The sequence below is a fragment of the Malus domestica genome, chromosome 03, assembly GCF_042453785.1.
Source record: "Malus domestica chromosome 03, GDT2T_hap1".
Lineage (NCBI taxonomy): Eukaryota > Viridiplantae > Streptophyta > Magnoliopsida > Rosales > Rosaceae > Malus > Malus domestica.
Window position 1 is genome coordinate 1,000,344 of NC_091663.1, and position 50,929 is coordinate 1,051,272.

The following is a 50,929-nucleotide window of genomic DNA, read 5'->3' on the forward strand; positions in this document are numbered from 1 at the left end:
GAGATCCTCCTACGAGGCAACGGAGTAGGCAGCCGCATGACGCACAGAGAAAAGCACGTGAGCAGTTCAGCTCAAGTTCCAATGGCAGCCACTACCCGATGCGATGACGAGCATCACAACATAGGTTTCGTGCACAGCAATCGCGACACAAACGAGTAGAATGAGCCAAAGAGCAACATGGATTGACAGGTCAACACTGGGGGCAGTTGGAGGCTTTGCTGCCCCACTAGGCCCAAATCTAGAAGGAAGTATAAAGGCTTGTAACAGAGCAGCTGCGCGGATTCCAGCTCATTGACACTACCGAAGATGCCCTATGCAGAGACATGGCCAACCTGAGCAGGTCACCATTTACATACGAGATTGAGCGAACAGAACCACGTTGGAAGTTCAACCTGCCACATTTCACCTAGTTTAGGGGAGATGAAGACCTGGACAGACACTTGATGCACTACCGAAGTGTCATGACCCTCTACACGAACAATGATGCTCTCATGTGCAAGACCTTTGCCACGACGCTACAAGGCGAGGTACAAGACTGGTTCCACACTCTACCGCCACGTTCATTCTAGAACTTCGACGAACTTTCCTTGGTTTTCACTAAGGAATATTCATCCTACCGCTCGATTAAGAATATATATGACCACCTTTTCAACATGAAGAATGACCCGAAGTAGTCACTCTGCACTTATGTCAAGAGATTCAAGGCGCCATCATCTTCATCATCTAAGCTTCATCTTTCTCTCCTTCAACTTCAATATCCATCTCTGCACTATGCACAATCACTATGCATGAGATCTCCAACAAAGTAAGTGCAGAGCACACCTAAATCTCCTTATATCATGCTTGTTATTATGTTAGATAGTGTTTAAGTTGTTGTGGTACAGTTTAAACACCAAAGTAACTCAAGAAATCATTTTCCAAATTTTCCTGTGAGGGACCCGTCCCTTTAAAGGCAATTTTTGGCCAAACCACGGCTATGTGGCCGGCGTGCAAGGTATCATTCTCTTCGTCTCGCTGTGTACTACAACTTTCCTTTTGTTTCACCCAATTTTGTTCAATATTGAAGAAGTTATATCCATATGAATCTTACCCAGTTTCCGGCAACCTCCGAGGCTTTCAGGGCGTTTTTCGGCCAAACCACGGCTAGTTAGACATCAAGCGAGGTACCATTCTCTTCATCTCTTCGAGAGCTACGATTTCCATTTTTGAATCACTTGATTTTGTTGAGTATTAACAAAGTTATGAATGTATAAATTTAGAGAACCTTCCGGCCGAATTCCGGCCTTCTTCTTCCTTGGGTCCGGTGACCCATCAAACATAGGCCCTTCGGGCCTTTCCTGCCGAGACCAACCCAAACCCATTTCTCTTTTTATTTTGTTTTAATTTAAGGCCTTTGGGCCATTGCTGTGAGGGCCTAAGGGCCGTGCACTTTAAACCCCAAACCCTTTTTTATTAGTTTAGGCCTTTGGGCCAAGAACCCTCAAACCTTTTTTATTTTCTGTTTTATTTATTTTTGGTTTTAAAGGCCATTGGGTCTTATATTTTAAAACCCTAAACCCTTTTAGTTTAAAAACCTAAACCCAACCCACCTAAAAGTCTAAGCCTAAACCCTTTAACCCTTCCAACCCTAAACCCTAGTCGGCTCAAACCTTTTTGTGGAATATTCCATCAAGAATATTCTATTGACGTTTACAAAATTATTCGAGACCCTTCTTAGGGTAATTCAACGTTTTGAATCCGTTTTCGACGTCTGTTTTCCCAAATTAAATCGTTGAGTATAGTTTTATTAATTGGACCCTTTATGTGCTTAGGGAATATTTGTTACGTTTTCGTGGTTGCTAGTTTGCGTGGCTCTTCAGCGGCTAAGTATCTGTGAGTGAACCCCTTCTAAAAATGCATGTTTTAATAGTAGAAATGCATACATGAAAAGCATGATTTGATGATTACATTTTATGAAACGTTTTGTGAGATAACATGCTTACTGAGGCTATTTTGAATTATTACTATTTTTCTTATAACCCGTGTTCTTATAGAATATCTGATGGATGACGATATGATATTTAGAACATGTTTAGAACACCTCTCTATAGTATAGATGATGGATGACTTTATGCTATTAAGTTGTTTTTCTATATATATATGTTCAATGGTTTTGTACTTACCTAGTGGTCCTTTCCGTTACGGGACGTAGGGATAGATTCTGGTCCGTCCCAGGCGACGGTTTGGTGTTGGCATAGGGCCTGTGTGTTTCCTCTGGCTATTTAGCACAGGGATGGGGAGCTGGCATGGGGCCTGAAGTGTATTTTCCTCTGACTGTCTGCTAAGAGACGGGGAGCCAGCATGAGGCCTGGGGGTTATCGGACATTCACTAGTGATTATTATATATAAAAGTTATGATTTGAGACAGTACACGACATGCTAGGTTTCGGAAAACCTATGTTTATCATTATATATGTGTTTTCATAAAACCTGGGGGTTAGTACGTTGATAGCTGTTTTACTATATATATTTTATATATATATATATATATATATATATATATATCAACTTGGTCCACTCATGTTTGTTTTGCTCCCCCTTCAGGACTTAGAATCGAGGCATACAATCCCGGCGTCCAGGCATTTCCGCATCAGCATCTTCAAGTTCTCTCGATGTAGGACCCATTCTTTTATTCTTTGAATTTTATATTATTTCTTTTAGTGTTCTAGTTAGTTGTATGTTCTAAACACGATCCTTAAATGCATATTCATTATTCTTTTATATTTCTAAGTCTTATCCATTCCTTATTCTTAGCATTTGCATTCAATAAATGGCTTTCGTCACCCTCGGGTGTCGGCTAGCATGTGCCTATCCTGGTATTCGAGAAATATCAGGATCAGAGCGTGTCATTGTATGTTTTTTTAGTTAAGATTTAGGGATTCAATTAAGCTAAGGCCGGTTGCTTCCTAGCTAGTTAATTAATATTAGATTAACTAGGGATAAAGGAATCCTAATGGATTAACCCTAAATATGGATGTGGTCAGTGGCATGGTAAAAAAATGAGTAACAGACAGACTGAGGTTGTGGACAGGTGGAAAAACCAGAAGCAGGGTGGTTAAAATGTAACTTTGACGGGGCTTGGAAGGAATAGGGAAAAAAAGGGGGGAATTGGAGTGGTGTTCAGAGATGACATGGGGCTGTTTGTGGCGGCGATGGCAATGAAAATGGAAGGCATATCATCTCCGATGTTAACAGAACTGGAGGCAGCCCGAGAATTAAGCACGGAACAGCTGGAACTGAAGGGAGGCGCAGCTTTGGTCCTTGCTGCTATAACTCTTCACACGGAAGATGATTTGTCTTTGTGGGGAAATAGAGTAAATGAGGCATGCTATTTCCTACACTCCATTCCGCAAACCAAAATCAATCATACTCGTAGAGACACAAACAAGGTTGCTCACAGATTGGTGCAGGTAAGTCTTACTTTAAATCAACGACGAGTTTGGTTCGAGTCACTGATCTCCTGACAGATTGATAGTTAATTTTTGTAATTTTGTTGGTCACCTAACGATTAAATAACAAACAAATTGTTCTCTCTCGTTTCTATCTTCTTCTTCTTCAGCTATCTTAACAAATATAAGAGGTCTTACATTTCTCTACTTCTCATTAAGTCGTCGCATTAGGAATATATGGCAGTGCAGAGGTTTTCTTGAGGTTCAAGCAATCGTGCTTAAGATTAATGGCTACTCTCCGAGTATTCTGTAGGTTTAGCTTTATTTGATTTAATTATATACAAGTTTAACATATGTATAGCTTGAGAAACTTGACCACGATGTAAAATAAGGCTGGTGCTAGAAAATAATATAGGTATAACTTGTTTTTTTATTGTACATCAACATTTGACAACATGGACCAACAAAAGTAAGAGAAATGCGGGAAAAGAAATAGGCTGCCTATAAAATGACAAAATACTTAAGCCTCAAGCTAACGGAGTGCCCTTATATATTTAGGGCACATGCATAATCTTAATCATCTTTTTCAAAATACTAATGACGAATTTTCAATTAATTAACCCTTCTGCAATCAGTCCTAATCTCTCCATTGGTGCCTGTCAAAACTCCTATATTCCCCATATTGATCATGGACTGACCAAAGCTATCAAAGAAGTCACTTTGGCTATATTCCCCAATAAGCTTGAACCTAAGACCATTCAGTGTATTTTGTTAGGATATGCTGCTCAATACAAGAGGTATATTTGTTATGCAGTTAAAGAGAACAAATTAATTGTCTCTAGGCATGTTTTATTTAATGAGACACATTTTCCTACCGTACATAGGCTGAGTGTTAATATGCCTAGTTCATCTGTGTCTTGTACTTCTACAACCTTTGTTGTTCATCCTAATACCTTTCGAAAAACTCTGATCATCCCTATTTCTTTACCACATGTGTTTGTACCACCATCAAATGCTCTTACACAATCTGTCACTCAGTCCACTCCTCTCAACAATGGTGATCTTGTCTCCACTACCTCTACCTCAACTTCAAGCTCAAAATCAATGTCCCACAGTCAGGGATGGAGCTAGAATTTTCTTCTAGTGGGGGCAACCTAAAAAACACTATGAAGACCTATTATAGTATGGTTTATAACCAAATGATAATGGGGATGATTTCAAATGACGATGTTGACAACTGCAATGTTACAGAAATATCAGTAATAGTGGAAAGTGGCAAATTGATGAGAAAAATATTAACACATGAGAGGCGGAGGAAGGGTTTTTCAGTTTGAATGACAGAACATGACCATTTTTGCTCATATTATATTTGATATGGAGTAGAAGTAGTATGAAGCTATGCTTGATATTAGACATATATATTTTATTTAAGGTTAACACATGTATATCTATAATTGTAGTATGCAGCTTAACCAACGAATTACTTAAGTGGGGGCATCTGCCCCCAGTGGGCCTTCATTGGCTCTGTCCATGCCCACATTGTCTCAGAGTTTCATCCAAATACTAAATTATCATGCTCCAGAATTACAGATTGTGCCCATTTCTTCTCAAAATTGTCATCTTAGGCAGACAAGGTCAAAGTCTGGTATTTTTAAGAAGAAAAAGGCTTTTAGTGTTGCAGTTCAGTCGGAGTCAAGTAAAGAACCATAGTCATTTAGTGCAGCTTCCAAGTCCATACAGTGGCCAAAGGCAATGATAGAGGAGATGGATGCTCTTATTCAGCAACATACATGGTCTCTTGTTCCTCTACCTCCCGATAAGAATTTAGTAGGCTGCAAATGGATAGACAAGATCAAGATTCTTATAATTCATACAAGACATTGAGAAGATGTCAACGGAACTCCGTTTTGGTCCGCCAAGATTTTTTTATTGATTCTATGTTTTCCAGCTTAAAGATTAGTAAGAAACACTTGACTTTAAGTAATGATAATTCCACTTGTGAATGGCTTATAAGTTTACCTTAATTTCCAGGCAAAAATACTCTCTCATTTTTGACAAAAATTGAGAACAATAAATCACGACTTTAATTATAAGGATCCAAGTGAAGACACAAGTGAAGGAAATAGCTATCCAAGTGAAGAGAAGATCAAGGGTCAAGTCAAGTGACACTTGTCAATAGATTAAAGGGATGAGCTGTTACAAGTTGTTAGAATATAGTTGGGATAAGGAGATGGAAGATTAGCAGCTAAGGAAAGGGAGATTATATAACAGCAATTGTAACCATAACTTGACAATCAAGAAATCAAAATATCTCTCTCACTCTCTTTCTCTCACTCTCTTTCTCTTCGTATACATTCTGTGCAAATTCTCAAGAACACATTCATTGAAGCTTTCATAATCTTCATATTAATTGGGTTTACGAAATTAAACTTATACGTCTATAACAGTTACTACACGTGGAAACTTCATTGTTCAAAACAAAATAAAAGGACTTGACTGTATTCATACCACATACAGTCTACATAAAAGCAATTAGGAGCCAGGATTGCAAAATGCAAGTACACTGCTAGCTAGACATATTTCACGCATTAACAGCCCTGCAGTTCTTTCTGATCTCTCCAGCAGACCCAGTAAGAGGACTAATATTCCCCATCTTGATCATAGAATTAGCAAAATCAGCAAAGAAACGATTAATATTTGAGTTATAGCTTTGGACCAAACTTTTGGTCCCTGTTGTCACAGCTGTATCACTTGAAAATAGAATTTGATCTGAACTAATGAGGCCCTTCCCGTTAATCAAGTTCTGAAAATAATGGTTGTCAAATAGATCAGCTGACTTCCGATCAAAAGGCGCGGTAATGCTTCCATCAGCGGTCAGCGGACATAAGTGCTGTAGATCAGTTAACATGCTTTGTTCCAATGTAATGTCAGGAGCACCTGTTCCTGCGAAGTTGAAGAGTCGATCTCTGAAAGTGCCACACCTTGCCAACCCAATTGTATGGGCGCCTACACATAATTAAACCCCTTTAACACTTTAATCAACTGGTAGATTATATCAACTAATGATATATATTCGCTCTTAATTAAACAGAGGTGAAGAACAAGAGTGAAGAACATGACAAAATCTGAAGAACCATCAACTTAATTTCCCATTAACATGGACTAAGTGTCTCAGATACTTGCCGACATATTAAAGCGAGAATTTTTTTTTTCTTCCCAAAGTTTTATTGGATATGTGTCCGACTCAGTCCGATCTTGTCTAGTTCCAGCCACAAAACGAGATTAAAGACTAACACTGCTAAAGATATTACTCTCTAGCATACATATTGATAAGGACGATAAATTTAACGCGTTCTTTGAATCACATGCTCTTAGAACTGAACATTTTATACTCTTCTCTCTGCATGCACAAGAGAATTGCACATGAGACTAAAATAGAGTGTTGAAATCACTATAGGAAGTATATATGTACCTGATAAGGACACAACGTCATTGACATTTAGGCCGACAGCGGCAAACTTGGAAATGATGCTGTCTAGGGCTTCAAATGGTGCAGGAAGTGCCCTATTTGCTCCTGTCTGATTTGCCACTAGACCATCTCTTCTTCCAAGTAGAACTTTCCATGAAGTTCCTCCACTCTGCAAAATGTGCAATATTATAGTAGAACATTACATAACATGTTTAATTTTGAAATAATTATCTAATTAATAATGGCATGCATGATATTATCTAATTTCTGATGGCACGAACCCCAATAGATAATAAACATAATTAGCAAAGTTAATTAACTTAGAGATCGCACTTGGTGCGATGGCAAGTGCCTTCGCCCATGAGCGGTAGGTCTCGGGTTCGAGACTTGGGAGCAGCCTCTCCATAAATGGGGGTAAGGTTAGCCGACATTCACCTCTCCCAGACCCTGCGTAAAGCGGGAGCCTTGTGCATTGGGTACGACCTTTTTTTTTTAGCAAAGTTAATTAACTTAATAAGAGCCTTTGCATGATGGCGGGTTCATACCCCGTTGGTGGCTAATCTAACAAAACCTATCGCTTGACAAGAAAAAAAAAAAAAAAAAACCTTACTAAGAGCACAGAATCTCTGGCAGCCATGGCTAGTATATCAGCACACGACACAACTCCACTACATAAGCTCTCCACAGAGCTCTTGATTCTGTCAACAACTTCAAATCCTCTTGCTGAATTCAAATTTGGTCCGGCATCCTTCTCACTGCCAGTTCCATCCAGTAGTAGTGACGCATCACAACCCTACACATGTACATGAAAGGGAGATCATTTAAAATTGGGAGGCCTATGAGCTGCAAATAAAAATTGTGATGCATGGATAAATAGAATTCGGTAATAATAAAACCAAAAACAAAATCATTATCAAATGGATCCTTAAGAACTCACATTCACAAAGCAGTCATGGAAGTGAAGCCGCAGCAAAGAAGCAGCCATTCGCATTTCAGACTTGACAGCATTCTGAACCTCTCTTCGGACAATTTTGAAAAGATCCGGACATGTTGCCTTGTAGAAATCTGTACTTAATTGGGCTTTCACAACAAAACAAAAGGCAAAGAACGTGATCAGTACCAAAGAGTAATGACGGCTAAAATTAATCGGTGACCTTGTCATGGTTACTTAAGGGATGACACACTTAATGCTAAACAAAATGGTTAAGGGCTACCTAAGTTGTATGGACATTCCTTGAACTCCATTTATAGCCACAATTAAGCGTAAAACAACAATCTTTTAATCAACTATAGAGTAGTGTATAATTTTCTTTATCTAGTTGAAAACTAGCTGGCTAGTGCTTATGATGTATGGTGGCAGCACCCAGTGCTTGACTGCTTAGTTGCCTCGTGAACTCAGAAGACTGCACTGAGAGGGTGAGACTGATATTAATTAGCATAATCTCAAGAGATTAGTGCATTTAATATTGCCGACAAAGTAGATAACTGAAAGAGTGGCCTAATTGCTCTCAGTTGTGCTTATAAATATAAGAATTTTGTATATGCAAGTTCATGAACCACAGAAGATGGGCAAAGCATTCTATATACGATATAGTGCATGCCAACAGAAAGCCAAATGCCTTTCTGCTACCACTTTGGCGCGCACATGATTAAATTATGCTTGCATTAAGAAATTTTTTAACAATCAAATTAAGCTTAGCATGCATTTTGACCAACTTGAAAATGAAAATTATTATTCACTTGATCATAGTGATTTCTCTAAGTAGGGTAGTGTTATCCACACACTTTTTTTTTACTTCTCACACACCCTTCTTAAATTTCAGCCGTCGGATTGAATGAATTAAGATCATTGACAAAAGATTAATAAGGACTTGTGAGAGGTAAAAATAAGTGTGTGAATAACATTATCCTTCTAAGTAAATGGTGTGTAAAAATGTTGAGTTGGAATTGAAAGCATCTTTATCCCTGTTGATATGTTGGTGAAACATGCAACTCACAGAGTGCCATTTTGTCTCTTCTTCTCTTTCCCCTATTTCCTCCAATGGATGCAAAAGACAAACATGTTAGAGACTACTAGCAACTTCACGAAATAAAACATTAATTGGTTGAGCACCAAATTTATTCAAACTTCATTATAATTATTGGTACATATTATCTTACATGACCAAATTTTTACACTAGTGATTATTTGGGTGGCGTGCATCTCGATACAAGATTTATAAGTCGTGGATGCATAACAACAATCTACAACATAAAAAAAGGACAGGGATTGTCTGCCCTCTTACTTTCCATGCCCTCCTGTTTTGTGTGGTCACGATTAAGCCACGTCAACATTTTATATTACTATTCATTTTTGTCTTATTATCTCTATAAAAAAAATAATATAAAATGTTGACGTGGCTTAACCGTGACTACACAAAACAGGAGAGCACGGGAAGTGGGAGGGCAGACAATCCTTGCCCATAAAAGAATTGGTTCACGAGCTATTAATAGTACTGATATCTTTAAAAGATAAAACTCAATACCAAGGTAGGATTAAAATAGGCCTAATGAACCCAATATTTGGACTTGGGTGATTGAACACAATATCAGTCCTAAATAGTCGGCTCACGCCGTTGCACAACAATTTGGGTACGTAGCCTCTTGCCTGGACGTGAACTCAGATATCTTGGGTGATAGCTGAGTATCCTTTCTTGTCATATATATTAAGTTAATTACTTCGAAAGGCAAGGCGATTGTATAGCAAGAGTAACAAATGCATGTTCATTCATACTCTAATTTATCAACAAGCAGAGGTCACATAGTACATTTATGGTGTGGAGAATTAGGAATAGGAATCATAGCTCTGGGAATCACTCAACTAGGCAAGAGACTTGAACTCGCTCAGTTGGAAAATAGAACGAACAAAGTATTTGCTGGAAGATTTTAATTAACATTCGAAGTCTAACTGAAAGTCCATTTAGTACAATACCTACAAGGTAATAGGCACTCTATTGCTTAGTACTATAAACTATAAAGATTTTAACACATTCTGTGCTGCATTTCGCATCAGTAATATTAACACATAGTCACAATTAATTGCTTAAATCTTAAAAATGAGTTGCTTAGTTAAGGAATATCCATAAATATATTTGTAGTGCAGGGAACTACATTTGTGCTACAAAAGAAAGCCGAACGTAGGAAAAGATTGCTGTCAACCATCTCCACAGACCACTGGCACTGGAGTTAAACTTAAAGAGGTTTTCTCAAGTTGCATGCCTAAGAAAATTTTGCCTTGTTTACATAGTCTCCTGCAACCCTGTTTCTTCTATCACAGGCAATCGATGAGTTTATCTCGTTAAATCAGAATATGGGTGATCCGCAACTCCAAGACGGAGAGTGGGAAATGATATGGAGTTCACAGGTAATCTCATGCTTATAAATTGGCCAGTGTGTTTTTTTGTTGCCTTTTACCGACATCCTAGTGGCGTGGGAAGTGGAAAAGGAACTGAGAGACTTAATTTGGTGTGAACTAAACCACTTAGAATTTTTTTGCATACAATTTTCACACGCCTGTCATATGTGGCAGGAAGAGACAGATGGTTAGAGAATGTAGCCAATGGTGTTATGGGAAAGCAAGCAAATGAAAATTTTATAGCTTCTATTTTCGACAGATTTCTTCATTTCTCTTTACTCTTTTCTTATTCTCAAAAAAATTTAATGCTGTGATTATAGATTGTCAAGAAAGATGGAGAAATAAATTTGTGGTTGACATCTTATTTGAACTCAAATTCTGCATAACTGGCACATTCGTGTAAGTTTCTCATTACTTGGAATTAATGGTAGTACTGCTGTATTGCGAATTACTGGTTTTTACATTCTCCATCACATTGACAGGAAAACCGGCAGCAGAACATACGATCTTACAATGGATGATGCGGCCATCATCGATGGTCAGTTTGGGTATCCTGTAGAGCTGGAGAGCAAGTTCGAACTTGGGATACTGTAAGATATCTCATTTTCATGTATTTTTTTTCTTCGAGATTTTGATTAGCTAGAAGTCCTTTTTTTAAAGGTTCTAAAAGATGTTAGGCGCTAGTCGGGTGGCAGGCTGCGGCCTAGCACCTAGACGGCTAGGTGGAGCCTATGAGGATTTAAGTACATCTATTATATTTCGTGTAAATAATTATCTGTTTATACCTTAAATATTTATAATTTCATCATAAATTACAAAATAGAGTGATATATATATTATGAATTATTGGAAAATAATAAAAACATGGGGAATAAGGATATAATGTGTGTTCATTGAAGTATGCAACAAATTTCTTACAATTTATGGAAAAAAAAATAAAATGCAAAATGAAAGTTATCTATTTTTTGTCTAAGTGAGTCTCAACCTAGGTGGGCCTGGGTGATCTGAGCAAGTGCCTAGGCGGTCTAGGCGGACGTCTTAGCAAGTCTAGGTGTCATTTCTTAATTTATAAACGCCTAGGGATTAATCGGGACAATGGCCAACCGCCTAGCGCCTAGGCAGGCCATAGGCGGAGCTAAATAGAGATTTTTAGAACAGTGTATTTTTTATGCATAATCTACTCACACTGTATGCTGTAGGTATAGCGATGACAAGATGAGGATTGCTCGGGGCTATAGGAAAATTGTTTTCGTGTATTTACGAACAGATGGTGTCGAACAGAAGTAAGATGGTCTAACCGAACAGATAGAGGATCTAAGTTTCAAGTGATGCAAATTTGCTTCTAGTGGCTCCATATGTTGGTAAATATGAAAGCACAGCCAAATTATTTTGATTGTAACTCGGGGAATAATTACATACATATTAGCATAGTCTTGACATGTATTTCTTGGCTATTTCTTTCCTTTGTAAGATCAAATGTAATTATGAATTAATATTGTATCCCAGATTTATGTTCTACTCTTTAGGAAGAATTCATTCAGGTACCGTTTGGTACGCAGACGAGACGGAACAGGACGGAACAGATGATGTAAATATTGAAAAAGACAAGGAGAAATTTTGTCATAAAATATTATAAATTTGTGTTCCACGGATGTGGAACGGGTCGTTCCAGGGGGAAGAGGTGGAACGAAAAATCAGCCAAATTTCGTCCCATGGGACAACCCGTTCCACAGTTTTTAGGCGCACCAAACGTGGAACGGAACGGCTCGTCCCGTTCCGTCCCGTCCCGTCCCGTCCCACGTACCAAACGGTACCTCATGTCACAGTGAAAAATTTTATGAGGAATGATTTTTGCACACTTAATCTTCTCATTCTACACTTTATTTTTATTTATTGATTCTCATTCGATTTATTCAATACTTACACACTAACCATTATGATTTTTAAGCGATTTTGCAAATTTGTATAAAAGGTTATCATAAAATCTACTTGCTTGCACCCTCATCGCACTGTAACGTTTTGAAAATTCAAGTAAGACTTTTTTCTTGATGTTCTTGAGTTTGAAGTCCTATTTCTATAGGGAGCATTTTTGTTCACCACCATAAACTATGGTGTATGCTCACCATACACCTAATCAATTAGCACGTGTTCTTTCACTTAATCTTAGTTAATTTTTTTCAAAATTGAAAAACTAACATTTAATGTGAAAGTTAACTAGAGCTAGGTGAAAGAACACGTGTCAATTGATTAGGTGTATGGTAAGCATACACCATAGTTTATGGTGGTGAGCAAAAATGCTCCCATTTCTATATTGTTTTCGGCCCCCAAAAAACTTTCTCCATTTATTTTTCAGTTTTCGGCTTAAATATTATATTAAAATATACTTGTTTCTCAATAAATGGTAAAACCGCTTCCAAATACTTTAAAAAGTTTTTCTTAATCATGATAGAAAATATTTCGCAAAAACAAAAAGTTGCATTTTTCTCAAAAAACATGGACTTACCATCACGATTTTTAGGCGATTTTGCAAATTTGTACAGAAGTTGCCATAAAATCTATTTGATTGCACCTTCACCGCACCATGTAGTTTTGAAAATTCCAATAATACTTTTTCTGGATATTCTTGAGTTTGGAATCCCATTTCGGTATTGTTATCACCCCACTAAATTTTTTTCCCATTTATTTTTCACTTTTCGGCTTAAATATTATATTAAATATATTTGTGGTGCAATAAATGGTAAAACCACTTACAAATGCCTTAAAAAGTTTTTCTTAATCATAATGGAAAATATTTTGCAAAAATATAAAAATTACATTTTTCTAAAAAAACGTGGACTAAAGTTGTCCTAAAATCTATTTAGTTTTCACTCTCACCGCACCACGACGTTTTGAAAATTCAAGCAAAACCTTTTCTTGTTATTCCTGAGTTTGGAATCCCATTTTAGTATTATTTTCGCCCCACCAAAAAAAAATTTCCAATGCTCTTCAATGTTCGGCTCAAATATTATATTAAAAATATATTGCACAACATATGGTAAAGTCACTTCCAAATGCCTTAAAAAGTTTTTTTTAATCATGATGGAAAATATTTAGCAAAAATTAAAAAAATTGCATTTTTCATAGAAAACGTGGACTAACCATCAGGAATTTTAGTTTTTTTAAAAAAAAACCATCAAGATTTTTAGGCAATTTATAAATTTGTACAAATGTTGTCATAAATCTATTTACTTTCACCATCATCACACCATGACGTTTTGAAAATTCAAGTAAAACTTTTTCTTGACATTCTTGAGTTTGGAATCCCATATTTATATTGTTTTCGCCCCACTAAATTTTTTTTCCATTTATTTTACAGTTTTCAAGCTTAAATATTGTACTAAAAATATATTTGTTACTCAATAAATGGTAAAATCACTTATAATTACCTTAAAAGGTTTTTCTTCGTCATGATGGAAAATATTTCAAAAAAAAAAAAAAACTTTTCTCAAAAAATGTGGACTAACCATCACGGTTTTAGGCGATTTTGCAAATTTGTACAAAAGATGTCATAAAATCTATTTACTTTCACCATCACTACACCATGACATTTTGAAATTCAAGTAAGACTGTTTCTTGATATTCTGAGTTTTGAATCCCATTTCTGTTTGTTTTCACCCCACTAGAGATTTTTCTCTATTTATTTTCAAGTTTTTGGCTAAATATTATATTAAAAATATATTTGTTGCTCAATAAATGGTAAAACCACTTCCAAATGCCTTACTGTTGTTTTCTTAGTCATGAAAATAAATATTTCCTCAAAACAAAAAATTGGAATTTTCTCAAAAATGTGGACCAACCATCACGATTTTAAGCGATTTTGCAAATTTGTACAAAAGTTGTCATAAATTCTATTTAATTTCATCTTCACTGCACCATGACATTTTGATGTTCAAGTGAGACTTTTTCTTGAAATTCTTGAGTTTGGAATCCCATTTCTATATTGTTTGCGCCCACTGAAATAATGTCCATTTATTTTAAATTTTGAGCTTAAGTATTATATTAAAAATATATATGTTGCTCAATAAACGGTAAAACAACTTCCAAATGCCTTAAAAAAGTTTTTCTTAATCATGACGGAAAATATTCACCAAAAAAAAAAAATTGCATGTTTCTCAGAAGAAAAAAAAAACATGGACATTCACGATTTTTAGGCGATTTTACAAATTTGAATAAAAGTTTTCATAAAATCTATTTGCATTCACCATCATTGCACCATGACGTTTTGAAAATTCAAGTAAGACTTTCTCATATTAATTCTTGAGCTTGGAATCTCATTTATGTATTGTTTTCGCCCCACTAAAATTGTTTTTCCATTTATTTTTCAAACTTTGGCTAAAATATTATATTAAAATATATTTGTTGCTCAATAAATGGTAAAACCACTGCCAAACCCCTTTATCAAGACGGAATATATATCGCAAAAAGAATTGCATTTTTCTCAAAAAACATGGACTACCCATCACAATTTTTAGGCCATTTTGCAAAGCGGAAAGAAAATAATGGAGTTCTTTGTGCATAAATTGTTATAAAATCTATTTGTTTTCACCCTCACCGCACCATGACGTTTTTAGAATTCAAGTAAAACTTTTTCTTGATATTCTAGAGTTTGGAAACCCAATTTGGTATTGTTTTCGCCCCACTAAAAAAATCCATATATTTTCGGCTTAAATATTATATTAAAATATATTTTTTGATCAATTGACACACTCCGACCCGAAATGTCCACTTGGACACCCGAATCGCGATGTGCTAGCTGACACCTGGAAGGTGACGAAGCCATAAAGTGTAGTGATGTGGAAAATGTGAATAAATTAAAACCTCAAAGTTACTAAGTTAGAGTGTGCATGTGAGCGGGATTGAACTCATATCACACAAGTGATGTCAGAGCATAGATAACTTGCAGTAAAAGAAAAGTAAAGACATTTATACCGAAATGAGAAGTCGCCTACATAATAGCTTTTATCAACAATCCTCATCGTCGCGAAACCTCTACAACTAAAAATCCTGAAGGGGCGAAAAACAAAGGTGAGTGGGCCTGAAAATAAAGTTTTGTAAAACCTTTTTGAAAAGTGTAACCCATCGCTGTAAAACAAGTACATGGTTTCCCAAAAATATTATAATAATAGTATGTAATAGGTACCATGCAGTAGAAGTGAGTCAAAGATGTTGGGTACAACAACAAAGTATCTAAACATTAAATCTCAAACCGCTATTATAAGAAATCAATGCTCATTAATTTATGTAGGCACATAAGTCAACTGCAAAGATATTCAAGCAATGGAACAGGTTGGGTGTAGGTTTTACATTCTAGTACTACATCACGTAAGTTGCGCTAGTTGCATCACATACGAGTCCAAAACATCACACAAAAGGACAGACTGGCACCTAACTTTGGATCCAAGGCGAATGTAAACGGTGCATGTGAACTACTTGTGAAGCTAGTCATTGACCCAAGACAGTACAAATAACTAAGAGACACCGTGCGAACATGTAATAATGAGCAAATAAAATGCAAGGATGTTATGCCACAAGTTTATGCTCACAAATAATATTAAAAACATAAAGTGTACAAAGTATATTTGCAAAGCTAAACATGGCATGCCACATCATAATATATAAAAACAGTTGTTGGGAAAATCACATATACATACATATGTGTATACATATGTGTGTGTGTGTGTGTGTGTGTGTGTGTGTGTACGTAAAAATGAAAAGACCCACTCACAAATACTTGCGATGTCATATCCTTTCGAGCTAAGAAAATTGGAGTCTTTGATGGTAATCGCACCTAAACATAATATTGGGACCCATTAGTAAAACTCAACTTAAACAGTCAAATTTGAGAAGACGGAGTGTAGATTTGGAATCAGAGCGTCGAAATACACTAAGAGAAGTCCCAAGCAAATTTTGTACAAAGTCAACGGTCAACCCTAAAAAGTCAACCGAGATGCCTCAATGGTCAACTAAACTTCAAAATTTTCTTAAATGGATGTCAAAAATGGACTCGAGAAGTCGAAATTAGTCTATGAGGGTTTCCAAGAAAATTTCGATAAGGCCAACATAAGGAATATTCCAATAATATTTCAGAGAATATTCTCATAATATTATGAGCCCATTTCGGAAATAGGTTGGGTTGGAACAATGGCCCAAATGTTTGGGCTAGGTTTGGGCCCAGGCCTTTTTTCTTTTTTTTTTGAAAAGAATATGGGCTGGTTTCGCTGATGCAGGTTAAGGTTACGGGTCATGGGTTTTGGGCCGATTCATGGATTGGATTTTAGGCCTTTTTTCTGTATTGGGTCGGGTTTGACCTGCTTGGGCTCGCGAGTCGGAGGACCCAATGAAGAAGAAAGTCTTGGCCAGGAAACTCCAAATGGTCATAACGGGATCATTTCTCAACCAAATTTAAAGATTCAAAAGCCTAACTGAAGCTAAAGAGATAAGGAACAAAAATATACCTAAGTGGGACACAAGTTCTGGCCGGAACTAGTCAGAAATGGCTTGCAATTCCGTGGTCCTTTGTCGGATTTTGGAGAAATGCACCGACAGCATGCATGCATGAGTTAGCAACGAAATCATAAGTTGAAATTAGTCTGGGAATCACTCTCAGACCAATTCATACCCAAAACCAACAAGAGTAGCCCCTAGTTAGCTTCGAACTCCATAGTTTTCACCGGAGTTTGCCGCTGTACTAGTTCAACATGCCCAGAAACTTAACAAGGCTTAAGCCCTCGAATTAAACCACAAAAATTGCAACATAACATGATTTAAAGCTCAAGAACACAAAGATAATGAAAGAAACATCACCTGGGTTCAATGGTAGAACCTCGTACCATGCATCGATGCCGCATGCAAGGCCATGGTTGGGTTCCTTGGGCTCCAGGGATTCCAAAAATGATATTGTTGGGCTTGATTTATTGAAGGTTTGAAGAGGAATAAGAGGGAGATCTCACAGAGCTTTAGAGAAAGTGTGACGGGATAGAATTGGAAAAGAGAGAGAGAGAGAGAGAGAGAGATAGAAAGAAAACCGGCTAAATGAGGGGGAAAGGAAAAAGTGATGGGGAGATGATGTCTGATGGATTAGGTGAGAGGAAATAGGTTTTTAAAAGGGAACTTTAACGAAAAGCTTCTGGTATTGTTCACTTTAACGAAAAATCATATTTTTACACTAAAAAATCAATCATAGTACCATTCACTTTACCTTTTATTTTGCCATTTTCGTTAAAACTCAAAGTTTTCAAGCTATTTTCATTAGTTTTCCTTTTTTAAAATCTATTAAAACTATTATTTTATAGGTCCACTTGCACACACTAATCCAAGTGATTAGTACATGCAAGCAATACCTCTGCACAAAGGCAGATTTCAGAGTCCCAAAAAGAACCCATGCAGTGGTGCACGCTGCTGCATAAGGAGAAAATTCCAAGTTTTGAATTTGTCTCAGGTATTTATTTTTATTTTTTTACACAGTTTTGAACATAATTTGGTCGTTATAACTCCGAATTGAGTTTCGCTTGAGCCCACGCATTCATAAAAATGACTATTAAAAATAGTGAAATAAGAGTGAAAGGAAAATTGAGGTCCACGTGACATCTCAAGGGTATTTTGATCATTTCATTACTACTGAGAATAAAATATAATAAATCTAGGGATGGGATGTCACATCAATAATTGGTAAACCACTTCGAAATCCCTTAAAAAAATTATTAATCATGATGGAAAATTTTTCACAAAAATTAAAAAATTGCATTTTTCTCAAAAAAGTGGACTAACCATCACGATTTTTAGGCGGTTTTGCAAATTTATACAAAAGTTGTCATAAATCTATTCTCTTTCACCCTCACCACACCATTACGTTTTAAAAATTCAAGTAAAACGTTTTCTTGATATTCTTGAGTTTGGAATCCCATTTCAGTATTGTTTTCGCCCCACTAAAAAAAATACCAAATTTTTTTTTTTCAGTTTTCAAGTTAAATATTATTTTAAAATTATTTGTTGCTCAATAAATAGTAAACCACTTCCAAATGCCTTGAAAAGTTTTTCTTAATCATAAAGCAAATATTTCGCAAAAATGAAAAATAAAATTGTATTTTCATGAAAAAAACGTGGACTCATCACTAATATTAGGCGGATTTATAAATTTGTACAAAAGTTGTCTTAAATTTTATTTGCTTTCGCCCTCACTTCGCCACAACGTTTTGAAAATTCAAGTAAGACTTTTTCTTGGTATTCTTAAGTTTGAAATCCCATTTCCGTATTGTTTTCGGCCTACTAATTTTTTATTTTTTTCTTCAGTTTTCAACTTAAATATTATATTAAAATATATATTTTTACTACCCAATAAATGGTAAAACAGTTTCCAAATTTCTTATAAAGTTTTTCTTAATCATGATGGAAAATATTTAGCAAAAATAAAAAATTTGTATTTTTCTCAATAAAAAAAAATGTGGACTAACCATCAAGTTTTGCAGATTCGTACAAAAAAATTTCATAAAATCTATTTACTTTCACCATCACCGTACCTTGATGTTTCTTAAAACTCAGATAAGAGTTTTTTTCTTGATACTCTTGAGTTTGAAATTCCATTTCGATATTGTTTTTGCCCCACTTAAAAAAATCCATTTATTTTTCAGTTTTTGGATTAAATATTATATTAAAAATATATTTGTTGCTTAATAAATGGAAAAGTAAAACCACTTCCAGATGCCTTAAAAAAATTTCTTAATCGTGACAAAATATTTCCCAAAAATAAAAAAATTGCACATTCCTCAAAAAGTGTGGACAAACCTTCACACAATTTTTAGACAGCTTTGCAAATTTGTACAAATATCATAAAATCTATTTGCCTTCACCCGCACCACACAATGACGTTTTGAAAATTCAAGGAAGGTTTTTTCTTGACATTCTTGAGCTTGGAATCTCATTTTGATATTGTTTTCACCGCACTATCAATTCATTTATTTTCAATTTTTGTTAGATATTATATTATAAATACATTTATTGCTCAATAAATGGTCAAACAACTTTCAAATTCTTATAAAGTTTTTCTTAATCATGATGAAAAATATTTTGCAAAAATAAAAAATATTGCATTTTTCTTGAAAAAAAAAACATGAGCCAGTGAGTTGGATTAATTGGGGCAATAAGATTTGAAATGAGTGATTCAGAATACTTGGTCCGTCCGCTTCAGACTGAAGCAAATGGGCTTTTACCATCAATAAGCCAGATGAACCTCAACCAGAAGTTACTCGAGTAATATTCGTGAAAAAATTGATGTTCGAACAAGGAAGAGCTATATGCTCCGAGCAGCCATCTTCTCGTCTGCAAAAACATTCCCAGAAGGCTCTGCTTGGGAAATTGATGCAAAAGGAAAGTGAGCAGATTAAAGAAACATCGAGTGAAACAGAGAAGCCAAAATCAGTAGCATTTTTCTTACCCCCAGGATGGTTATGTAGTGATGCAGCAGCTTTGTCAACCTACAATCAAGTCTTGTTCCTCGTAGACTCCCACTTGTACTGGTTTTTGACATCCATGCGTGGAACTTTTGAATTTCCAACGCGCTAATTCATCCCCTTCAAAACGAGCAAAAGTGCAAATTCAGCGTCGTCAAAGAGGCTGAAGACTTCAAACTGCGCGGCTGGAGCCACCATCACGTGCGATACAGAAGATTTAAGCAAGGAGAGTAAGTCACTTCCATACAAAAATACAGGTGAACTGCAAGGAATGCTACTGACCATCAGCACACAGATAGCTAAGTTTCAAGTTCCAATTTTAAGACAGACCTGTCTTCGATCACAGCATCAGAACATTTTAAGTGTAGTTGAATATTTACAATTACATAATCAGCAGTCTTACCAATATAGGTTGAAGATAGAAGAGTCCTCCTTGGATCACAATTAGGAATTGCAAACACAAGTCAAAGTTAAAACACTTCAGTCAGTCGACGCATTCAAGTACATTAGTGTAATATAGTGCAGGAAAGGACTATTTATCATATAACCTCAAACGCAGCTGATTAAACACAAGTGCAAATGTTTCTACAAGTGCATGACATTAAGAAATTGAACTTTCAGTACATAACAGGCATTAGATTAACCCTAAAAATTCGTAGGTCCATTTCAAACTTCATAGCGAGTACATTCAGCAATACAGAATCATATCCTCTAACAGAATGAACCTGAAAACTAACTCTAACACCCCAGCCCAAGGAGACATAAAACCTACAACCTAATCCCTACTGATATTATTAGGTTGGAATTGGGCGGAAAATTGAGAACACCACCAGTTCATCCTCTCTTTCCCACCAACACGATTGAAACGAAAATACAAAGAAAAAATGAAAAATAATGCTAATCTACATGGAGTGCATATATCCAGATGTTTCATGATCAACGACTGAAAGGGTAATGTTTATCTGTTCAGTAACAACTTACATTAACGCGGGACAGATTAGTCACCGTCGCCAATGCTCTTCTCCGGGCACACAATTCCCATCTCCTCATCCTCCTTTGCATTCAGCTCACCCTGCACTAACTCATTCACATTCTTGACTCGACTTCATCCTTCACTTTCTTATCTTCAACCTCATTTTTATTTCCAATTAGTTCTTCTGGGCTAAGCTCACTCTTAAATTCCTCAACCTCTTCGTTACCTACAAACTCATTTCGTGTTTCATCATTCGCCTCATTTACCCTCAAAATCATTTCATCGGGCACATATTCTTCCATCCCTACATCAACATCCCTAACAATTTCATCCTCGGCCAATGGGCCAACACTTCTGCTTCCTCCATCTCTCGACACATACTCTACCATCTCAGGATTGCTCTCACCCTCTGTACCCATATGAGGGGCATCCGACCCTCCATCACTATCATTTTCAGATCCATTTTCCACCACCTCTTCATTGACCTCCCCCATCACATGGTACCTCCTCTCAATGAACTGCATCCTCCTTCTCAAATCCGCCAACTCCCTCTCCATCAAGAAAAGCCTCTCCTTCAAGGTTAGATTCTCTTCCTCTAATTGAGCAATATGAGTATCCTGATCATCCACCCTATTCTCCAAAGCATTGTTATACTCAACCCCGCTGTAGTTCGGGTACACCATCTCGAACCGACTCAAGTCATGGTCCAACCTCCTCTCCACCTCCACATGCTCCTCCACATCGCTCTCACTCGATCCGCCACCACCCTCCTCGTCATCATTTCCAGGTGACCGAAGCCGAATCAACCCTTTCATTGACCCATAGCCATCAATACCCCACTCCTCTTTCGCCATATCTCCCAAGACCTCTCTCGAAGGTGAGAACATGGGCGTGGGCAGAACAGCCGGAGTTACAGCACAAGGAGAAACCAGCGAGGCTATGCCGCCGGCCTTCTTCGCTCTAATAATAAACGACGTCGTGTTCCTTGGGGCGTAAGGCGCAAACCTATTGTTAAACTTCTTTTTCGGGTAAAATTTCCTGGCTTTCATTCGATTCTGAGACTGTAACTCGTGAAGCGTCGGCGGTATGTACCCTCCTCCTCCGCCTCCTCCTCCTCCGCTGGTCTGACCACTCAGCGGCAAATTGGGGACATTCTTGTCCATCCTCCTCTTATCTCCGCCCTTCTTGCCTTTCCAATTGTTACGCCCAAGATTCGACGGCGGCGGCTTTTGGGCAGCGAATTGAGGCTGCGGCTGAGGCCAAGCCTTGTAGTTCCGATTCATCATCATCGGTTGAGACTGACTCTTCATCATCATCAACTGAGATTGCTGCTGAACCGCCATGGCCTGCGACGACGGTGCCATCATCTGCGGCTGCGGCTGACTCATCATCTGTGGCAGCGGCTGGTTCATCACTTGAGCTTGGCTCAAACTCATCATCGGCGGCGCTCGATTCATCAACTTTGACTGATCGTTCATCGTTTCCCCCAATTTCGAAGGAAACTCCACAAACCCTAGAATCCCAAATCTCAAAATTCAAAAAAACTCGTCCGTTACCTATTCGATGCCGATCAATCCAGACCGTCAATCAGATCGCTAAAAAAAACCCCCAATTCCGATATCAAAACCCTAGAAATCCGATTGATTCCAATCCAACTTCTCGATCTTAAACCTCCCACAGAGAGATGATTGCAATTTTCCTTCTTAAAAAATTAAATTTCAGAATATAAAGGAAAATTCGAAGAATTTGATTTTCCTTTTTGTTTATGATTTGATTTCTGTCTCTCTCTAGAAATCGTCAGAGCTAATCGATGGGATCGAAGCCGTTAGGAGGCTAAACAGTCCGCGTGGGTTTGTATTTATAGGAGCAGACTGCGCCAGTAGGCCGTACGATCAGATTTTAAGAAATGGAAGGTCCAGATCGATTGACACGTGTTGGCCGAAGATCTGGCAGATGTTATTTTTCAATGTATCAAGAATATAGCTTATCGCAATAAGTGTTATAATATAAATAATTGAAATTTTTATTTTTTTTAAATATCAAATCACTTGTATTAAAACATTTACTAGACCAGGCTGTGTCAATAATAGCTCTTGTATTGACTATTAAATCGAGACGTGAAGACCAGATTTACAACTTAAAACATGGAATTAAGGATTGCATTACTTAAAAGTTGAAATTTGAGCAAATTTTCATATCCTCATAATCATTTGGTCTAGCGATATTTAATCTCACAGTACACGTTATCCAGAGGAGAAACCTTTGCTTGGTGATGAGGTTGTGTGTAAACTTGGGATTACAAAGTCCTTGTTCGCATGAGAATATTTTTTGACGGTGTGTGGCTTCGATTGAGTCCTTGTGATGTTTACCTTCTTTTTTTATATCAAAGCTTTGTCAACCACTCATCTCTCTCCACCTGTCCTTCATCTCTCTCTCTCCCCTAACGCCATCAATATCTTTTTTGTTATGAAGGAAAACGGCTAAGAAGTTCAGCTTTTGCGTCACGACATGTTTACCGAAATTACTCCTAGTTTGTGTATCTGTATACTTTTTCGACCGGTTAAATTGCGTTAATCATATGTAGTTAAGATCGAGAGATTTCTTGATGTGCCAAAAACGCAGCCAGATATACAAAGTGTAATATTACAATTTTTTTGAATTTTTTTTTTCAAGTTTTAACCAAATTATGCCACCTAGCATATTGAAACAGGATGTCAGCGCTAAAAAAATTTCTCACTGGGATCATAGCTCAATGCCAGTTTTGTGGTGAATAAACTTTTAATAATACCCTCGTGATTAAACTTTGTTATCAATTTCAATCCATACTGAAATTTGTTTGTTAAATTTCACGTGTGCCCCTCATGTAAAAGGACGAAAACGTCATTTCAAGCATGGTTAACGTAACACACAAGTTTCACTGCCCTGATAATGATCCTTTCACCCTTGCATATGGCGAGAACAGGTGCAAGAACATTGGCAAACATGGTTAACATTTGCTACGTAAATGAGATTTCGAGTTCGTTCATGTAATACCCGAACCCGAATATAAAAAAAAAAAAACGAAGATTCAAAGAAGAAAGCGCTCACGCAGTGCTTCAGGCCACAAAATCTCGAAAATCATTAATCGATCGGCTGCAAAAAACTGGATATAGAATCGATATACGCTCCCCATACACGATCAATGATATACATAACTATATACATCATCTCAAAAATTCACACGCTATCCCTAAGTTCACCAGGAAACACTAAGCTACTTGCACTGATACATAAAGGAAACAAAGAAACTCGGTTACTATATTCCGGTATTGTGCTTGTTTCCAGCAAGGACGAGAGAGATCTCCAACCCTCGGGCGAAAGCTTGGTTGAACATGAGCCGCGTTTGGAATGTCGATACAAATGGGAACCAGGAGGATAGTGCAATGGGTATGAATATGAGCATCCCCATCCAAGCGTCGTATAGAAGGGCAATGGAACGAATGGACTTCCACAAGCGAATCTTTTCCATCAAGGGTTTCCAAGCTATAGCAATCTGGAAAACATCAGACAGATTAATGTCAATATAAATCGGAGGAAGAGGGCATTACTGATACAGACATACTCAAATATTATCGGTTCCCTATGTAATTCGGTCAGGCTAAAATATATTGAAAGAAAATTGTTTACGCGCGCAATACATGAACACGATTTGTTCCAATTTATTTTTCATAGAAATTGTGAACGAATGGACGAGTGCTCAAATCTAATTCCAACAGTCATTGTTACCAAAGTAACATGAAAGAGAGTGGCTTAGTAAGGAAAGAAAGAAAAGGACGGGAAATGAAAAGACTTGCAGAAAGAAATCCCCAGCTGGTGGGTATAAAAGCTAAAATTGAAGCAAAAACGTCTGCAATTGACAAATCCGTAAATTTAACTGCAGCTGCTAAACCAGCAAGCGCCAACAACAAGGATACACCTTGAATGAAACGCAGCAGAAGCCGGAAGTTAGCAGATAACTTCTGGCTGAAGGTGAACACCTATGAAACCAAAACGAAAACAATTATTAATTACATACAAACAGGACTTGCATCGCATAATTTTGGCCGAAATAGATGCTATTAATTAGTCTTCACCTTGAAAAGGACTATAAGCACTGCCAGAACAACCCACGAGAGGGCATACACCCACAATAAAACATGAAATATTAGGACTAAAATGAAATATTAGCTAGGACAAAAACATGCATGAAAGAACAGAAAACATTTTAGGGAGTTTGAACGAAAAGCTCGCGGTACTGTTCACTTTAATGAAAAACCACATTTTTACACTAAAAAGTCAAACATGATACTATTCACTTTATCCTTCATTTTGTCCTTATCGTTAAAACTTAAAGTTTTCAAACTCTTTTCATTAGTTTTCCTCAAGGACAAAAGGCTACAACATTCTGGATTTGACGGGGAGAAGAAAACTCTCGTGGATAAACAACGTTATTACCACCCCTAAAAATAGGGCAACATGTTTTTCTTATTTATTTCCACCACATTTTCTAATCTAAAAAAAAAACGCATTTTCCTATAAATCAAACCAACGGTGGCCAAGGCGAGAGTAAAAATGCTTTTATGAGCTTTTTCGGTTCCGAAAAAGTAGACTATCATTGCAAAACTACCAACTAATCTCTTTTTCAAAGAAAAAAAATATCAATATTTTGTTATCACGAAACCTTTTTTTTTGTAAGTGTAATCATTTTTTTTAGTAAAGTGAGAATGTTAATGAGTTAGATAGTAGTTTGATAAAAAACAATCGGTAATCATCTTTAATTCCTTTATAGCCTTTGGGTTTTAGGTGACTTTCAAAATTGGTCATAAGGTTTTAATTTTTTTCAGATTGCACCTTCAAGTTTGTAAATTGCAGCAATTTACACAATTTCTCTCTTTAAATCTAATCCTCCGCAAAAATGATTTTTTTTTGTCAATATAATACAAACATGACGGTCTCTCTCATGCTCGCATGGTCTAGTGGATATGATCTTCCGTTTGCTTGATCACACCCTGCATTTAAACCCCTTATGTAACGAGTTAAAACGGAAGACCATATCCACTAAAATCATCCACCACTTGCTTGAAAAACAGTATCTTGTTGCCCTTTTAACTAAATATAAATGCATCTTAATAAGATTTGAAAACTGACGAGGTTGCAGGTCGGTCAGGTGCAAGTAACAAAAACGCAACCCAAACACACTAGTAATTACAACACATGAAGCAGATATTGTTTAGCTAAGTCTGCCAACGGTAGCGAAGCGATCGAAAAATTAGCTCGAATGTTGCTCTTGTTACTCGTAACGTTACTCCTTGTTCCGGGATGAGCGATCCTTCCGTTGCCCACCAAGAATACGAGAAATCTGCAAACCTCTGCTGAATGCTTGGTTGAAGAGCATACGAGTCTGGAATTCAGAAACAAAGGGAAACCAGGCCAAGAATGCAACCGGGGTGAATAGAAGGAGACCCATAACTATCTCAAAGCCGCGAGCAAGAGTCCGAACTGATGGCCATAAACCAGCCCTGTGCACAACAGGCTTGCAAGCTTGTGCAATCTGACAAGAGACGGGGAACACAAAATCGCGTTAGGAAATTCGAGGACAAAGAAATGCACGAGCATCGTTGCTATACGGGGTGGATGTGTGATACTGAATTAAATCAAAGCAAGACGGGAGCATTCACTCACCAGAAGCATTCCCCAGCCAGTCGGCATGAAAGCAAGAATGCAGACGATGATATCCTGCAGGGTCATGTGAGGCAACACAATCAAAGTGATCAAAATGGACACAAAAGTTATGAATATTAGTCCCTTGATCAGCCGGAACACAAGTTGGAAATCTGCGCTGAACTTTCGCCTCCCAACAGATACAGTCTGGAGAGAAACATAAACAATTAGGTTCCACAAAGGAAAAACATACAAACAATATTAATGGAATATGATTTTGTCAGTCAACCTTACATTGTGGCCTTTACGTAAATATCAATAATTATGCAAACTTGACACTCACCTTCATAACGAACAAAATAAGGACGATCACCAGCCACGAAATGCCATAGACCTGTTACCAAGTAAATTTAATATAACAATAAGTTCACAATTGGCACATCGATAGAAGAAAAGAAAAGGGAAATTTAGAGAGTGACCAGGTTAATTATTTACCATAACACTCTTGGTATGCTTTGCAATGTTCAAGTGATATACGAGCCCATACTGATAGATAAAGAACCGTAAGGATAACAGTATCTCAGCTGCAATACCACGTTTTCCAGAATATCGGAGATGCTCTTGTTCCTCCTCCCACCATGATTCCCAGCTTTTTTCAGGTGGAACACCTATACCCCCACGGTTGCTTATCCACTTATTCCAATCCGTCCAATCATCAACAATCTTTTGCCACTCAAAACCAGACGGATTGAACAGAAAGGGAGCAAAGAGCCAGGTACACACCATAAACCACATAGATGCAGTGATCAAAATGTACGCAACAGCACTTCTATAAGTATGACCAAAGATCTGGTACACGACAAGTAAAATTAAGAGCTCAATGCCCTTAACAAAGTGGCTGCGGGAGTAGAGCCTATAGTTGTCAGCAAATTTGGCATGGAAAACCACAAACCCACGTCCTGTAGATCTATATTTCGCACCACCATGAAGTAATGTCCTTCCATAATAGTGGGTCTTCGTTCCAAGTGAAAATGTGAAAAATACCGGGGCCAATTGCAATTGCATCAATACGAATTCACTTAGTGCAGTTCGGAAACCCTTCTCCAAACCAATTTCCATCAACATAGGCAACGCCATCAAAAATCCTATTTGAACAAATGCTTGAGACGCAAGAGCTACTTGAAGAGGCTTGTTGTCTCGAATTGCTCGTTGAGTACTCAAACCCTCTTCAAGTCCACTAAGAACCAGATAAAGGCGTCCATAAAGGAAGACGTACACAGTCAGCACAGTTATCTGCCAGAAAAACATACTTCCGTGTTCAGAACTTTTGACTAAATACCTAATATTATTCTTAATTCTTAAAGACCAAAGTACATAACATTTGATACCAAAACTAAAGATCAACGTACCAGAGTACTGTAGTAGAAACCAATTGTGGTGAAATAGCAAGACATCATTCGGAAAAAGTCGAAACGGTGTCCAAGTCGGTATATATCTCGACTGAGTGTCTGCTCCCCATTTCCATTAGCTATTTTCGCTTCAAACATAGAGATCTGGTTAAGGCCCACATCTCTTCCCTTCCCAACTTGTATGTACTCGTGATGAGTTACATTGCCTTCACGGAGTGTGGAATTAAAGCCTGAACCCCATACCATAATTAGAATATAATTGCCCACTGATAAATTGTGATAACGGATAATGTTCACTCAAATGCCTTCAACTTACCAGCAAATATGTCTTCACTCAAATTGATAACCTTGGATGCTTTACTGACACCCCCTCTGGTAAGGTGAAAGAGCCTATCAAACACATCCGGATGACCATAATGGAATCGAACCCTGGATGAGCAGAAATATTAAAACAGAAAAACTTCGGAATGGTAAAATCATAAAATTAGCAAACTGAAAAAAAAATGAAAAAGGTGAAGGAATTAAACAAATGCAAGTACACACTCGTGCACACGATAATAACCAGTACACAATATTTGTATGCCAGGATTTTTCGTTTCAAGTTTTTCTTTTCCCAAAATTTAAAGTGGACATTATGAGATAATATAACTTACTTGAGAGGATTGGCCAACAGTCTCTGACCAATAGTGACAAAACTGTTTTCCTGATTTGACATGAACCAAGCTAGAGAAGAAACACTGGATCGGATCAGGAAAGAATGTTAGTGATACCTAGCCATCGTCAGTTTGTTATACAGCAATACGCCCTTGGTAACAACACAACACCTACCTTCCAGTAAATATATGCTCCCTAAGTCCAAGAATTGTAGGATGCCTCACCCCATCATGCTTCTCGAGAAATTCTTGCAGCAAATTCCTCATCTTCAAGGCTTCTTCCATGTAGTTATCCTACAAGATGGGTCAGATTAATTAACATTGCACATTGGGATACAGGCACCTTGCAAAAGTAATGAACTAACATGTTATCCTCCAACATTTTTACTTTTTGTACTTCAAAAACTTATTAGTCCAGTCAATCATCATTGTCTAAGCTTGCTCCCAGGAAAGTAAAATCCTGGATCAATCAGTCATTTGATAACAACCACCATACCTGGTTCATATCAATTGTTTGCAAACCTTCTCCACGTGTGAAAATAATGGCATGATTTTGATTCTCTGGTTTTCCTTCACCCAAAATAGCAGGTCCTGGAAGCTTTATGCGATAAATTACCTGCGCATAGATAACAGTACAATTTAGCAAAGGATGTTAAGATTTCAAAGATGACAAAACCTAAAAAGCAAATAAGATACAATTATATGTGACATGGCCTGCTCAAGGATAACAGTTCAAAAATTCAAAATACCTGTGCAGACAAGGTTAAAACAGTGGACTAACCACTTAAAAATACATCTGTTCCACAATTTGCATTTAAATATGAAACAAAACTGTCACAAACTAAAAAAGGTACAAATTAAGTGAACAAGGAGTCCACTTCTAAAACAAAACCAATACATGGAATCTACAAAATTCACTCTAAAACAGGAATGATACAGTATCTCAATAAAAGTAAAAACAGCCGTTGACCAATCTGATAAAAAACAGAAATGAACTGCCTAAATTCCCAATCTACAGAACCCACAAATAAAGCCCAAATAGAAGCATTTTTCATAAGGGTACCACCTCCCCACCGTTCACAAGCTACAAACCTTAGTCCTTATTTACCTTAAACGACAATGAGCAATTCCCCTAAAAAATAATACATCTTTCAAATGTTCAAAATATGTGAGAACAAAAATGAATTAATCTACCGTTGAGACGGATATATAATCCTAATCTGTTTCTATCATAAATAAAACTTATTTGCTTCACAGACTATCTATGTCACAAACATATACTGAAATTAGGATTCTAAGCCAGCTGGTGTCCTAACTTTCTTAAGCAGTTCCCTAAATTAGGTTACTTTTTAGTTTTAGGTTTGTACCATAATTATGGTTGTGCTTTATTAAAAGCCTTTCAGATATAATAAATACATTTCATTATCTCCCATATACCAAACCACTGCCTATCCGTCACTCATTCATCACCAGGCATGCAGTCAGAGCCCTTGCCACCCTCCACTCCTTGGGACATGTCAAGTTTCAGAAGTAGGTTTTCAGTCATAACTTGCCAGCCAATAGGCCCAAGACAGATGTCCTTCTCCTCAGTCAGACTCCAGTATTTTTAGTTCTCAACAATGAAAACTTTCAGTTCCTTACCAACATCAAAGGAAACTCAACACCACATAGGTTCTAATATCGATATGGCCATTAAGGATCAAACATTCAACGAAACATGCCTTACAATACAATACAATGCCATTCACGGACTAAAATTCATAAGTGTAGATTATAAAGCTTACTTGGTCCAGATTTTGTACGGGCTCTGAAGAATCAATTGACTTTGGTAGAGCAGCCTTGACTAGAGTAGAGTAATAAACTTTTTGGTTCATCTTTTTGGAACTATCTTTGCTAGGCTCCTCAACCTCATCAATATATGCCACACGTAGTGATGGATATCTGTTGCACAAAAATACAACCACCAATTAAAAGTTATGACAATCAGAAAATACCACCAGAATAATACTATCAGAAGCATACGTTGTCATAAGCCTCAGAATGTCTTGCGCACGAGGATCACCAGATCGCTTGTGTATCCCATATAGTTGGCATGATACCACATATGTAAATTTCAAATCAGCTACGGCTTGACATTGTGCCCACAGTGACCTGCCTTCCTTTAATTGATCCTCAGAATTCAATTCTATGGCCTTATAGCCTTCCATTAAATCTGGAAGGTGATATTAAGCCACGTGTACAGCAAACCATACTTTTATTAGCTTTCATTATATCTCACTTCAAAAGAAGTGTAAAACCCAATGTTATGCAAAATAGGAAATTTATATAAAATAAAATGATATAAAAATTAGGTACCATCATCTTGGGCCATATCGAGAAAAGACTGAAGCTCCAAAGCTTTCCGGTAGTACATCAATCCCCTTACTACCACCAGTTACGAAATTTAGTAAATACCAGAGTAGAACAATGTCCATAAAAAATATCTTGCCATCATTATGCTTTAAAAACGCATGTCCAAAATATCAGCACATAGGTGGAGAGATACCAGTACGGGTCAAAGTTTGCCCTCTATATGATGCCCAAAGGCGAAGTTCTTCTTCCAATTCATCTGATCCTTTAAGCTCCTCTTCACTGGTGCAATTGACACGCTGAAGAAAATTGTTCCACTCATCTGTTTGCCAACAGAGAATCAGTAGAGAATTAAGTACTATAGGAAATACAATACATTAGCTTGAAATCTCAGAGAGTACAAACAATAAACCTGGGAAAATTTATTAACAAAAACAAACCTGGGTAAATTTTTTGCAAGTAGAAGAGAATTGAAACCCCATCTTCATTTGGCACTTCCAAATCACGCAATGAAAACAGAACCTCCTCGGTGTAGTAAGGAGTTAAAACACTACAAGAAAAATTATTAATTTAGAAGCAAGTACAACCAAAGAGAGTAACAATCGTATGGCACACAAACACTTGAGAATATACCAAGTCCTGCACATCATCTAATTTGCAAAGTTTCAGCAAGTTTTTCATTTTACGGAAACCTTTCCTATAAAACTTCTGACCAACCATGTATCGACCTCAGAGCTCGGCTTGCAGAGATGCCTTTACCATAGTCTTAAGATTTCTAAATTCTCAAGACTCAATGTCATGGTCACTGTAACCCTCCCCTCCCCTCCCTCCCTCCCTCATTTTTACAAGGTCCGAAAAGTACAAACTGGATTACACTGAAAAACACATCATTGTAAATTTCACCAAAAAAACAAACTAATTCATATATGATTTTTTTTTTTAAATAAATAAAGGATAAACGAAGGCAAAGATAACGTACGAGAAAGAGAGCATATTGCGAACTTTTGGTGATGGAGGCATGTCCATAAACAATGAATTTGAGAAGAACGAAATCCGCCTTCTAGCTTCTAAGTTGGACGGTACATCCATGGCAGACTCTTTTGTCGTAAGCAAAAGATCAAGACGCTTAATCTGCCAAAAAGGTAATTATTGAGGATTACAGGATTTACTGAAGCTTAAAATTTGTAATCATCTCTCTACCAATGGCACACCTTCTCCTTCCACGCCTCTGTTACTTGTTGAATAGGAAATCTGATAGCCCCAGAAGACGCAAACAACTGATACTGTTGAGGTTGATCAAGGGGCATCATCCCTTCATAGCCAGAGGCACCATGGATTGAATCTACCAAACTACACATAAAAATGACAACAACGTAAGTAACGCTTGAATATGTAAATAAAAAATACTATGCAATCACATCACAATGTGATACCTGGATATATGGTCCTCCATCATTATGTCTCTAGTCACTACCTCCAGCATGTCCTGGAACAGAATCACAACTTGATCCCTTTCGTCCTTATTATTGTCCAGCTGCAAAACTCAAGCAAACTTGGTTAAGACCATTCATCAAACTGGCTGAGAAAATTATATGCTAAACCAAATCTAAAATCTTACCAGATGTTTGATGAGCTTAACGAATTGATCATAGAGGCTAGGAAGAGCACTCATCTTGTATTCAACCATCAGGTCACCCACCTCTATGCGCTTTTCAACCTCAGAAAATATATAATCTATAACCCTGAAATCCAATTAATTTAGCTTAGCAAGTGGTATGCGAAAAGTTAATTCTTACTAGTTGAAAATTGTGCACAAATCTTAGATGAAGTTTTATTTTCTCCAATGTTACAAGGCAATGCTTCTTATAATAAAAAATAAAAAAAAACCTACTCTTTCTCACGTTCTCCCTGAACCAGAAGCTTGATTATGTTCCTAAATGAAGCATAGCATTCCAAAACAGCACAAGACATGTAATTGTCAGCCTCAATCCTCTTTTTCAACTCTTTATCCTTGCCATTGCTGTCCTTGGCCATGTCTAATGCTATCGGGATCTGATCGGCACACACACAATCACTATGTGCATATAGGGATTCGAAACTTTCCTAAGAAGTACGCTAAAACTAACCTTGCTAGCAAGTAAAAATGGAGGCCACTGAGTAAGGCGGCCTAAATCACGATCAGCCCAATAAGGAACAAGCAAAAGGTCCATCTCCCTGAGAATTAAGAAACCTTAGCACACAACCAAAAGAAAGAACACTACAGAAAGAACCTGGAAAAGATGCAGCACCATAACATTGAACTACTGCAAGAAATCTAATAAAAAAATATCCATCGCCAGAAAACCTATTGTTTATAAGATCCTCCTCTCGGAAACTACTTATTATCTTGTTCCATAATTGAGCAAATCTTGCCGCCTCTTTCTCTTTGTTGACTTCAACCTGGAAGAATTGAAGCATTAGTAAATTAATACAACCCCATGGAAAAGGAAAATAACAGTTACAAATTTTACATAAAGAAAACAAAGTTAACCTGAGCAAAGTTGCGAGACAAAGTAGCCTTCAGTCCTTTCTTCCTTGGTTGACTCTTTTCCGCAGGAATCAAACGTGCATTAAAAGCACCAGGAAGTGATTGAAAACGAGATCTCAGCATTCCTAATGTTCGAATCTGCAACCAATTTAAGAATAAGCACTAAAATCTTGCAAACACAATCTTTTATACAACTCTAAAAGAATGGAGAAGAATTAGTTCAAAAATCATAAAGAATAATGTTAAATGCAGCAACGAGTTATCATGTTTAAGCCCCTGGAAAGCATAAAAATAAGGAGATATAGGTATAGAAAAGAAAGAGCTACATATTATACATACATCACATTTAAATGTGAAAGGTGAAATTTAAATTCTACTCTTCAGAACTTCATGAAGTCTTACATGAAGTTCTTTCAGTTTGTATAGACCATCAGAACTGCAAATCATGTATAATTTGTAACTTTAAATCATGTAAGACTTCAGAACTTCATGCAGTTTGTATAGACAAACCAAAAACCTCAACAACTCTTGCAGCAGAAAAAAAGGTAGTTTGATCAATAATAAACACACGAAGCTTAAAAAGAAGCTAATTTGAAAAGTAGAATTAAAGAGCTATTTTGATCAATAATCCACTAACCTCTCCAAGACGACGGAATGCACCATAAATTCCTCCAAATATTGTGGAGAAAATGGCATACCAAATCTGGGTATCCATAAAATACACCTGAAAGGATTTGAGCATAAGAAAGAAAGAATCTACAATATACTGGACCGGATGACAAGAAAACAACAGCTATGAAATCAATATAAACCATACAAGGATAATTGGAGCCCAGAGTGCAATCACAACACCGATATTGTTCTTTGCTGCAAGGAAAATAAATACATGATAAACAACATGTTGAGGAACGAGATAACATTAAATGCAAAGAAGCCATTTGATATATTACCACGGGGAAAAAACTCATGCCACTGAAAATTGGTTACACGTACACTCATGATGGCTTTTGTAGGACCAACTAAAGGTTTTATCTGGAAAGGAAAAGAATCATCAGAAACAAACAAATGGACAAAACAGAAGTAGAAACTACAGTTTTCCCATTTATTGATTTATACCCTATGGAAAGCATTAGGCTATGTTTTATACCCTACCCAGTTTTCCCATTCCACCATTTACTGTTTTGAAGATTCATGTACTAACACATAACCCGTAAGAGAAAAAGAGAAGTCCAATGTGGTTAAAGGAGACACCTCTATATAGTAACTGAATGCCAGCTTGGTAATTATGAGAAGTACCCAAAACATTGTGTACCTGAATAGTTTCAACAGACAGAAACACAGGTTATACATAGAAGACAATGATAACAGATAAGAAGCATTTGCATGTATCTTCTTTTTTCTCTTTTGATAAGGCAGTCCCATCCCATTTATCTTTGGATCAACGGATTCTTACTTGAAAAGGGAAAATGTGCTCTCATGCATTCCCCTCCCGACATAAAGTCGAGGCTGCAAATAATAATGAATTCAGGCTATTCAGCAAATGTTAGGTGATAAAAAAATGCAAAATACATACAAAAATATCAGAACCTGTTCCACTTACCTGTGACCACCACATCATAAACATCACAATCTTATAATTTGATCTCTCAAGGAATCTACGAATAAATGGGAACAGAAACAGCACCGCAGCCAGCATGTTTGGTGACAAGTAGATAACAACAGCCAAGATAAACAAAGAAGGTTGATGTCCACCGTTGCCAAACCAACTTTTGATAGTTTGAGCAAACGCAGGAGGGTTTTTCCAACTATATGCATAAGTAATCGGTAGAATTACCACCCACCCAGCTGCTGTGATGACCTTCAAAATGTATCTCAACTTAACATGGAATGACATACTCCGCCTACCCTTCCAGCTAAGAATTACATCTAGAAACGCTGCACAAGTCAAGGAAAATAATCAATCAAAATTCAACAACTTCAACTTGGTACAATGAACAGTGAATACACGATAGCAACAATTGACCTGTTGACACCCATATGTAAAAAATTGTCTTATCAACTACTCCAACATTCAAATTCTACACCTACGTTGCCCATTATGAAGAAACTGTAGCTTCTTGTTAGTAGCCTAGGTTAGTATCTTAATATCTTTTGAAAGATTACAGAAAAATCAGACTAGGGTATCACAGTAGATCATTATGGCCGTTTTCATAGGCCAGATGAATGACACCATTGCACACATTACTTTTGTGCATAACATGTATTCCAAGACTTCTTGATTAACAAAGAGGGTGGTGGGATTCAAAAACAAGGTCAAGAAACTATCAAATTCTAATTCAACATAGTAATATCACACTTAGGTATTGCATAAAAGGGAAGCAGTAGCACACAAAGGCCTAGAAAACAGAGAGAACAATAATGAACTGCAGCTACCAACACCTAATAACAAATTTAATTACCTTGCCCAAGTTTCAATACTGCAGCAGTTATGAAGACAGACAATGCTTTCGTGAATACATCACCATTAAATAATGCAGTAGGTTGCCCCGAGCCGTTCCAAGCAACAATTATCATAACCTTATAAAAATAAAGGTAAATTTCAGCACAGTGTCATAGAATCAAGTACAGCTCACAGAAGATCACATGGAAGGATGGACAGCACCTGTAAACATAGAATAAAGAAGCTCCACATGCGGTCAAAGCTTCTAAAAATATGCCAAAATGATCGTATCTCAACAAAATTAACTTTCCCCACCCATCGATCTCCACTAGCTGGCTTTTTATCCTGAATATTATATCAAGCAAAAGTTATGCATCAGGTGAGAAAAAAAATATGATTTTTTTCAAATATGATCATCAGTCTTATCAAGAACAGTGTCCAAACAAATTTCCAAATAAAGTATTAAAAAAAATCTTATCAATCACAAACTCAACACAATCTCAGCCATGATCTCAACTGTTATGGTCAGCTACATCGATGCTCATCTATCACCAATAGGCAACAGAAACAAGTTTAAAAACTCACCGAACACTTAACTTTACTAATACTATTAGTTGCTGATTTTTATTTTCTCCTTCCTATGTCTTAGAAGGCAGTTCCATTCAATCGGAACTAACTTCAATTTAAACTTGCACAAAAGAAACGTGTAATTCCCAAAAATACAGATTCTCATTATGGAAAGGGACAGTAACAAGAAAGAGTAAAACAAGCATGACTGACCTCATTAATTTTATCAAAATGGCGCTGATCGATAGGCATGCAAAAGAAATCAGCACCTGCACGCATTGGCCAGCCTAACCGGAAACAATCCACTGACCTACAGTTTCACAAAGAACATAAGAACTAGAGATATACAAATGAATGGTAGGGGGAGGCCAGGGGGAGAGAGACAGATAGAGAGAGAAATTATATGTTTGTACCAAAAGTACTCATTTAAATCATCATAATTTCTCCACTGGGAATGCTTTGATTTCCCTCGTTTACTCCTTTCAGCCTCCTGTCAAGAGCAAAATCACAGAAACATGATGAGATATAAGCAATATGCAACAATAAAAATTCATCTTTTATTTTAGAAAGACACCCTAAAACATGATGCTCTTCCTACCTGCCCAGCAGGATTAAGAAAGGCGAGATGCAAGCCATTCTTTAGGACTGAGGTACCACTCTTAAATTTATTGAAATTATAAAAAAAAATTACGTAAAATACATACTTTTGCGATCACTTCATAAATTGGAGTCACAACTTTTCTCAAGAAAGCCTCATCTTCGCCTCCATAGGCTGGCTTCACATTCTCTCCCGTCATTGGACTGACATTCCCAGCAAGCATACCATACAATTCAAATGCCATCTACAGAAACAAATGAAACAAATAAACACCCATTCATGTGCATTGGAGAGAAAACTTCTATGAGACTATGAGAGCATATCCACAAAAAAAAATAAATAAATAAATAAATAAAAATGTAGCATGCTATTACAACTTGAATGCTATCAATCATTTTTTTTTTTTTGTTGATATAGAGACAATTTTCACATAAAAATATTAACAAACATAAAATCCTACAAATACGACAGAATCAAGAAGGCAAACTCCCATTCCAATTTCCATGTGAATGACCCCGAAAGAGAATCGTTGAGAAAGAAAATTGTAATTTTAATATTGGTAATGAAAAAATGCCATAGAATTGTCGCACTTGTAACGAACAATAGACTACATCTAAGCATACATGGTGATAGATATAACAAAGGCACTCTGGCATGAATCTCAAATTTGCAGCTTCCCCCCATATCAGAAGATATAGACCCATGTATAGTAGTTTGCGCTGTTGCACCTCTTGCTGTATTGTTGGTAACCTGAAAGAAAAAAAAGAACCAAAATAGCATCGAATTAAATAGAGTGACAATTAAAGGTCGTACCCAGTGCACAAGGCTCCCGCTTTACGCAGGGTCTGGGAGAGGTGAATGTCGGCTAGCTTTACGCAGTGACAATTAATTGGGGAAAAAAACTGATAGAAGCAGAATATACGCTCCCATTCACATTAATGTTTAAGACACGGGCACGAAATTTCCTAATTATAAAATGATATTCCATTTCTGTGTCAATCACCCACATAAAATAGAGCAGTACCATTTATTTGTGACTTGTATCAGTTGTGCCCCCTTGAACACACACACCCAAGAGCATCATGCCCACCCAACTATACTATGGAATATAACCAGTCTTATTTGAATTCCAGGTTACATGCTTAGTAAGATAAGTATGCAACTATTATCAGTCAATTGACATTGGTACAAGACATCTCACCAAAGGCTACTTTTCCGGCCCAAATACTTGCACCATTTTTTATAGTTCTTGAAAAGCTTCTTCATCACTTCTGTCAATGCACGATCATCCAACTAACCAAAAAAAGTACAGAATTATGACACAATCAAGGATGAAAAGATCTCTGCTAATTCCAAGAAAGCACAAATATTAAGTTTTTACCTGCAGCACTTTTCAGAAAAAGACAGAGGATACATTAATATATTCTAATTTCACAAATTGGTTATCTTATATGTCAAACAAATTCTGTTTCAATCAAACTATTCAGAAGATAAAAAATATTAAACATTTCCCACCATAACTTAGTTATGACATAGCTAAGATAAAATGGTTCATAAAGCTAAGAGTTTTCTCCTTTGAGAAGAAAGTCCCCCTTATTTAAGTGCAACAACATTAGTGCAAGAATCGTGGCATTCTAAAATTAGCTTTTGAGAGTGTCATCAGCTAAACCACCAACGTTTCTGAGAAACACCACCTCCCCAACTCAAGAAAGGTGGGTACCTCATAGATTTGCACCCAAAACTTTTAATTCTTTATTTTTCTAGTTGAGCAGAAAAAGAATACTCTTGGTTTTACTGTGGACCGCTGGCAACACATATAATAGCACTCAAAATGGTTCACTAAAGGAAACTCGACAGTAGCATAGTCAGCAATGAGGAGGCCTCACACTGTTTTAGGAAAATGTGAAACGGCAATACTGATTCACAATAACACATCTACTAGACAATATTCATGTCATCTGCCAAACATCCATGCCAGATACATACCTTAGGTTGTTGATCAGGCTTTGGAAACTGCCTTATGTGCACATTTGCAAGCAAAAGTATAAGGTGCTCCCTTTGATTTGCCACATTATCCTTCTGAAAATTGATTAGGACAGTCAATGAATATTGGTTAAAAAAAAAAGAAATGCATTGCATTCCAACTGAAGAAGAGTAGCATTAATAAATAGGGCCACAAGGGCCTTAGCTGTATTCTCAAGGTGCAAAAGCTGTCTAATTACGTTACCTGAAACCCAAACATTGACTGAAGCCAATCCAGAATGTCTTCCTCGTTTTTCTTATTGTCATCCTTTGGCCGAGGAAGACCCCTGGTGTTACGAAGAGCAAAAACAGCAGCTTGTACCTGCAAACAACATATCATTTGAGTAAAATTGAAAGCGGAGGTATACGTACAAATAAGAATAATAAGAATAGACCTCTGGATATTTCATAATTGCTTGATTTGCACTATCAGGATCAAGTGGAAGGATATTGTAAGGGACCAAAAGCTGTGTCTTTTCTGTAACTTTATCATGAGCTTCCAAAATCTGCAAGCACCAAACATAAGTCCATTACCAAAGAACACTCCAACACACAGGAAACTAGTACAATACAACAGCAGTTAAATCTTGACACTGGAAAAATAATCGCCATCATATAAAGTGCTGAGAGAGAGGTCGCACTTGGTGCGATGGCAAGTGCCTTCGCCCATGAGCGGTAGGTCTCGGGTTCGAGACTTGGGAGCAGCCTCTCCATAATATGGGGGTAAGGCTAGCCGACATTCACCTCTCCCAGACCCTGCGTAAAGCGGGAGCCTTGTGCACTGGGTACGACCTTTATATAAAGTGCTAAGAGAAAGGAAAAGAAAAGCTTTACAAATCAGAAATGGAAAGAGTAACAGAGTTGTACCTCACGATCAACTTCCATAGATTGTGTCATTGTAACAGCCTTTAAAACCTCAAAGAGAACATTGGCAGTCTGGTATGCCTTGGTAAGTTGTGCACTGTATAGAAGGAAAAACCACCATCAGACAGAGCAAGGAGCAATTATACTAAGCACTCCCCCTAACAAGACCAACAATCTTCCAATGAAACCCACCGGTCAGCCTTATGAGTATTTGACAAAGCTTGAATATATTTTTTGTAGTACTGATGGTAGAAGCTCTGCATTTCACGTGCATCACTTTTTTTAACCCTTCCCTTGAGTGTTGGATCATTCTCCTGAAAAATAGAGAAAACTTTGCTTAGAGAACAGATAACACTAACAAGAAACAACTAACTTTTGGTTTTTAGAAACAACTAGCTTTGATAAGGTTTTTAAGATCCCATGTTAATCTCATTAGAGAGAGTATCAACATCGCAGAAAAGCAACTTTTGCTTCTAGTTTTGGGTGGAGTGGTTCGTGGATCTAACAACTTGGTCATGGAACAGACTCACTGCTCTCAAACCAAGATTTTCCTGGCATTGCGTGTGTGTGGTTATTGAACGGTAGAACTCAGATAGACACAATAAAGGGTCCATGATAGTTACCTAAAAAGCATACAGAAGTTCAAGTCTGTATGAAATTTTACCTAACTTTGACATAAATTCATTAGTACTTTTTCATGTTACGCTTTATGGTTCTTTGACATGAAACCACAGTGCACTGAAAAAGTTCTTAGGGGATTTACATGTTCCAGGCCTGAACGTGTTATAAAAATAAAGAAACCAATTTGACTTGAAAACAGAAAGTAAGTTTACTTCCACAGAGCCTAAGATAAAGAATCCCCCCCTATGAATAAGGCTTAGGGCAAATTTTCCACTAAGACCAAAACATGTCTGCAAGCAACGTCCACTTCTCTAAAGATGGCAGTTTAATTTGTTCAGTCAATGGATCTGCAAGACATAGTCTTTCTAAGTTTCAGCCCAAAATCAGAATAGCCCATAGACATCATTTTGCTTTCCATTTTTCCCTTTGTTAAGAAAGAAATTCAGTAGAGGGGATCTATAGTTGGCTACAAAGAACTGATGATTCATACAACGAAACCAATTTCTAAAGAACTGCGTATAGAAATGATGAAGAGCTTTCATCCTGAGATGTGAAAAACTTCATGTACAAGGATACAAAATAATTGAGTTTATACAAAGGAACAAATTTTTAAAGGACTAAGCATCGCTGTAGCTGGGAAAATATACAATTATGAGCTTTATATGAAGATAATTAAATAATTCAGCATATACCCTTTCAAGACGTTGAAGAAGGGCAGTTTTAAACTGACGAACGCCACGTCCACTAGAAGTGGGATCCAGCCTATGAGCCTTCTCAAAGGCATAAAATCGACCTACACAACATCCACCACAGAATTATATCTCGTATGGCCAACACAATAAAGTAGAACAAGACTGGGAACATTTAAAAGAAAGAAACAAGATTGCCCTAGTGGAATATTTTAAGGATGGTTCATATAAAGAAAGAACCACCAAATAATATCAGTCAGCCCTTGTTTCTCAAACCGATTTCTAATTGCCACAACAGGTGTAAGAAAAGGTGTGTTACTATATATTTACTTTAATGAGACAGTGGACCACATATCAGACAGCATAACTCAAATCTGACCTTGCAACGTGCACACATAGAATCTCTGAAAAATATAACAGACTTCTAACATAACTAGACAAACTCCAAAGCATCAATACATAGATGAATCCTCCATTCGTAACTATTAGATACGGAAAACGCTCTTACAAAGAAGCCACACATCCACCTATGCAGAGAAACAACCGTGTGTGCATGTGCAATCAAACCGAGCATAAAATGCATAAACGATCATGCGAAAAAAAGGCTAAGTTTAATTGCCTAAGCATTAGTTAGGTACTAACTGCATACAAAAATTGAATAATCTCCAAAATGCAAATGAAGAAACAGACCCGGATGAAAATAAATACTTAAAACTCATTAATTCGCAATTCCAAACAAGCAACTCACTAAAGTGAAAAACTTACAGAGATAAGCAACTCTAGGATTGTGCGATTCGACTTCATTGGCAACACGAAGAATGGGAGCGATTTCGACAAGGGAAGAGGGCACGACCTCACTGTCGAATGCCGTCTCCCCAAGGTTCCCGGCGGTCTGGGTTCGGGTTATCCGCCTCTGCAGTGGCTGCTGAGGTGGCTGTTCCGAACCACCCCCTCTCGACGACGACGCCATTTTCCTCCTTCACTTCCTATCAAAACTTCAGAGCTCAATCACACTACTGGTCCTTCCTACTAAAACATATAAAATTCCAACCAAAAAATAAAATTTCAAAAAAAAAATCAAAATTTGAACAAATAACAGAAAAATAAAGCTACAAACTTAAATAAACATAAAAAATAGCGAGAGAGAGATTACCGTCACCACCGGAGCAGAGAAGCTAAGCCATGAAATCCAGCATCTGAAACATGCAAGAGAGAGAGAGAGAGAGAGAGAGATTAAATGCTAATAATTACCAAAAATTTGAAAAAAAAAATACGTAAAAATATGGAGAATGTGAGTGGAAAAAGAATGTGGGAAAGGGAAGAGCTTTACAAAAGCAGCAGAAAGATGAGTGCTTTACAGTGGAGAAGAAACCCTAGGAGAGAGAAACTGGAAAGCAGATAGAGAGAGGGGGGATGCTGCAAGTTTAAGCTTAAAACGAAGGGAAAGCAAAAGGGTGGAGGAGAGAGAGAGAGAGAGAGAGAGAGAGAGAGAGAGAAAGCTTACTATCTCTCATTGCTGCTGGAATGCTCTTCCTCACGAAAGCGAATTTTTCCACTTTATTTTTTCAACTTGTGGGCCCACATTCTTGAAATCTAGTTTTACGATATTGCCCTTGCTTGCTTGCCATCTTGCATGTTTTAAATGACTGTAATGCCCTTGGAGATTACTCCACTGCTCCTCTGCTGGGGTTAAAATTGTAATTAGAGCAATGGGTACTTCGGTCACAAAACTTTTTGAATTTCACAAAGGTTAAAGATTCGGAAGTATCCGAGGTTGGTTTGGAAATAATGAATAGACAATTTTGGTCATCCGTTGCTTTTACTTCACTCCTCTTCTGCCCTACCAAACGACACCAAATAGGAAAGCAGTAGGGTCAAAACGGTAATAACAACACATGTCCAACTGCCGTAACAGCTAATAGCCTAACAGTGGAGCTCAGGATTTATTTTTTTCGATCTATAGATTTGTTAGATTAAGTAATAGACGGGTTCGAACTCAAGTTGTGGTGTAAGAGCTTCACTCATCTGATATTGAGGGCCAATTAATTTTTGTTTACTTAAGGTAATTATCTTCACTTAAAGTTTCAATTTCAATTTGTTTGGATGATGAAAAAGTTAATGTATTTGTGATGCGTTTGATATGCAAAAAATGAGAACAAGATTAAATCCAAACACGATTGGTTGTCATCCAGAATTCAATACCCAACTTTGGAGAATTGTGCTCGTTGTGAGTGTGTTGTAGAAGTATTTTTGGATATTATTTGTTAAGTTGTCTAGTTGTACTATTACTTATATCATCTTTTTTATAGAAGTAAGTAAGACTCGTCAAAGTATATGAGTTCCGTCTCCATTAGAAAGATTGTACGAATAAATGGTAATAATAACATTTTATTGTTTTAAAAAAATTAAATAAATAAATATAAGAAGAATGGGGTGGAGGAATATTGCAAAAGGTGGAGGGTAATTTAGGACTTTCAAACATTGTCTAATTATTTTGGGATAAGATATGGATGTCGGTTTGCTTGTCTGTAATCCAGGATTTAGTAGCGCGGGACCCGCACGAGCGAACTGACACGACTTGCAGGGAATGAACGACTGAACTTATTCAAGAAGATTGTACTAATTATTCGACCCCAGCAAAAAAAATACATTCTTTGGTACAGTCCACGTCATTCACATGGAGAACATAATATAATAGAGGAAATTTTAGAAATAGTCTATCAACTTTAACCCAATTGGAGCAATGGTCCTTCAACTTTATTTCCATGACTATTGGTCCCTCAACTTGTCAAAATGTGTAGCTATAGTCCTTTTCCTTAACACCGTCAATAACTCTGTTAAATTCAGTCATGTGCCACGCACATGACACTAAATGTAAGGGCAATTTAGGAACAAATTATTTCCCAGATAAAAGCATCCCCATCCCCAACGTGAAGTCCATACCCATCCCCAGTTTGAATTCGATACCCATCCCCAGGTTGAAGTTGAGACTAGTGAGAAATGACTATTTTCATCATTCAGTTATGGGTATGGTTATGGATATGGATACTGCCCACAACCACAAACAAATTATTCATCATATTCATACTCTTCTTCTGGCGGCCACTCTCCACCTGGATATTCTTCCTCTGGAGGATATCAACAGGTCTCCTATGCTGGTGGATATCAACCCGCAGGTGGTTATTCATCAGGTTCAACAGCTTCATATCACTCGGAAGGTAATCGAATCACATTTGTCACGAATGTATTCGTTTTGTAACTTTATAAAAAATTTGGTTTATCATTAATTATTGAGAATTACATTACTTTCAATGACAATAAAGCACACTCCGAATTCAACCTGGGGATGGGGTATCGAATTCAAACTGGGGATGGGTATGGACTTCAAGCTGGGGATGCGGATGCTTTTATCTGGGAAATATTTTGTTTTCTAAATTGCCCTTACATTTAGTGTCATGTGCCACGCACATGGCTGAATTTAACAGAGTTATTGACGGTGTTAAGGAAAATGACCATAGCTACACATTTTGACAAGTTGAGGGACCAATGGTCATAGAAATAAAGTTGATGGACCATTGCTCCAATTGGGTTAAAGTTGAATGACCATTTCTACAATTTCCTCTAATATAATACGAGCATATGGGCACGTACAAAGTGTGTGAGAAATTTTTTTATTTATTATTATTATTATTTTTTGAAATAGGAGAGAGAGGAAGAGAGTGATAGAGAATGTAGGAGTGAGAAGTTTTTTTTTTAAATCATAAATATGTTAGCATTACAACAGCAAAATTTAGTTGTGTGAAATTACATTTCTGCTTCATATTTCTTATTCATATTACGTTTTAATTAGAGAGTTAAAATGATAATTTTATAGGATTTTGGTTGACAATGAGTGTTTTATTAATTAGTAGAGATAATAAAAATCGTTGTTTACACATGCATTTTTACTTTTCACATATTTTTACTAATTTTTCTCATTAATTTGTTACGATTCATTTAAAATTTTAATTGTTTAATTCACGAGGAGCCCTACCTGCAAGGTCAAGGTGGGCTTCGCGGTCAGGTTAGCTCCCATTCGAATTACATTGAGGGGGTATTTCCATCCTAAAGTTTTGGGCTAGAAATTTTAAAACTTGGGTTTTTTTACAGAAAAATAAATATGTGAGAAATAAAAATAGTTGTCTGAATAGGACTACCTAATATAATATATGTAGAAGTATGCAACATGGTTTGTGATTTGGGCCTCTAGGAAACTTAGCCCAAGGGTCCCATCTAATGGACTAAGAGACGAAAGAGCAGTCCAATTCAAATTCATTATGTCGAGGTTTTAGTAGCCGGCCCAATCGTAACAACAAGAGTGAGTTGGTCTATTTTCCCTGTATAAACTTATCGCACTGCTCATCCGATCCTCCCTCACTAGAAATATGTATCTGAAGTTTTGATTTCGATTTGACGTTAGTGGTCGCAACAGTAATAACGGTGGGTGGGGGCGGTGGCGGTGGCAGTGTTGGTGGTGAGGTGGGGTGATGGCGGAAGCAATGGTGGTGATAATGAGGTGAGGACAACATGGTGGTCGGAGTGGGGGTGATGTCATGAAAATGTGTGGTGGTGACCAAGGACGGAGCTACCATGGGCCTAGGGGGGGCGGATGCTCCCACTGAGAATTTTCTAACGCTGGCATGCAGCTCAAACCGATCTAGTTTTGCTGCAGCAGAGCCCCCACTGAACTGATCTGGTTCAGCAGAAGTAGAGTTGGGTCTTATATTTTTTTTTTAAATCCAGATCAAAACGACGTCGTTTTGGTCCTGGTAAAAAAAAGTAAACGAAACGAAACGACGTTGTTTCGTATATGTTAAAACAAAAAAAAAGTATGTTAAAGGGGGGACTGCTTGTCCCCACGGTCCACTCCCATTCCCTGATTCCCATCTCTCCGTTTTCTTTTTATTTCCCTTGCCAATCAGAGAGCAGCGTGGTGCTGCTCTCTTTCCCCAAATTCCCAACATCTTGAAACATAACGGAACAGGAGCAAGGTGCTGTTCCCAGCCACTCCAGCCAGCCATATATATATTTAGGGTAAAATTTTAATTCCTAAATCTATAATCTCTAACCCTAATTAATTATTTAAGACGAATTTTTGTTTAATTGGTATAGAAATATTGAATCATATGGTAATTGGTTATTGATTATTGATATGAATTCTATGATTATTGATGAATGAAATTATGAAAATACGAATTCTATGAATATGGGTATACATTTATTCATATAATTAGTTGAATTAAATGTTTATTTGTTGAATAATTTGTATGCTTATTGGTATTGCTATATTGGTTAATTGAATTGTTGCCTAGGTTGGATATGGATTAGTTATTAGGCATATTAGTATAGTATACTCTAGGATTAAGAGTCTAAGAATTTTATTGAGATTTTTATTCTATAAATTCTACAAATTACATATGAACCTTATATGTTATTGGTATCAATATGATTGACTTTGCAGACTGTAACATCATGGAGAGGTTTTTCAAAAAAATATCAGTGTCGCCATCCCCAGTTATTGAGAAAAATAATGATACTCGGGGACAAGATAATACATAATTTATTTATCAAATCTTCCATCAGATCTTGGTAAGCGAATTCGAATTTTGGATTACAATATTCGAGATCAAGTACAAAGAGCGTATGTGCTAGCTGGTCCTCAACAACCTAAAACCCATAATTTTCCTTACAAGAAATATGGAGACATGCAAAGACGATTCAACCCTGCTTGGTTTGATGATTTTCCTACTTGGTTGGAATATAGTGTAGAAAAAGATGCTGCCTTTTGTCTGTGTTGCTACCTTTTTAAACCAAACATTGGAGAACAAGCAGGTGGTGATTTCTTAAACCAAACATTGAAAGAGCATTTTCGGCCATGAAAATTCTGAAGAATCGATTGAGAAATCGGATGAGAGATCAATGGATGAATGATAATATGGTTATTTTTATAGAGAGAGATATTTGATGGTATTGGTAATGATGTTGTCATGCAACGCTTTCAAAACATGAAAACGCGTCGAGGGATATTGTAAGGGACTGTTGTATGAAAAAAAATTTGGATGAATATATAAGTATTGTGTTTAGTAAATTTTTGAGCTTTTTAATTATGACTTTGTTGTTTGAGGATGCCCCTATTCACACAAATCTCTGGCTTCGTCCCTGGTGGTGACGTAGTAGTGAAGGGTGGTTTGAGTAAATCACCAGCCCCAGCCCCAACCCCAGTGGCAGCATAAGTGCTTTGAGTAGTAAATCAATTCACCTCCCCCCAGGATTGTTCCCTGCATGTTATAGAAGTTAACCCATGTATAGTTTGTTTGTGCCTTTAATTATTTCTTGTGGTGGAATTAATTTGTTGTTATATTCACTCAAGTTATAACCAGTTAGTATTTTAATAGAGCGATGCCTACTCAGTTGAGCTCACTCCATAAAGTAATTTCATGATCCGAACCATTCAAATTTTAGAATATCACCACTAAATCATTCTTGCAAAAAAATTCATTTGAATCGGAGATCATTTAGCTCTTTTATTATTGTTGTGGACATTTCATCGTTTATCAACAATTTGTGTTCGTAATTAATCATGCCACACTTAGATAAATAATTACGAGTTCTGATTTTAGTGAATTTTTGCATGAATAATCTTTCAATGGTAACCTAAATTGATCGGTTTAGATTATGAAAAATATTCTTCAATGTGTTAAAACAAGCGGTTAGTTTTATATTAAAATACTAATTAGTTAGCGCTTGAGTGCTCATATGTATAATTGGATCATTTTTTAGGATTTGGAATTACATTTGCGTACTAGGCTACTAGCACCTAACGAACATGAGAAAAATGACCAATTAGCTCATCATCAAAGTTGAAAGAGATCCACGTTCCGAGTTATTCATTGACATTACACTAAGCTTATTTATTGATGACATTACAATACTAAACTAAATAACAAATTAACCAAATAGCACCACTATAGTCCGTACTGCGTAGTACATTTCCTTCACTCATGCATATGATCTCCAATTAAAACTTGTTCTTGTACCAAAAAACACCTTTTTTAGCACCACCATTATCCTCATCATCCAGCTCAACATAAAGGCACTCTTTAGCCTCCCTCCACAAGGCCTTGTAAACCGGAGTCCCATCGAAACTATAGTACTCTCCCAAGACAGGCTTCACTGCTTCTGTTGCCTCCACTGCATGGTAATGTGGCATTGTAGAGAAAAGATGGTGAACCACATGCGAATCTGTTATATTGTGGAAAACCTTATTAAGCACCCCAAAATCTCTGTCCACCGTCGACAAAGCCCCTCGCAACCAGTCCCATTCCGACGCGTCGAAGTGCGGCAGCGAGGAGTGTGTGTGATGCAAGTACGTGATCAACACAAGAAACCCGTTAACTACAAGCAATGGGACTCCATAAATACAAGTAAGCCAAACGAACCCTTTGGCCATTGCAATGCGGTAGAGCACATAAGTTACGGCCACAATCCCAAGATCAGAAATGTAAATTTGAAGCCTTTCACGGGTCGAAAATATTGGACCTTTGGGATCGTAGTGGCACGCAAACCGGTCGTAGTCCCTGCCAGAGGCGTTGAACGCCAAGTACAAAGGCCAACCGAGTGTGAGTGTTACCAAAATACTCAAGATCCTGCCTGGAGGGTTGTTGAAGTACTTGTTGTAAAACGGAATTTTGGATTTAGGTTTTGGAACAAATACTTCATCCCGTTCGAGGGACGCCGTGTTGGAGTGGTGGCGGCGGTGGCTGTATTTCCACGAGAAGTAAGGGGTTAGGAGAAATGAATGGAGGACAAGGCCGACAGTGTCATCAACTACTTGGTAGTCACTGAAGGCATGGTGGCCACACTCGTGTGCGATAACCCACACGCCGGTGAGGGTGCAGCCTTGGAGGATCCAATAGAGAGGCCAGGAGATGTAGGAGAGGAGGGGGTGAGGGAGGAGGTGGAAGTATGAGGTGGCGATGTGGTAGAAGAGGAAGGATAAGGCGAGGTCGTAGAGGAGATAGGAGAAGGAGCGGAGGAGAGAGCGGTTGAAGCAATGGGGAGGGATAGCTTTCTTGATTTGGCTTAGAGTGAATGGAGGTTTTGAGACTGGCACCCTTTTTTGGTGGGTGGCTTCTTGCTTTTTAGACTTGGTTTTGGTGACCATGTTCCCCCCAGCTCCCATTTTGCTTGATCTTGAATTCTCTGTAGCAGTCCTGAAAGAATCAAATAAAGCATTTACACAACAAAAAAAAGAAGAGAAAACTCTGATGATCTTTACTAGCATAAAAGATTTAACTGTAAATCATCACAAGAGACAACTACATGCACACATTGGATCTAAGAGTACATAACATAGATCTAACATATTAGGGTTTTGAACAGAGTAAATATGGTCATGAGGTCTGTGTAGATGACTCCAGAACAAGTACACACCTTAAGGATTTGAGCAGAGGAAGAAGTTTATCACCAGGTGAAACTGAAAGCACTTCTCTCTAGCTAGAAGTGCTTTTTCTCTCTGCGAGGCACTCCAACACAGAAAACACACTATGGCTTTTAATCAATATATACACCTGTGTGTGTCGTCGTCTTCTCATGCATATGCATAAAAGTGAGTGAAACCAGTCACCAGAGTTGGCCCCACCATGCTCACATGCAGATGCATGGATGCTTGTCACCTGATGAAATTGAACTGACACGATGAAACACTTGGCATACACTTGGCATGCAATTCCACTTATCTGGTTAGAATGATGTTAGATAGACCATTTTTATATCACATTTTATAAATTATATGATGAAATGTTTGACAGTTGATTAATTTTTTAAATCACTAAGAAAATAATCCAACTATGAACCACCAGGTCACATAATTTACAAAAAATATCCGAAAAGATGGTTTATTTAACGAACATTACAACTAGAGATGAATAAAAGTTGCATTCCAACGCATTCTTTTGGGGTAAATGGAGACGAATAAAAGTTGCATTCTTTTGAATAATAGGATTTTTTTCCCCTTCAAATCTCCTTCCCTTCTCTCCTTTCTAATCTCACGTTTTTTCTTGTCTTTCTCTCTCTAGAAAAAATAAACACATAATATTAACGTAATTTAATCATAATTGTTCAAATAGGAGGAGAATTTGAACTTTGAAGGAGAGGATTTTTTTTATTTCGGTTACAATTAATGGGATGGTTGACACATACATAGTAAGGACGAAACCATTGCATGGGATTTGTGTTGTGTAGTGAAACTACTCCAAACACTCGTCAATATTCCGAGCACGGATTCAGAGAGTGGGATCCACAGGGGAGTCACCGAGTCAGTAATTTGGCTGTATTTTCTTGGGGGCGTTACGCACGCGACTCTCACGTGTTCACCTCGGTATCAACGGGGAACAAAACTTGAAGCCCACCAGCCCAAAAGCTTATATGTGGGGACTCCAGAGTCCAATCCGAGCCCAAAATCTCGGTTAATAGAAGCCCAAGCCCAAACAAGTTACCTTTTTACTTTAGGTTTTGAGTCGTTTTCAGAATGAATTATAGGGTTTTAATTTTCTAAAATAGTACTAAAACGGTGCAAATTGCGTCAATTTATACCTTCTATTTTCTTGATTATATAAAATATAGGAGTTGCCATTTGCTTGATTATATAAGTTACCTTTTGCTTATATAAAATATAGGAGTTACCTTCTAGTTAGGTTAAATAAGTTACCTTTTGCTTTATTA

The 50,929-nt window shown here is 37.2% G+C and overlaps 5 protein-coding genes across 13 annotated transcripts; all 5 read right to left on the reverse strand.

Moving 5' to 3' along the window:
- Positions 1–5,843: 5,843 nt before the first annotated feature.
- Positions 5,844–8,374, reverse strand: LOC103415591 (peroxidase N). Its single transcript, XM_029100504.2, has 4 exons — positions 7,835–8,374; positions 7,508–7,690; positions 6,901–7,066; positions 5,844–6,434 (listed from the first exon to the last, which is right to left on the reverse strand). Exons 1-4 carry the CDS (start codon positions 8,057–8,059, stop codon positions 6,010–6,012), a joined length of 999 nt encoding a protein of 332 aa, XP_028956337.2. The 5' UTR covers positions 8,060–8,374; the 3' UTR covers positions 5,844–6,009.
- Positions 8,375–19,336: 10,962 nt separating this feature from the next.
- LOC103415615 (uncharacterized) lies at positions 19,337–22,575 on the reverse strand. 4 transcript variants are annotated; one of them, XM_017326880.3, is made up of 4 exons: positions 20,758–22,575; positions 20,180–20,208; positions 19,761–19,896; positions 19,337–19,669 (listed from the first exon to the last, which is right to left on the reverse strand). In XM_017326880.3, the coding sequence occupies exon 1, from the start codon at positions 22,225–22,227 to the stop codon at positions 20,863–20,865; it is 1,365 nt and encodes a 454-aa protein (XP_017182369.3). In that variant the 5' UTR covers positions 22,228–22,575; the 3' UTR covers positions 19,337–19,669; positions 19,761–19,896; positions 20,180–20,208; positions 20,758–20,862. The 4 variants fall into 4 exon arrangements, with proteins under 4 accessions (XP_017182369.3, XP_070674809.1, XP_008352153.3 ...); XM_070818708.1 differs by having other exon boundaries at positions 19,761–20,038; XM_008353931.4 differs by lacking the exon at positions 20,180–20,208 and having other exon boundaries at positions 19,761–19,961.
- A 1,469-nt stretch (positions 22,576–24,044) lies between these two features.
- On the reverse strand, positions 24,045–25,095 carry LOC114823841 (callose synthase 9-like). The gene is made up of 3 exons (XM_070818622.1): positions 25,084–25,095; positions 24,634–24,765; positions 24,045–24,281 (listed from the first exon to the last, which is right to left on the reverse strand). Exons 1-3 carry the CDS (start codon positions 25,093–25,095, stop codon positions 24,045–24,047), a joined length of 381 nt encoding a protein of 126 aa, XP_070674723.1.
- Positions 25,096–25,821: 726 nt separating this feature from the next.
- Positions 25,822–42,698, reverse strand: LOC103415607 (callose synthase 3). Of its 6 annotated transcripts, none has more exons than XM_029099292.2 (44): positions 42,498–42,698; positions 42,321–42,363; positions 41,933–42,196; positions 41,171–41,271; positions 40,050–40,171; positions 39,861–39,954; positions 39,389–39,499; positions 39,199–39,315; positions 38,958–39,050; positions 38,173–38,264; positions 37,595–37,721; positions 37,078–37,215; positions 36,787–36,863; positions 36,587–36,683; positions 36,029–36,151; positions 35,826–35,943; positions 34,967–35,301; positions 34,820–34,872; positions 34,618–34,678; positions 34,317–34,398; positions 34,184–34,233; positions 34,004–34,090; positions 33,370–33,504; positions 33,184–33,278; positions 32,966–33,053; positions 32,731–32,891; positions 32,458–32,581; positions 32,273–32,373; positions 32,051–32,189; positions 31,819–31,970; positions 31,280–31,389; positions 31,036–31,161; positions 30,846–30,914; positions 30,513–30,702; positions 30,275–30,431; positions 28,987–29,106; positions 28,666–28,784; positions 28,491–28,574; positions 28,154–28,266; positions 27,838–28,067; positions 26,924–27,721; positions 26,772–26,822; positions 26,450–26,635; positions 25,822–26,318 (listed from the first exon to the last, which is right to left on the reverse strand). In XM_029099292.2, exons 3-44 carry the CDS (start codon positions 42,135–42,137, stop codon positions 26,070–26,072), a joined length of 5,880 nt encoding a protein of 1,959 aa, XP_028955125.1. In that variant the 5' UTR covers positions 42,138–42,196; positions 42,321–42,363; positions 42,498–42,698; the 3' UTR covers positions 25,822–26,069. The 6 variants fall into 6 exon arrangements, with proteins under 6 accessions (XP_028955125.1, XP_028955126.1, XP_028955130.1 ...); XM_029099293.2 differs by having other exon boundaries at positions 42,526–42,693; XM_029099297.2 differs by having other exon boundaries at positions 41,933–42,193; positions 42,526–42,688.
- A 5,365-nt stretch (positions 42,699–48,063) lies between these two features.
- LOC103427045 (delta(12)-fatty-acid desaturase FAD2-like) lies at positions 48,064–49,749 on the reverse strand. Its single transcript, XM_008365118.4, has 2 exons — positions 49,640–49,749; positions 48,064–49,419 (listed from the first exon to the last, which is right to left on the reverse strand). The coding sequence occupies exon 2, from the start codon at positions 49,386–49,388 to the stop codon at positions 48,225–48,227; it is 1,164 nt and encodes a 387-aa protein (XP_008363340.1). The 5' UTR covers positions 49,389–49,419; positions 49,640–49,749; the 3' UTR covers positions 48,064–48,224.
- Positions 49,750–50,929: the final 1,180 nt, after the last annotated feature.

Excerpts from the sequence above, each read along its gene's own strand:
- LOC114823841 (XM_070818622.1), bottom strand. Across the intron at positions 24,282-24,633 it reads CGGATTTGTCAATTGCAGAC|ATTGCTATAGCTTGGAAACC; the intron begins GTTTTTGCTTCA and ends GATGTTTTCCAG.
- LOC103415607 (XM_029099292.2), bottom strand. The coding sequence starts at position 42,137 with ATGGCGTCGTCGTCGAGAGGGGGTGGTTCGGAACAGCCACCTCAGCAG. Across the intron at positions 39,955-40,049 it reads AATACTCATAAGGCTGACCG|TGCACAACTTACCAAGGCAT; the intron begins GTGGGTTTCATT and ends CCTTCTATACAG. Across the intron at positions 31,971-32,050 it reads CAGAGGCGTGGAAGGAGAAG|ATTAAGCGTCTTGATCTTTT; the intron begins GTGTGCCATTGG and ends CCTTTTTGGCAG.
- LOC103415591 (XM_029100504.2), bottom strand. The coding sequence starts at position 8,059 with ATGACAAGGTCACCGATTAATTTTAGCCGTCATTACTCTTTGGTACTG. Across the intron at positions 7,067-7,507 it reads CCAGAGATTCTGTGCTCTTA|AGTGGAGGAACTTCATGGAA; the intron begins GTAAGGTTTTTT and ends CACATTTTGCAG. Across the intron at positions 6,435-6,900 it reads TGACGTTGTGTCCTTATCAG|GCGCCCATACAATTGGGTTG; the intron begins GTACATATATAC and ends AATTATGTGTAG.
- LOC103415615 (XM_008353931.4), bottom strand. The coding sequence starts at position 22,227 with ATGAACGATCAGTCAAAGTTGATGAATCGAGCGCCGCCGATGATGAGT.
- LOC103427045 (XM_008365118.4), bottom strand. The coding sequence starts at position 49,388 with ATGGGAGCTGGGGGGAACATGGTCACCAAAACCAAGTCTAAAAAGCAA.